This window comes from Peromyscus leucopus, chromosome 5 (genome assembly GCF_004664715.2).
Source record: "Peromyscus leucopus breed LL Stock chromosome 5, UCI_PerLeu_2.1, whole genome shotgun sequence".
Lineage (NCBI taxonomy): Eukaryota > Metazoa > Chordata > Mammalia > Rodentia > Cricetidae > Peromyscus > Peromyscus leucopus.
The window spans coordinates 132,689,318-132,761,406 of NC_051067.1; the positions used below are offsets into that span (position 1 = coordinate 132,689,318).

General features: G+C 43.4%; 1 protein-coding gene across 1 annotated transcript; it reads left to right on the forward strand.

The window, feature by feature from the left end:
- The first annotated feature begins 34,428 nt into the window (after positions 1 to 34,428).
- On the forward strand, positions 34,429 to 34,782 carry LOC114695503 (60S ribosomal protein L36-like). The gene has a single exon (XM_037206482.1). The coding sequence runs from the start codon at positions 34,429 to 34,431 to the stop codon at positions 34,780 to 34,782; it is 354 nt and encodes a 117-aa protein (XP_037062377.1).
- The last annotated feature ends 37,307 nt before the right edge of the window (positions 34,783 to 72,089 follow it).

The following is a 72,089-nucleotide window of genomic DNA, read 5'->3' on the forward strand; positions in this document are numbered from 1 at the left end:
AGTAAGAGAAAAACTCCCAGGGAAAATGGGGCAGAGAAATGAGGACAAGGGTAAATTAATGTTATGGAACTTGTTGTGAAGAAAACAAAGCTGGTTAATTTTTACTAAAGGCAAGCTGGGTAAATAATGTTAGCCAAAAGGGTTAACAGGAGGTGGGTGGATTTTTATAAATATAAAAGGAAAAATATGTACTCTGAAGGAATGCTAGCACTGCTTAGCAATTTAGAGAGCTTTCATCTTCAAAGAACCTTACATGTTGACTAATTAATCCTTCCAACACCCTTGTGACGTAGACGTGACAAACAAGGACAGAGGCCAGTCTGAAATGACTAATCTCCCAAGCTCACTGGTTGAGAGAAGAACTGTGAAAGAGTGCCCATCACTAATGAGGAAGAACCTATGTAAAAATGACCGGAATTTTAAAGATGTCCCTTCTGTGCTTCGGCATTTCCTGCTCTTTTGGAGCAGAGATGTGTGTGCATGCTTTCAAACTACATTTCCAGAACTGTAGGACCAATCACAGCGTTGCAAGGAAAGAATCTACCGCTGTTTGAGCTCAGTTAATGCTACACTAATGTGAAATACTCAAACAACCCATGCTTGAACTCTGGCTGTTAGCAAAAGCACAGAGTCGCTTTTCATAATGTATAATTGCTGTCCTTCCACGAAAAGCACAGACTGTGAAACTTCAGTGGGGTAAAAGGAATAACACTTATTAGGGGCTTATGCTAATTTTGCATCACGTAACTTGTATATTCTTTTAGTCATTCAATCACCCAGGCAAGTATGCAAGGCCCAATTAAGTGAGAGACCTAAGCATTCCAGGCTCCTAATCAGCAGGCACTAATTTTGGAAACTTCACACCGAGGCTACAAATGCCATCAACATGGCAGTGAAGTTCTTCAATCCCATCCCACATTCCGAGCTCAGGCAGAGCTGAGACAGAGAGCTGATCTCCTGTTTGCCTGGCACAGTGCCGAGGTGTAACACCAAAGTTATCTGGAAGGCACCTAAAGAGAATCAGCAGGCCTTGAGCCGTGCCTTCATCCCTTAAACTGCCTTCAGAAACTGTTTCCACATCATCATTCCTGGCGGACAAAGAACAAAAAGAACTAAAGCCCATGCAGGAGCTCCCAGGGTGGCGTCTCTCACGGCCTTATACCAACTCTAACCGAACACAGCCTGGCTTAATCCACCAAAATAATTTACTGCTAATTAGCAGAGGTTTAAGGTTTTCTTGTAATAAATGGAATCTTAGACTCTCTGCTCTAAACAATTTCTGTAACTGAAAAATGCAGATAAAGCTGTATGGAAGCATCGATCAATGTATTGCTAATAAAGTTTTAAGATAAAAATAGATGGTAGGGGAACTGGAGCTATGGCTTGGCAGTTAAGAACACTCAATGCTCTCTCAGGTGATCCAAGTTCAGCTCCCAGCATCCATGTTGGGGGACTCATAGGCACCTGTAACTATAGCTCCAACACCTCTGACCTCCATGAGGACCTGTTTTTATGTGCATAGTACCCACATATAGACACACATACGTATATGTCATTAAAAATAATAAAAATGGACTATTTTAAAAATAGATAGTTAATATACAATTATGAAACGTGTTTACTTTTAAAAGGCTTTTCAAAATTAGGAAATACTAATCTATAAGTTTTATTCAGCTTCAACATTTTAATTAAAATAAACCATGGAGAGCAGATTCTGTTCTGGCCTCAATCGCTCCATCTCCAAACCTTCCCTACCCAGTTCGCAGCGCACACACTTCCTCCAAACTCTGCTTTCGCTCTTGGAGCAAATGTGTGTAGCTGCTGTTTCACGACTACAGTTTATTTCCTATGGCTCTGTCTGTAAATGGCGGTGACGCTCATCCACCATGATCCAATCATGCGAGCGACGCACCTTCTCCAGAACTTGTAGAAAAAACAGCACGGAACCCATGACTGTAATAACAGCAAGCCTCTGCTGTTGGCACTCTGAGGTGACAGCAGCCCAGAGCCCCCTTTATGTGGTCATGGGGGCAGCCCTTCCTTGCCAGCTCAAGGGACAGCTGATGACAGCGGTGAGCCTCTGGATTACAGACCCGCTACCCCAGGCGCCAGCCTTCCTCCCCTGGCTCTTGTGATAGCTCTCAGAGCGGGCACATTTAGCCTCACCGTGCTGCTTCTAAAACCGTTGCTAAGACTGTTGGAACAGGACTGAGACAGGAGTGATAAAAGGCTAGATATTCCCTTAAACTGCTACAGTGTTCCTTCCAAAATGGTAGTCCCGGGAGGTGCTGAGGAAAGAATTCCCGCCTGGCCCAGCTCAGTGTTGGCCCCATCTTGTTAATACTATGTGAGTTTGTGTGTTTTCATTCTCTTTTTCTTTCCTTTCTGTCATGCAGTTGACAAACGCTATTGAGTATGTACCCGCTGGCACTACAGGGCTGGGCACCATGGTATAGACAGGAAGCCCCAGACCATTGACTCCTGCCATTTGCAAACATCAGTAACCAAAGAGGCTGTGCCCAGAGTGCCCCCCCCCCCAAAAAACCTTAAAGGCATCTGCTTACCACATCAGTGTACAGCGTGTGCACAGAGGAGAATGTGACAGTGAAACCCATTTTTTGCACATGTAATGCATACTAAAATATGAAGGAAATTCCCATCAGTCCACTGTATTCCGGCCACTCAGACACGTTTCTATTGAATTATATCTCATCCTGTAGTTTTGTCTTGTTGCTTGGCCTCATTTTTCTTTCTGCTTGAAGAACAATCCTAAGCTCTTTCTCTTGTGAGTGAACAACAGAATTTCCCAGCGTGTGCACATGCAAGGATAGCTGTGTTCATGTCTACTTTGAAGACATTTTCTCGGGATGTAGGATTCTAGTTTGGCTTCTGTTTTCCTTTCGTGATCCTCGGACGCCATCATTATCTTCCAACGCGTTGTTCCTATGGAGATGCGAGACACAGACTGTGTTTTTTCTTTGAGTGTCTTTGCTTTTTTTTTTTTTGTCTCTTGTCCTCAGCAGATTGTATGGTTCTGACCAGTTGTGACCCTGCTTTACCCTCATCTGTGTGAGCCTCAGTTTTCCTCAGGTCTGTATCCTGATGGCATTTTTTTTGTTGTTGTTGTTAGTTTTGGAAAAAACAATGATCACTTTCATTTTCTCTGCTTTATTCCCTCCCTTCTGGCACTACAGAAATGTAGCTGTTTATTTATATGGCACACATTCAACACTCATATATAGCATGGAGCGAGGGCCCAACACACATGTAATTAGATGCGTAGACAAATGGTATGTGAACACACAATGCATTTCTTTTCATTTATGTATTTATTTTGTGTGTATGTGTAGATGTTCATGTTCCTATGTATGGGTAGACATGTGTATGTGCATGTGGAGGTCACAGGATGACCTTGGATATTGTTTCTCAGGAGCCATTCACCTTGTTTTCTGAGACAGGGTTTCTCTTTTGCTTGGAGCTTGCCAAGTGGTCCTGGCTGGGTGGCCAGTGAGCCCCAGGAATCTGTCTATCTCTAGTACCCCAGCACTGGGTCTAGAAGTGCACGACACTGTGCCTGATTTTTTTTTTTTTTAAAAAAAAATGTACGTTTTGGGGATTGAACCCAGACCCCTCCACTTGTGAAAGAAGTACTTTGTCAACTGGGCTATCTCCCTAGCACATCTTTGCTGTTTTCATTTTTTCCTGTCTGTTGATGTCAGTGATTTGTCTTATTTCTCTGATCAGCTCGCTGATTTTTTCTTCTCCTCTGTCAACCCACTGTTAAGAACAGTTAAGTCTAAATTTTGGCCTATCACATTTTCAACTCTAGAATTTTGATTTTATTTTAGACAATACAAATTCCTCTAATTGTGCTCCATTTTTGTCATGCAAATTTTGGAAAAATAATGACTACACTATTTGAAGTTCATCTATCATAAATTCACTCATTTGGTTAAATGAGTTGTTTCTACTGCTTTATCTTGGTGTGTTTTGTGTGCTTGGGAACTTGGTGTCCAGTGATAGACATTGTGCAGGCTCTGTATGACATCATGCTTTATCTAAAAGGGTTAACCCGAGCTGATACTAGAAATACAGTCAAATAGGATAAAGATCATGTATTAGGGAGTTCAGTCCAATGTGAAGTGGCAACGTTTGTCCAATTAAGTCTCCCTCTGGTTGTACCAGACTCCTAGGGGAAAGACTTCCGGGATTCCTATGGAGATCTGGGGATGCTTGCTTGGATCCTTCTCCACAAATCTCCTCAGAGTATAACTCCTTTCTCTTCAGTATAGAGAGTTGAGTCAATGAAAAATGATTATCCTCTAAGGGTTTTTATTCTTTTCCCCCAGGAGTGTTACAATCAGGACTGTATATGGAGATTCGGGGAGTCCCGGGAGGCAAAAGCCAGAGTCTGACCTGAGCTGCTGAGGTAAAATGCAAGGTTGGCAGCAGGGATACCTATAAGGAGACATACGGGGGCACCCTTCTAAATGTATGGGTGAGTGTGCTGGGTGATTACATCAGAATTGCCTCAAGATTCTGAGCCAATCAAGCTGAGATATTGTTTGTAGGCAACAGGAAAGCTGAGGTTAGTTTAGAAGAGTTTTAGTGACGAAATACACATTTGAGAGTAGAGTTGAAGACGTGAGAGGGGAGGGACACGCCGCTGAAAACATATGAGGAAGAGGAGGAGGCCACAGGACCACATCCCTGAGAGATCACATCTGCTTTGGACATATCCTCCTAATGGACCTGTGCTTGCCAGTCTGCGGGGCAGAATTCTATTTTACAAAGTGCTCTGCGCAGAAGTGTCCATGGAGTTTCATAAGGAAAGGAGAAGAAGGAAATCAAGGAATAATCTGACAATGCACTTTTAGCTGATCTTATCGGACACTCTAAAGATTCCATCTGAATAGTCTATGGAGACCACACGGGCCATGCTCCACCAATAATGAAGGACTCCGTTAACCCCGACTCCTCTTAGAGCTCTGCTCTTTCAAGGGTTGAAATGGCAGGAACAACTCAAAGAAGAAGAGAGATAGGAGAGTAGTCACAATGTGTGTGTGAAACTGTTAAAGAAGAAAACAATAGAAGTTATGAAAAGAATGATAAAAACATTTACAAAAAAAGAAAAGTGTGTTGTAATCCAGCGACTCAGATTGTTGGGGTGCATGAGGAGCAGGGGGAATACACCAGTGTTGAAAGTTAATTTACTCTGAGCCATGGTTGTGATAAGCTATGGGGCCCCACTTTGGAATGTTCCCTGAGTGCTGGGCTCGGGGCCTTAAGCACAGATCAGCTCTTCAGGCTTCCTAACGAGGCAGGCTTGGGGCAAGCAGCACTGGAGCCATGGACTTACCAGTCTGCTCAGGACAAAGACAGCCAGGATTCTCCCTGAAGCAGCAAGCAAGACGTCCGCCTCATGGGCCAGCTTCATTTGCTAAGAAAACGTGACCTCTGATCTTTGCAACGTTTGACAGTTTTAAGGGCACATCACACTTGAAAGGGACCCATTATTAGAATAAAAAAAATCATAAGTTTGGTTGGCTCTTTTAGCAGCTTTTCGGGATTCTAAGGCTGATACTAGTAGAAAATGGTTTTCTTTCTTTCTTTCTTTTTTTTTTTTTTTTTTTTTTTTTTACTGGGGAAGGCCTGGGATAGGAATAGAATAGAAAGTGAGGGAATACGTACTTGATACCCATACTTTGTGGTTGGAGAAATGGCTCAGGCAGTCGTGCTTGCATGGAACCTGAGTTCTGTTATCAGCACCCATGTGGAAAGCCAGGCATGGTTCCATACACTTGTAATCCCAGCCCTGGGAAGGCAGGGTCAGTGAGTGGGCTCACTGGACAACCAGCCAGGCTGATTTAGTATGGTCCAGGCCAGTGAAAGTCCTTTCCCTACAAACAGGATGGATGGTTGCTGAGGAATGACTCCCAAGTCTGACCTCTGGCACACACACGCTTCGGCAAACACATCAACCCGGCCCCCAACAAAAGAAATAGACATGCGTGCCTTCCCCTGTGTGTTATCAGTACGGCATTCCTGTCTTCATATGGTTTCATTCCCTTGATTAAAGCACAGACTTCTGGGTGTTCAACTTAATAGTCAGGTCCAAAAAAGCTAGCCCGACCTTCTTGAACTTTAAGAAGTCCCAATTCTCCCCCTGACCATTTAGCTACCTTTAGTAGCTATAAATGTCCTATTGAATTCCAAAGAAAGAAGAGGCCAAGCAGCCAATCTTTTCTGCTAAGCTAGGCTAGCAATGTAAGCATTAGCCACCACACTGACAGGTTGCTGGCATGTTGCTACTCATCGGAATATAGCAGTGATTGAATGGGGTGACTGCAAAGAGTGCACACCCCAAGTTTTGCTGGCCTGATTGTGTCCTAGGTGTGGTGATTTGCAAAACTCTCCTGGATGTGGATGTGACCTCCAGGAAGTCCAACTCCCTGAAGTAAGCTATACAGTTACCTTCTTAGAGTATGCTGCTGGCATTTCATCTCAGAAATAGTGCTTAATCTTTTCGACTCTATACAGAGACATTGCTTGTATTTATTCAATATGTGTTTGGGGTGACTTAGCATTTAGCGGCATAAAAAACATCCATCTAGTTAATATGAATGACAGGCAAGCTTGCCAGATTTAGCTAGTAAAAATAGAGAAGGTAAAGTTACATTTGAATTCCAGATAAACAGTGAATGGCTTTTTTGTATAGCCAGGGCACATGTAATAATTAGGACATGCTTACACTAAACAATCACTTGTTGTTTGTATGCAATTCAAACTTAGCTGGTTTCTCCTGTTTTCGTTAGTCAGCCTGGGCCTTTAGGCTCCTTGGAGACTCTTTAGCATATGTTCTTCCAGAACATGTTGCTGGGGGCTGGGTGTCTGGCCCTTTACCCAGGGACGTATCTTCTCAGGCCTAAGAGTCACAGCAAGTCACAAAAAGCATGTCACCTAGTGTTGTTGGGCCATTTAACCCAGTCACCAAGCCTTTCTGCCTACTTATTCACACCACACACACACACACACACACACACACACACACACACACACTACTTTGCCTAAAGTATTTATAGAAGGGATCAATTTTAATTTCCCCTACCCCTTGAGTACACAATTCAGAATCCCTCCAGCCAAGATTTATCATCTGTCTAATGCAGTTCTGGGGAAGGGGCAGGGCCAAGGGGGTGCTTAGTGCTGCCCCAGGGTAAATTGTCCCCACTGTCTCAGTCTGAAGACCAATTTGCCTTATAGCCCCCTGCCTCCCAAGGAAGGAACTTGTTGGTTTTGGCAGTGTTTACCTTTCCTGCAAACAAATTCAACATTTTACAGACCAAGTGGTTCTTAAAAAAAAAAAAAAAAAAAAAAAAAAAATCACAGGAGAACTGGGGAAGGCTGCCTGTGGTTTCTGAGTAGCACTCGCTGCCTCCTTCTAGGGAAAGCCTGTGCTCCTCACAGCTGCTGGTGGATAATCTGTGGAGCTGTGACCGCTGAGCCTCTGTGGTGAAGCTGCATGGCACCGTGTTCAGTTATTCCCTGTTACGAAAATGGAAGACTCTGTCAGATAAAAAGCCGGAGTCCTTTTGTCTCGTGTAACTGAACGCCAGGGTTGTCTGTGGAGAAAGGCCACAAGAACACAAATACACTTAGGCTTTGTTTTCTCATGAAAGAGAAATGTTTCTAAGGCATCAGTAGCCACCAGCATCTGGGAAGCCTGCATGTGACCTGCTTTTTCTGAGCACTGCTCTAGAAGAGACATCTGTCTGTCTGTGTGTGCATCACACTGACGCTGAAGCTGCCATTCACACCCATTTCTCCACTTCAGAATTACCAGGAGTCCTGGCCAAAGTTGTGGATGATTTGCTCGGTGTGTGGAGTTCGTCTGTGGTGGGGCTCACCACAGTTACTTTTTACAGTTTAAGGTCAAGAGCAATGGGCAGGAGAAAGAACGGGAAGGCATAGATTATTCTTACCTTTGCTTCTCGTGGCCATCACTCTAGGTTTGTTCTTACAAACACATTCTTTCCTGCACTCAGTGTTTATAGTTTGGGGTTTTTCAATTGGCGTGTTGACGTGATATGAGTCTTTATTTGACTGCATGGGTCTTGTGTGTGGATGTGTGCGGAAGCCGGAGGACAACCTCTTGTGGTGTTCTTCAGGTACCATCCACCTTGTGTTTTGAGAAGGGCCTCTCATTGGCCTGGAACTTTCCAACTATATCCAGGGATCCAGTTGCCTCCATTTCCCCAGCTCTGCGATTACAAATGCAGGCTACCACACCTGCAGGTTTGGTTTTGTTTGTTTCTGTTTCTGTTTTGTTTTTAACATGGGTTCTGGGATCCAGCTCAGGTCCTCCTGTTTGCCAGGTGCACGGTGAGTACTGACCCACTGAGCAATCTCCCTAGCCTCTTTCTTGCCTGCATGCCTTCTTGACTGTTGTCTGAAACATGGTGTTTAAATCAGCCTTGAGTACTTTTGATCCTGCACACTTCTTTACCCCACAGGTCCACACGCTGGTTGCATTTCTATCGTCAGTGAGGTCATCGCCCTGATGGGAATGCAGTCTGGCCCTCGCTTCCCTGTGTTCAGAACCTGGGAATGCGGGGTTAGCCCTCAGGTCCCACAGCACCCCTGAAGTGAAATACCGTCTTGCTACTCTGTAAAACTATGCTTTCCCCAAGGAAAGTGGAGGCTGACCACAGTAACCGTCCAAGGTGCTGTCCCAGAAGGTGCACGTGAGGTCTGGGGAGACTCCAGTTAGCTTCTTCTCATCCTCTGACATCTGCAGCAAGTGCCGCTGTTATGAAGCCAGTGGTGCTATGTGGCAGCCTGGAGTAGACTGCATGTAGCTAGAGGCTCACAGCTTCTAGGCACAATGGAATCAGGGAAGGAACTCTATTGGACAATCCTGCCAAATTTTTATTTCTGTAAAGTAAACTAGGTAACTGTTTATTCATATATATGGTAAACACCATCTAAGTCAAAATGATTTTTAAGTTAAAAAGAAAATGACATAGTTTGTATCTTCTTTTCTTATTTTCATTACTTTCTCTGACAAAGTAACATTGATTTGAGGTCTACCATGTTCAAAAGATTCTTCTTTACCCAATGGAAAGCAGTCCTGAGCTGACCTCACAGCTGGTTTCCAGAGCAGACTTGACAGGCTGATTTCCAGGAGAAGATTTAATTCATTGCCAAGGTGCTTATTCAAACACTTGCTGGTCTTTGCTCCAGGAAGCTTTGTTCCAGCTCCAAAAATCGTTGTATATTTCCTTTTATTTAGCTCTTCTCTAAGGTTATTTACCTAATTACTTGTGTGTGTGCATGTATGTACATGTGTATGCACACGCATGTGTGATTATTTAAGTGTGCATGTGTATGCACATGCATGTGCACATACATGAGTGCACGTGTGTGCATGGTGTGCACAAATGTATGCATGTGTGCACAAGTGTGTGTGTGTGTGTGTGTGTGTGTGTGTGTGTGTGTGTGTGTGTGTGTTGTGCTATATGTACCCAGAGGCCCATTCTATCATTCTCCGCCTTGTTTCCTGGAGACAGCCTAGCTTCTCCCTGACAGTCAGTCAGCAAGCCCCGGCAGTGTTCCTGTCTCCATCTTCCACAGCTCTGGGGTGACAGACATACATGCAGTATGCCCCCCTTTTCCTTTGGGTGCTACAGACTGGACATCAGGTTCTTCTGCTTTCTTAGCAAGACCTTACCCACTATATCATCTCCTCAAAACCTACATTTTTTTTTTAATGAAGGTTTGCAATTTCTCTATAAGTCTTACCACATGGGCATCTTACACTATATCACCTTATCTTGTAGGTATTTTATAATACACTTGCAAAATTAATACTTTAGGTAATAGTTATCATTCATTAGTGTCTTACAGGTGGGGTTAGCTCAGATAGGGGTTACTTCCTTTTAAATTTGTTTATTTATTTGTTGATTATGTGTGCGCATGTCTGCCGAGGTGTGGGCGCTAGTGGAGACAAAAACTGACGTTAGCATTTTTCTCAATTCTTCTCATCTTACTTTTTTAAGATTCAAAATCATAAAGTGTGCATGTTTCTTGACACAGGTGCTTGTGGGGGTCAGAAAAGGGTGTCCTTTGGCTCTGAAATAACGGGCTGTTGTGAACCGTAGTGGGTGCTGGGAACAAAACTCTGGGGCTTCTGCCAAGCCTTCTCTCCAGCCCTTCCGCCTCTCTCCCACTGAACCTGGAGCTCACCAGCTGGCTGGACTGATTGGCCAACAAGCCTTAGGGTCCTTCTGTCTGTCCCTCGTCCAGCACCAGGATTACAGGAGAGTGCTGGCAAGTCTGGCTCTGAGGATCCACCTTCAGGACCTGATGCCCACGCAGCAAACGCTTTACCACTGGCCATCTCCCCAGCACAAGAGCTGATTCTTGATTTCTTTCACACAAGGTAAATCAGATGTGAACAGTGCCTGGGGCTGGAGTTCCCAGAAGACCCAACTGAGGAGAATTTATAAGTTGGATTAGTCATATGACCGTGTGTTGGGGTGGGATATGTGCATGGCTAGATAGGAACCAGAGCATCTCCCAGAGGCCTTACTTGCTACTATAAAATTTGAGCTCCTGATAACACAGTGCTCAGATTCTGAGGGAAAATGGCCCACAAGCTAGGACAGTGAAAGCAGGTATCCAGGAGAACAGAGTGTGTGCCATGGGAATTAGATTCTGGGTTTTTTGTTTCTCAGCTGTGGAAGTCATGTGAGGACAGCTCATCTGTGCTCTATTGGTGGAAGCCGTCACAAGCTGCTTAGATACAAGGGAAGGATGCTGACCCCACCCTCTAGTGGGAGAAAAGCATTCTGGAGTCATGTTGTAAAAGTGATGCACAGGTAACTTACTGTCGTTTTTATTGCCTCAGCAAGTGGTATTTTTAAATCCCCTCTGCTTTCTGCTGACATATTAGCCTTGACATATTAACTATGTAACTAATAGCTGGTTTTCTTATTATTTACATAATTTACAGATGTTCTTCATATAGCTAATCTGATCACCTGCAGATGTGGAATGTTTTGTTTCTTCCTTTCCAGTCCTTATCTATTAAGGTGGTTTGTATCATTGGTGTTTTGTCTCCTAGCAGGAGCTAAGACTTCCTGTGGCGGTTGAATGAGAAATGTCACTTTAGGCTCGTGTATTTGAAATCTTGGTCCCTGGTCATTGGTATCATCTGAGGAGGTTGCTGAACCTTCAAGAATTAGAGCTGGAGGTAACAAGTCAGTGGGGGCAGGCTTTGAGAGTTCATAGCCACAGCCCTCTCCCAATTTACTCTCTCTGCTTTCTGTTTCCAATTGAGATGTGATTACTCAACTTCCCAGTCCTGTTACCGTGCCTCTTCTGCCACTATGGACTCCTGCTCTGGAATCCTAAGACAAAATAAACTCTTCTATCAGATGCTTTTGTTCATGGTGTTTGATTACAGCATCAGAAGAGTAACTACTATGCCCCCTTCTAACAGGATAGGAATGACGGCAGTCTTGTTCTTTATTTTGAAAGGAGTATTTTCAAATAAGAAACCTCTCTCGTCTTTTTCAATGCTTTGTCTTATTATAAATAGGTGTTGTCTTCAGAGATGTTCTGTGCCCACTGAGGTAATCCTGTCTGTTCTGTTGTGAGGAATTAGGATTGAGATTTAGTGCATAGAGTTCCTTAAGGTAAGCCCACATGTTCTTAGAGTAAACTCACTGTGTTCACAATGTGCTGGTTATTGTTAACCTGGATGTCTGTATCTTTGTTCCTGCGTAAAATTAGCTCATAATTTTTAGAATTTCATGTTTTGTCTATATTGGGTAACTAGAGTGTGTTGCTTTCCCGAAGTAGTTACAGATAATTATTTTTTCTTTAATGTCTAAGAGTCTGCAAAAATAGTGGATGTCAGAGCTCAGAGTGGACCCCATGAGTTCAGTGTCTGTCTAGTATGCAGAGTTGAAAGTCACCCTCTACTGCACAAGGACTTAGAGGGTAGTTTAGGCTAGAGGCCCATTTCAAACATTTCAAATTATTTACCTTCAGAAAGATAAAATAAATATAAACTCTCATTGGATAATAGATGAGTGGTGGTTGATTAGAATGATATTTATTTAAATTGTATTTTTTATTTTATTTGATGATGAGAATGATGTTAATTATATATTATATTTTATTTATTTATTTATTTATTTATTTATTTATTTATTTATTTATTTATTTTGAGACAAGGTTTCTCTGTGTAACAGCCCTGGCTGTTCTGGAACTCACTCCATAGACCAGGCTGGCCTTGAATTCACAGAGATTCACCTGCCTCTGCCTCCTGAGTGCTGGAATTAAAGGCGTGCACCGCTGCCACATGGCTGATGTTAATGATTTTTAAAGACAAGGTTTCACTATACAGCCACATTAGCACTAAACTTGTAATTCTCTTGCCTTAGCGCTCTAGGTGTTAGAATAAAAGGTGTGTGCTGTCACTCCTGCCTGGCTTTTTAAATAGATATCACATTTCAGTACACATTTCTTTTTCAGTGCAAGAAAATCATACTTCAGCATTCAAAATGATTTCCAAATTAGCCCAGACTCATCCCATGTTGGTTTCATATGCTTTGAGAACCATTTTTACGTCATAAAGTCTTAGTTACTTTTCTACTGTTATGCTAAGACATGATAACTTATAAAAATAAAGCATTTAATTTGGGGTTATGGTTCCCGAGTGTTAGTGCCCATGACCATTATGGTAGGGAGCATGGCAGCAGGCAGGTTGGCAGGTAAGAGACTGGAGCAGTAGCTGAGAATTTACATCTGATCCACGAACATGAGGCAGAGAAAGAGAGAGTTACCTGGGAATAGTGTGTGATTTTGAAACCTCAAAGCCCCCACCCAGTGACGCACCTCCTCCATCAAGACCACACCTTCTAATCTTTCCTAAATAGTTCCACCAGCTGGGGACCAGACATTCAAACATATGCCCCTATAGGGCCCATTCTCATCCAAACAACCATAGCACCCACTATAAATAAATGACATATGTGTCTCTTGGTCTCAAAGCTCAGTCATAGCAAGGACTAAAGGATAGCCATGATACTAGGCATGCACATACTGGCCAGCACTACAAAATTCAGCTCTCTACTTATTCTCTTTCCATCACTCTCTCTAAAACAAAGGTGAATTTCTTTAGGCAGCCTTTCATTCTTCCTCCTCAGTCTCACTAATTACTAAATTAATTATTTAAATTTTTCATAGGTCAGTATATTATAGGTGGGGCCTATGCCTCATCATATCACCCTACCCTCCCTTTATTCACCCTTTCTCATTCATCCCCTTTGCCCCCCAGTTTCTCTTCTGCTTTCATGTCTTATGTACATATGTGATTTTATGTATCTATTTAATGTCCATGAACCACAAAGAGGAGCACACATGTATGGTATTTGTCCTTCTGAGACTGACTTCATTAACTTAATACAATCATCTCCAGTTGTACTTGCCATCCTGAGAATAGCATGATGTCATTCTGTTTTATGGCTAAAACAAACCCCATCGAGTATACAAAACACATTTTCTTTATCCATTCCTTCATTGCTGGGCACCTAGGCTGGTTCTATAACTAGCCATTATGAACAGTGTTCTGTGCTTTGTGGACATGGGGTCCTTAGGTAATTACCCCAGAGTAGTATAAAGGGTCATACAGAAGATCTAGGGTTAGCTTTTAGAGAAACTACCATCCTGGTTACCATAGAGGATAGGATAGTTTACATTCATGCCAGAAGTGCATAGTGTATAAGGGTTCCCCTTTGTCCATATCCTTGCCAGAATTTATTGTTTATTTCTAATTTAATTACATTTATCCATTTAGTGTGTGTGTGTGTGTGTGTGTGTGTGTGTGAGACAGAGAGAGAGAGAGAGAGAGAGAGAGAGAGAGAGAGAGAGAGAGAGAGAGAGAGATATGCCTGTCCACTAACCATAGCATGCATTTGAAGGTCAAAGGATAACTTGCAAGAGTCAGTTATATATAATTCTTCCCACCATGTGGGTCCATGGGATGGAACTCATGTTGTCAGGGTTGGTGGCAGCTGCCTCCCACAGTTCAGGCCACTTACTATTTTCTTAAGTGTAGTGGGATGGTTTCAATCTGCATTTCTCTAATGGCTAATAAGGTTGAAATTTTTTGTTTATTGTCCCTCATTTATTGACTTTTTCTTGTGGGCCATGTGAGTTCTGTGCCTTTGAGTGTTTTAAAGCCACTGCTGAGGAAGTCGGGAAGTGTCTCTGTTTCAGGTCCCTTTGTAACAGCAGCCAAATGTCTGTTTTCCCTGCAAGGGGCTCTGATATTCTGACCACGTTCTCGTATTGAATCTGGAAAATAGCCTTCTTTTCATTCACAGAATTTTCCCCAGAGAAACTTGGATCAAGAGTCCCCAATATTCCTGATATCCAAGATCATATTTGGTCCTTCCCTTGGCTTCCTTCATTAGTCTAGTGGGCAGCTGAAGCATATGTAGGTTAATCTTGACTTAGGGCGTTCAGCCTTCAGGACATGCCTGCTAAGCAATCTGACTTTAGGTTGAAAACCACATCTCTCTGGATTTAGTCATTTTTGTAAAAACCTATAATGGGGCAAGAATGCCCCTATTGGATACCATAGCTAATATATAAAAATCCTGGATGGGTTATTTCTTTTGGTGTAATTTGCAAAGGAAGTCCCATAAACTCCCAAACATTGCAGGCTAGTGCCAATGTTCTTGTTCACCCTTCAGAACTTGATGGTAAGACTCTGTGGCTGAAGACACCACATATTTGTGTCACAGAACATGGACAAATCAAGCTGGTGCTGATCTAGAAGCTTCATCGCTACTGACTAGCTTTCTTAGTGCAGGCAGATGTTTTACACAAAATCCAAGGAATAAGGTAATCACCAGTCTTACCCAACAGAAAAACCCTGCAAGCTATAATCATCTCTAGCCTGGAAAGACACGCCCACTCGTGCATCAATGGCATTAATGTCACAGAAGTAACCATCTTCTGATTGGATATGAGTCCTCCTCTATAAGATAAACCCATACCTGGTACTATTATTTGACCAAGAACCCACTACTAGACAAGTTATGGGCCCTAAAAGCATCTGCTACTATTATTCTGTTAAATGGACGGACGTAGTATTAAATAGACTTTTAATGGTGTGTTGTTATCCCATATATCAATGCATCTGTTGACCCTCATCAGAGAAATTTCTATTTCCAGGAGGGTAATTAACATGGAGACCCACAACTGGCCAAGGTGCAGAGAAGAAGTGATTAAGTGGCACTCAGTCCTAAATGGGACATCCATATCATACCCCTCCTCCCAATGGAGCACTCAGTCCTAAATGGGATATCTATATCATACCCCCTCCTCTCAATGGAGCACTCAGTCCTAAATGGGATATCTATATCATACTTCTCCTTCCAAGGTTCAGGGAGCATTACAAAGGAGGGGGTGGTGAGAATGTAAGAGCCAGATGTGGTAGACGATTATAAGGAACACATATCTTCAACAACAAAGAAGCTACAATATGACCTCACAACAGTTACGTCACAATACATAAGACCTATGCAAGCTCATGTCAGATCAAATCCAAGCAAAGGGAGGTGGGGTAGGCCAAGGAGCTTTTGGCAATTTATAGCTTCCAGGAGAAGGAGAGTCAGTTTTCTTCAAGAGTATAGCCCCTGGTACATTGATGATGCTTCATTGGAAGGCCACATATCCAAGAACATGCTGGCCGTACAAATTGGACTTGATGGATTAAAAAAATAAGGGACATAGATAGAGATAGAGGTAGAGATAGATAGATATAGAAGATAGGTAGACAGACAGACAGACAGAAAGCTAGACAGACAGATAGAAAACATGAAGTTGGGTGGGTAGGGAATGGGATGGATCTGGGGGGATTCAAGATGGGGAAGGGAGTAAATTTGATGAAAATACATTGTATGAGATTCTCAAAAAACCAGTCTTTTATAAATTAAAGTATTTTTAAAGTAAAATAAATAAATAGAAATAAAAATGGGAAATGTATTTCTGGCCAGGTGCTGGTTGGTAGGGGGGTAGAGATGGCTCAGCCAGCAAAGGGCTTGAGTGCAAGCATGGGGACCTGCTTCCCAGTCCCTAGCAGTCATACAAATGCCAGCTCCAGTAGCATGCATATGCAACCCCAGTACTGGCAACAGGGCAGGCACATGAATACCTAAAACCCACTCTCCAGCCAAACTAGATGGATCAATGAGTTCCAGGTTCAGGGAGAGACTATCTCCAAAGTCAGGTGGGGGGCAGCTGAAGAACAGACCTAACATTGACCTCTGGCCTCAGCACGTACTTGTGCACACATGTGCGTGCATACCCACAGATACATGTGCACACACAAATTTATAAACCCATAGAAAACACAAACACGTATACACGTCCCATACAAATGAGGGCTGAGGTGCCTGCCCCAAGATGCAGTGCTAACAGTTCAGTTATTATTGAGAATTTAGAAGAGTACAGAGTATCTAAGATCATGCTTGCTCTTGTGTTAGTACTTAATCTCAGAACACTTCTCTAAGGCTGGCGGTGATATTGACAGCAGCTTTCAGATGAGGAGACTGGTGAGTAGATCCAGGGAGCCCCTAAATAGGACATAAAGTGAAGGTACCCAAACTCCTAATCAAGACTGCCTGTGTGCTTTAAGTTTGTCTATGTTACTGGGCAAGCCTTGTAATATGAGGAAGGTCTTAATGATTCTGACAAATTACTTATACACTTACTAATTTTTGCAGGTCTGAGGATTAAAACCATGGCCTGGACATACTAGGCAAGTGCTCTGTCATTGAGCTCCACTCTAGTACTTAGAATTGTTTGTATTATATATGACCAAAGCTCTTGGCACTTAAGACTAACTGACTGTAGATTTGGTTACTGTGTGGTCCAGCATTTTAATTCTTCACTAAAAAAAAAAAAAGTTAAGATGAATGAAATGATCCTGGGACCTTTCTAGGATCCCATGAATACTCAGAAAGTCTATGAAGTATATCTCCTCAGAAGCAATTTACCTGCCTGCACTTGACCTCCAGACAAAGGGAAATTGGTTTAAATTGTACCAGAAGGATTTGGGGTGCTCAAGAGAATGTTTTCCTAGTAGTGAGGTGGTGATAGTCTAACAGGGAGCTTTGAAATCTCTTTGCCCAGAGCTCTGAAAGAAGAAGGTCGGCCTCCAAGCATTGTAACTAGCAGTGGGCTCTGCCTGCCCAGAGGCTCTGCACAAAGTAGGTTATAGATTTCTTGCAGCCAAGTGGTCCTACTTCTCAGTGATGTTAACTCCACAGTAACTGTCCAGATTTACAGTCCTAGTTAGTAATCCTCAGCACCACGCTGTAAGATGCGTGTTCAAAAGGGAAGAAAACATATCCTTTCTTCACGGACAAAGGTGGAGAGGACAAAGGACACTCAAGGGCTGCAAGGAAGGGTGCACAGGGTGGGGTCAGCTTCGGCCTGAGGCTCAGCTGTGAGATTCCTTGGGTTTTCTTAAGGCTCTGCAGCCAAATCTCTCAACCCCCAGTTATTCTGGTCCTTCCCTCCAGGAAGCCTGTTTGTTTCTGAGCAAGAATTTCTTATCCTCTTGTAGACTCCTTCTGTCTTCCCTTCCTCCCTTGCCAGTTCTAGTACCCCCAGCTGCAGATGGCCCACAGTGGCTTAAGGTGTGACAAATATCAGTCCACACTGGAGTATTCCCGAGGCCTTGACTGTGCCATCTAGGAGCTTGACGTTGCTGGAAAGGGTCATAGACATTCAGCTTTTGAGTGGGATGCTTGCTTTCGCACTGCTTGAGAGAGGAGAGAAGAGGGCTTCTCATCTGAGTGAGCAAATGCAACCTGACCTGCAAGGGAGAAGAACGGAGCTAGAACTGGGGCTCGTTACAAGACATGGCAGCATGGTGGTGAGCTGATGTACCCCCTAGGCTACTTGTCCAAGAAGCCAAGGCAAAAGATGACTTGAATCCAGAAATTTAGCATTAGCTTGGCAACATAACAAGACACCCATCTCTTTTGGAAAGGTGTCAATCATTTATCCATCCTTTATCTATACACAAACACACTGACATATATATACATATATGAATACACATATATGAAAATGATAAAAGCTTTTTATATATTTTGTTATTACAACTTTTCTATAAAATGACTAAAAAATAAAAACCCATATTCAGATATGCTCCAGTATTTCTGGAGTATTAACCACAGTGGTGGCAGTGATGGTCTGGGAGTGAGAGGATGACAAAATGTCTCAATAATCAAGGATCATGAGATTTAATTTGTAGTAGTTGAACTCTGGAGAGCCTCTTACACAAGCAGTGTTTATCAACACCAGGACTACTGACACAAAGAAAGAGTTTTCTTTAAAGTTAAAGGCTGATTTAACTAAATATTTGACCTTTTGTTTTTCTGAAAAACACCCCAATGCACATATTAATCACTTGCTTATTCAGTTATATTTTTTTTTATTTTTGAGAAGCTTTTCTCATAAAGCCATCACCCATTATCTCATAGCTGAACTTTACTTCTGATACATCTTTTAACTTCATGTATCTCACAATTTTGGAAAATTCAGAAGGATGTGTGTGGGGAGCACATGAATATTTGTATATGTGAATGAGTGTGTACATGTGTACCATCTGTGGGTGTCTTAGTTGGGCTTTCTATGGCTGTGAAGAGACACCATGACCATGGCAACACTAATAAAGGAAAATATTTAATTGGGGATGGCTTACAGTTCAGAGATTTAATCCATTGTCACCATTGGCAGGAAGCATGGCGGTATGTGGGCAGACATGGTGCTGGAACAGGAGCTGAGAGCTCTACATCTTGATCCATAGGCAGCAGAAAGAAAGACTGTGTGTCACACTGGGTGTAACTTGAGCATAAGAGACCTATAAGTCCAGCCCCTAGTGACACACTTCCTCTAACAAAGCCACAGCTGATCCAACAAGGCCACTTGTGCCACTCCCTATGGGCCAAGCATTCAAACACATGAGTCTGTGGGGACCGTACCTAATCAAACCACCACAGTAGGAACCCATGCATGTAATAGCCAGAACTCAGCATCGGGAATCCACAATTACTTTCCATCTTATTATTTAGAAACATTTATTTCTGAATTGTCTCTGTGTGTGTCTGAGTATGTGTTTGTATGTGAGTGTGTATGTGTGTGTGTGCATATGTAGGTGTACATGTGGAGGTCAGAGGACAACTTTCAGGAATCTACTGTGTGAGTCCTGGAGTCCTGGGGATCAAACTTATATAGTCAGAGCCTTGACACCCTAAGCCACCTTGCCGGCTTTCTCCACCTTTTTAAAACAAGGACTCTCACTGAACTTGAAGATTAAAGTACATGTAGTCTTTGGGAGTGACCTGGGATCATTCTAGCTAGAATTCCTCCTTCCTTCCTCCTTCCTTGGTTTCTGCTAAAGGTCTTGACGATGTTAGGATGAATCAGCTCATCCTCTGTACTTCTCACTCCCATTGCCAACTATTGAGCAAGAGATGTGTGGTTTCTGACTGCCAAACTGGAGTGTGGCTGGCTATTTGTATTTCTAAATTTGAGCTGATAAAATGACATTAATAAGCATTGATTTGCCTCCTCCAACTGCCATCAACACAGTGTTACCAAGCTCGCCAGGTTCTACGGAGCTGATGCTTTCAGACAAAGGGTATAGCTGCTGCTTACTTCCTGCTGTTAGAGCTTGAAATGCTTTCCAGTCTCAGCCCATGGGCCTTATGGAGCCATGTGGTATTTTGATGACACCATATTTCCTCACTACTGTTTCATGGAAAGCCTTATCTAATTGGTCTTTTCAGAATGGTTCTAAAAGGTTTCTCTAAGGAAAGAACAGATAATGAGTTATAATAAGTTCTCCCATCTTACCTGTGGCTGTGTTTTTAATGACTTATAGGTTAACCCTTCCAAAAATCCTGAAACGTTTACATGTATCTACGAACAACCAGGTCATTCTGAAGCAGGCAGAAAGAGTCTCAGGAGAAGGAAGTATCCAGGAAGATATACAAGGAAATAGTCAATCAACTCGCTCCAGAAAATTATGTTCAGTTAGTGGCAGCAACTAGCTAATATTTTCTAAATAAACTCACTCACGGAAGTGACCTATAGCCGACCTGGGGAAGGCGTCCCTCACTGCTACTGCCGTCTAATTCATAGGCACAGAAGCAAGCCTCCAGCCTTGTGTTCCCACAAGTTGTAGAGGGAGCTCACACTGTGTGGGGTGCCACTAAACCTGTGTGGGCTCACTTTGAAAGGGAGGTCAGCAGTCGTGTTCTCCTCTACAGTGTGCAGTGCTTGGCATCTTTAGGACACCTTCTTGGTTTCCATCCTGTGTTTTTGCAGTCTTACTTTTAGTAATTTCTTGATCTGCTTTCTAAATTTTCCTAATCCTGGATTCATAACTGGTATGTACTGGCTCACAGATAGGGACTTGGGGAAGTAAATTGAATACAGTGTGGATTCCAAACTGAACTTGTTTGTCTGAACATGCATTAGCTCAGTTCATAGAGAGGCTGTGACTGGAAGCTTGTACTCTGCAGAACACCTAAAGAACAAATACTACATATTTTAGAAACATGTATGATGTATGTGGTCATGCTTGTTTGCGTATATGTGTATGCACATGTAGGTACAGGTGGAGGTCAGAGGACAACTTTAAGTGTTGTTCCTTGGGTGTGTTTTTATGAAATAGTCTCTCATTGATCAGAAACTCACAAAGTAGGCTAGGCTATCTGGCCAGTCAGCCCCATGGATCTGCCTCTGTCTCCTAGTGCTGAGATTACAAGTGTCTACCAGGTCAGTGTGGCTAGTCCCTGAGAAATGACACCTGGGGCTTTCCTCTGACTTCCACAAACAAGCACATGTGGGCAGCTGCACACACACACACACACACACACACACACACACATGCAAATGCACACACGCACAAAAATACACAGTTTATTTTGAAAGCTCTTAGAATAGTGATCATGAGATTTAGCAGATTTTGATTTTCAACAGATCCCTGATTTCCTTCCAAGAATGTGGGGATATAGTTTGAGAAGTAGGAACACTTTTGAGTTGCCCACAGGAAAGTGACCTTCTACCTACATGACATACTTTTAGAGCTAATTCATCCTTATTCATAGGGAATATTTATGCACTTATAATAATCCTATTCAGAAACACCTAGCTGGATCACTAAAGTTCTCCAGTCAATAAGGCTAAAAAGATTTTTAATGTGATGAGTTTTTTATTTTTTAACAAACATAAGTAAAATGTAACTGTTGTCTGGAAGAATTTTACTACACAAAAGATGTTTTTGAGACATAAAATAGATAAATTCGTTCAGTCTCTGTGTCCACCTGTCATTGAGAAATCATTAAATTTTTCCATCTATGGAGGACAGCATCATGGCTCAGCCCTGATTAGAGACAGGTGATCCAGTTGATCAGTCCATCTGCTCTTCCTGTGGATGCGATTTGATAAGATGTATTAACTTCAATATCACTTATTTTGATTTGCCACAGGACTTGGCTTTGGTTTTAACAACTGGACATGTTTTTGTAGGAATAGGTTGGGAAAATCGAAATAGATCTTGATGTCTGATGTTCACCAGCCACTTAAAGAGCTTAAGAAGTTAAATGTAGCATAGAGATGGTTCAGATATCATTATTCAGCAGCAAAGCATTCTTCAGATTTCTAGAAGTTAGGCTGACAGAGAGAGGGGGAAGAGAGAGAGAGGAGAAATATTTTACAATTTCTGATGATTATCGTGGAATTAGATGATGTGTTGTGGCTTTCAATTCCTGTGACAAAATATTTGACGTACTCGACTCGGAAAGATGAAATGTTTATTCTGGTTGTGGGTTTAGCCATGTCTTTCTCATGGTTAATTCCAGCTGTGCGTTTAGCCATGTCTTTCTCATGGTTTGATCCAGCTGTGGGTTTAGCCATGTCTTTCTCATGGTTAATTCCAGCTGTGAGTTTAGCTATGGCTGTCTGATGGTTTAATCCAGCTGTGGGTTTAGCCATGACTGTCTCATGGTTTAATCCAGCTGTGGGTTTAGCTATGGCTGTCTGATGGTTTGATCTAGTTGTGGGTTTAGCCATGACTGTCTCATGGTTTAATCCAGCTGTGGGTTTAGTCATAGTTGCTTTGGCTTTCTCATCTTGGGCCTATCACCAGGCAGCTCATCAGCATGTGGTGGCGTGGAACTATCACCATATGACAGTTGAGAAGCAAAAGGATAAGTAGGTCTGAAGAGCCCCTTCAAAGGTCCTCCCCTATATCCATCTTCCCTCTACCAGGCCCCACCACCAAAAGTCTTATCAGCCGGGTGGTGGTGGCAACACTTTTAATCCCAGCACTTGGGAGGCAGAGCCAGGCAGATCTCTGTGAGTTCGAGGCTAGCCTAGTCTACAGATCGAGATCCAGGACAGGCTCCAAAGCTACACAGAGAAACCCTGTCTCAAAAAAAAAAAGAAAAAAAAGAAAAAAAAAACCAAAACAAAACAAACAAACAAAAAAAACCCCAAAACCAAAAAACAAACAAACAAAAAGTTCCTATCAGCTCACAGCTGAGGGCAAGACCCATGAGTCTTTACATGATATTTATGAACTGAATGAAGGCACGTGGAAATTAAAGAATCTGTACACTTTTGGGGTGGAACACAGGAATAATTAGCAGAAACAGTCCTGTTGAGAGGCTGTGATACTGAAAAATAGTTTCACTTATAGATTCTTTTTCTCTTGGATGAGAAGTGGGCAAAATTATATGACCACACCACACTTTATGGGGTGAGAGTCCAATATGTATAGTATTCCCTGTCTGATAATATTATACTCTATCACTTGCAAATAAAGTTTTATTGGGACACAGCAATGCTCATTCATAAACATAGTACGTATGACAGACTTTATGCTGCAGAAGTACAAGTGGTGTGGCAGACTGTGTGTCAACAACCTAAGTCTCTACCATCTGGTCTTTTGTCTGGTGTGTGTGCCAATACCTGCTTCTGCAGTCATTTGAAGGATTTATGCTAGGCTTATTTCTCATAAAAATGTAAAGTCTGGTGGCTGGCGTGGTAGCTCAGCAGTAGAGTACTTGCCTAGCATGTGCCAGGCCCTAGACTTATTCCTCGGCACCACAAGGAATAAGAAAGAAACAATAATATATTAAACTCAGTATAAAGTTTAATGTTACTTTTTTTTTTAAGATCATCATTAGACTTGAGAATTATGGTGTTTCAAAGTAGGAAATGCAAGCGTGAGCAGTCTTGTGTGGATTCTCTCCCCTCTGTGAAAGCTGAGATTCTAAATTCTCTTAACCAGTTATTTTGACAGCAGGTAATCTTGCTGACAGGGTAAATCCACAAACGACAAAGACGACTTCAATAGCATTTCTCTTTCCAACTCTTATTTGATTTCTAAAGAAGCATAAATTAAGAACCAGAGCAAGCTGATCAGTGCACACCAAGCTAAAAACTGTGGTTTTTAACACAGGGATTGTCTGCTGCATGGACTATTACCATTGCTTCTATGCACAGGAATGCCCCCACTTCCCCCCTCCTCCACAGTTTCTAGCCCAGACTAGTGTCAAGATCCCTATATAGCCAAGGCTGGTGTTGAACTTATGATCCTCTTGCCTCTACCTCCTGAGTGTCGGGATCACAAGTGTGAGCCACCGTGCAGGCTTTATGCACGGCTGGGGCCAAACCCAAGGTTTTGTGCCTGCTTGCCAAGCACTCTACCAAGGGATCCAAATCTCTAGGTGGCAGAGATGCCTGTTAGAGAAACTGTCTCATCCATCTACCATCCCCAGATGTAAGCTCGGCGTCCTGCGCAGAGAGCAGGCCCTTCCCACCAATGCAGCCTCTCGTCTCAGAGCTGCAGCCAACCCCTGGTGGACCTGGACACCAGATACGCTGCTTCATCTCTCACACCTCACTCTTCTCATCTGTTAAAGGGACGTGACTCCAACTCAGGCTGTTCACAAAGCGCTCAGGCCTGTGGAGGGATTCCGTTTAGAATATTCCAGGTGGAATGTCTGTAGTGGCTGAGGGCCCTTGTGAACTAATAAAAACTAATTACCTTCTTAAGAAAACATTTGCATTTCTATATGGATCTAAGGAATATCAGATTATTCTTGGAGAAGTGACACTCAAGCATGTCTCTTTCTGACGGCAGATTCCCTTTCTATTGTCCTTTCCTCCTCCTTCTCCCCCTCTCTCCCTCTCTGCCGGATCTTCCCCCATCAAATCATTGTCTCCCTTTCTCCCTCTCTCTACTCACATTCACTCCTCCTTCCCTTTCTCCTCTTTTCTCTTCTTCTCCCTAAAGGATGAGCACATACTTGAATTCCTTTCTTCGCTGAGGCAGCACCTGGCACATTCTCCCCAAGCCCACAAAGCAGCTTTATGTCCTGTCAGCAGTGGGAAGCCTAGCAAGTCCTAACAGCAGTCCTGCTGGCAGACAAGCGTGTTCTTACCTGCTTTGTCTCCACAGAAGCGTGCAGGCAAATGCAATTGACTGTGGTTTTGGAAAATGTGAGGAGGATAGAATCGCAGCCCAGCTGAGCATGAAGCAGCTGATGGATGCACAGGGAGCCGAGGCTGGTTCTGCCTTGTCTTAGTCACCTGATATGACGTCATAGTTACATACTGTGAGCATAGAAAGGTAAGTGCTAAAGGGGCCAGTGTTACATGGGTACACAGTGAGATTGTGGAGCAGCACTCTGATGCAGGCCCCTAGTGGGTGTGGTTTTGTTACAGAATAATTGAATGATGGTGAACCACCATGTGAGTGCTGGGAACTGAACGTAGGTCCTCTGCAAGAGCAGCAAGTGCTCTATTCTGCTGAGCCATTTCTCTAGTTCCTGAAGTGTTCTTAAAGACATACTTCTTGTTGCTTTGTCTTTCTTTTTTATACTAAAGTGAATTATTTCCTCACGGTGGGCATTTAAACCAATTTGTAATTATATACCCTTGCAGTGGATTTGAGGAAAATGATCTAACTATAGATCACACAGGTGGTCTCTGGCCATCCTTGATTTCAGTTTTGGTCAGTAGATGGCTTTGTCTTGCTTCATAGCAGACCCAGCATCTTTGGACACAGTCCACTGCACAAGGTCAAAACCTGCACAAGTGACGTGGACTCAATAATGTACAGAAACAGGTATGATGCTACTCACCTACAATTCCAGCACTCTGGAGGTAGAGGCAGGAGGATCCCAAGTTTAAGGTCATCTGCAGCTGTGATGGAGGACAGCCTGGACTTTGTGAGACCCTATCTCAAAATACAACAACAACAACAAAGCCCAGTTAGAACTACACTTCAAAGGTGTGACATGATAGCCCCTGTCCCAAGTGGACACAAGTGGGAACTATGACCATCAAGGGAGGAAAGATGATTAGAGGACTTACTGCTATCTCCATATATAGCTAGGTTCTAATCAGTTACAGTTAAGATGTCCAGCATGCAACTATGTACTGCCAAGCTTGGTTTTTTATGTTGTCTGTGGGCTCCAAGTCATGTCCCCCTGCCTGTGTGGCAAGTGCTTTACGGTCTGACATCTGCACAGCCCTCTTGTTCCATGTATCATAGGATTATCGCATGTGTCAGAGAGCAGCCTGTATTTCAGTGGTCGTTATTTGACGCTCTTGTTCACAGTTTTTGTAAACAAAAGGCAGTCTTCATGCAATCACAAACATTTTAGTGAGCAGGAATGGTCTAAAAAAGGTTTGTCTGCATCATGTCACCATCCAATCGTAATTCTTTTCTCAGTATGTGTATCACAGTCTCCCAGCTTGAAATCACAAGATCTCCCATTCTTGAAAAAGTCTACGTAAGTTTAAATACAAGCGAAACTGATACCATTGTCTTCTCACTGCCATCGGATGCCCTGCTTCCTGCTTTGAATTTTGCATTTTCCAAGCAGTAGAGGTGGAGAACAGGGAGAAGAGCCCCTCCTCAGTCAGGGAGAACCAGCATTTCATGGACTGGCTTTTTTGGCTAATCTGGCCCACTGCTTAGTTTTATAAATAAAGTTTTACTGAACAACAGCACTCCCGTTTTCCAGCCAGTTGTCCACAGCTGTTCTCCTGCACCCATGGCAGGAGAGTCGCTATAGAGACTCCCAGATGCCAAAGCCTGAGGCAGTCATTGCATGGCCCTTGGCAGAAGACGTCACTGCATCGACACACGGAGCAGCTAGCCAGCTGAGCTCATCCTCAGCTGCAGGGCACAGCTCAGTTGACATTGCATCCTAGATCTGTGCAATGCTGAGTTTCTAACTTCTGAGGTCACTACTGCGGCTTCATGTTACAGCTGAGAGATGGCTTTAACCAAATGTCCTGAACTGTGAGTTGCTTTTTTTATTTTTAAATACTTTTTCCTGAAGTCGTTCTAGAATGGACATAATTCACCTTCACATGTTTTTCATCTTAGTTGCACATTGTGATTTATGATACATGTTACTGGTTGTCGACAACTCAACTGTTGACTCTGGTTGACTGCTGTTGTCAAATGGTTCTGGTTTTATTCTCCCACAGTTGCAGCTGTTTGGGGGACCAGGGATAAGGGAATTTTGGCAGTGTTTTGATCCTACTTCATTTTGTTTCTCCCCTCAATGTGTTTTTGTTTAGAAAAACTAAAAGTATGGCCATCTTCAACTTCCCACAAGACTGGCTTGAATCTTTACTTCCTTCTCGAAGCTTGTAAATACCATGCAATGTTATGCTGTAATAGCATTAATGAAGACTAATAGACAGATTCTCAAATATTACTGAGCGCCATTGATAAAAGTAGATCTGGCTGATTTCCCCACCACAGCTGACTTGAGGGGTGGTAGGCAAAGGCAGAGTGTCTTTGGGTTTAGCTGTTATAGTTTTATATTGTAATTTTAAAGAATGGGACCATTCCAAATGAAGCAGAATTATAGTTATTCTGCAATGTACGGTAGAAATGTTGAGATTCAAGTGGCAATTGGGAGTATAACAAAATGGTACACAGCACACTTATCATATGAAAGATCAATAGGACATTAAAACCAAGCATGGACTGAACAGCCCGAGAGAGGCTGCCAAGATCAGGATGGGTGTTTCAGAAAGCAAGCGTGTAAAAGCCTATGTGTCCATACAATATTATAAGTATTTCCTGTGTCAGATGTCTGGCTGAGAGACATCCTCCAGAGGAAAAAAATAGTGATCTAAATCATAATAGGAGAAATATAGATTTTGTTTTTATGGTCACACTGTTAAATATATGTTCAGGGAGATTTAAGCATGGGCTAGTCAGTGGTGGGAATCCAGAGAGCAGAAACTGTCCATCAGAGGCTCTGCAAGCAGCCTTCCCAGGACCCTGTCTCACTCTACCATGGATAGGCTGCATTCGATGGCCTTCTGTGAATCAGTTTTCTTCTCCCTTTTGACTTAATAGCTGTAATATGTTCATCATGCACTGCTCTGATTGGTACATATCCCATAGGAAGTCTCAAGTAACCGTACTAGCTGCTTCTCCAGTATATAAATCCGGGGGGGGGGGGAAACGGACGGACGGACAACTCACCTGGGTAGGACACAAGGCACCGAGCACATGGGTTATTTTTAAACACTTCAGATGACCTAAGTAATGATTGTACAAAGACGTAAGAAAGGATCTGCAGAGACGTTTCAGTGGGTGAGACACTTGCTGTGCAAGTTCAGATCCCCAGACCCATGTAAGGCCAAATGTGGCAGTGCCCATCTGCAATGCCAATAGTCCTGCAGTAAGAGGGAAGGGGGAGGCAGGTATCCATCTCCTTCCTGTTCCCGATCAGCCAGCCTAATTCCTAGAGTTGTAGGCCACTGAGATACCTGGTCTCAAAAGACAGAGTGGATGGCTACACCTGAGGTTATCCTCTGACCTCCACACTCGGATGCACATACGTGCACACACATGTGCAAACATGTACATGTATACACACACACACACACACACACACACACACACACACACACACACATAAGGAAAAGCAAAATAAAACAGAACAATCTGAAAAGCATAAGATGCATGGGAGGAATCCCTCAAATACTTGATTTTAAAAAAACAAATTTTACCAGGCCCCAAGAAACATTTAATTCCTATGATAATAAGAGAATAATAATAAGTTTGAAGGCTTCAAAAGGTTTGACACTTGTGAACCTAACAAGATAGTACTGAAAGGCAAACCACACACTCTCACTGCATATGAGTGAGATGAAACATGGCTATGGAACACACCAGATAACTTGCTTAAGAACTAATAGAGTGGAAGGATCCGTGGGAGGCTGACTGCAGGACTCACAGTAGGAGGAGACAAGATATCGAATGCAGCCTCTCCATGGTGGAGTGGGACAGGGTCCTGGGAAGGCTGCTTGCAGACTGGGGAACATTTGCTTTTAAAGATTTACTTTCAATTTTAATTGAGTGTTGGGGGGTGCATCTGAATGCAAATTCTTGTAGGAGTTAGTTATTGTATTCCCTGGAAGTAGATGTTAGGAACCCAACTCTGGTCCTCTGCAAGAGAGGAAATTGTTCTGAACCACTGATCCATCTCTACAGCCCTTGGGGGACATTTGTCAAGAGTTCTTTTTGGTAACTTGCACATGAAACTTGTTGCCTACCTCAAACATTATCTTAACTGAAGTTTGTAGAGAAAAGTGGAGAAAGATTCTACATCACAGAGTTTCCTTTCCAAGAATGTGAGACTCAATAAACACTGGGAAACACACTAACAGGATGCCTGATGTCAGTGAGATGGAAAAGCCATGTCTGGGCATGGATACAGTGACACGTGGGAGCGAAAGTTCCTCATCTACAACTGTGAAAGGAAGAAAGAGCAGTACACATGCTATCACCACTCATAATCCTCGTCTTTGGTAGGTGAGAGGCAAGCAGGAGGATTAGGAGTTCAAGGCCAGCCTGTATTAAGCAACAAGAACTTGTAATAGATAGATAGATAGATAGATAGATAGATGGATGGATGGATGGATGGATGGATGGATGGATGGATAGATAGATAGATAGATAGATAGATAGATAGATAGATAGATAGATAGATAGAGATAGGCAGACAGACAGACAAATAAAGTCTACAGTAAACTAGGTACACTTGTGTGATGTTTTATCAGAACCTGAAAGAGATACCAATCACAGAGACTTTCTAATAATGATAAGAACAAAACAAAGAACCATGATCACCTTTGCTGATGGACAGTGGCCTGAACATTCTCACAAGGACAACAGAGAATGAAAGGAAGCAGGTGCCTTCACTTAGCTGTGGAGTTGGCATTTTTTATTGCCTTTTCAATATAATAGCACACCTATTCACAAAATCATTTGAACTGAAAGTAGAAATAAATGACTCTTTATGCATTGATGATACCCAACATTAGGAGCTTTCATACCCCAGCCAGTAAGCACAGTGTAAAACAACCATAGTTTTGGTGGAGACCATTTTGGAGATGTCAGTACCATGGGGAATGACCAACTGCCAAAGACAGTAGCAGCTTTGGAATGAAGCTTGCCTGAGTCTATGTGTGCTGTGGCAAGCTCCCTGGGGCCTTGAAGATGGTGAGTAGCTGAAGTCTGACACTGGGATTTTAGTTTTGCGCTCATCTCAGGATGACCCTATTTCTTCCCTCTTAGAGCAAGAAAACTTTATTATTTTTTATTTTACAGAAGCCCATAGTTAATAGACATTGGGTATTTTAGAGAAGCTTTGAACTTTGAAGAAGACCTGATGTTTTAAAGAGCCCAAACATTTAAAAAGTGTTTAATTTTTTTAATGGCTACGAGTTTTAAAAATTGGAGTGTTTTATAATGCCATATGCATACTAACATGACATTTTGGGGAAAGGCTATGGCTTAATGGTTATGTGTTTGTGTGTCAAATTGACAAGGGGTCAATTGTCTTTTGGATTTTGTTTGGTTTTGTTGTCAACTTGCTGGGAAGAGGAACCTCAGCTGAGAAAATGCCTCTGTAGGGCATTTTCTTGATTAATGATTTCTGTGGGCAGACCCAGCACACAGGAGTAGTGTCACTCTTGGGCAGCTGGTCCTGAATTGTGTGAGAAAGCAAGCTATAAGAGCAAGCTGGTAAGCAGCATTCCTCCATGGCTTCTGCCTCTGTTCCTGTCTCTAGGTTCCTGCCTGACTTCTACTAGTGATGGAGTTTGACTTGAGAGTTGTAAGCTGAAGTCAACTCTTTCTCCCCAAGTTGCTTTTGGTCATGATATTTTATCACTGCAACAGAAACCTAAGACAACTCAATATCCATTGGATTCTTATTTCTTTGCTTTACCACCTACCATAGCACCTCACACATAAAAGAAGACAGTAGAAAAACATTGACAGAGAGATTTACTAACATATGTTTTAAAGACTTATTTTTTAATTGTGTGTATCTTGGGGGGACTGAGATGGTATATGCACTTCTTTCAGGTGCCCTCGGAGGCTAGGAGAGGGCGTATAGTCCCTTAGAGTTGAAGTTACGAGTGAATGTGAGCTGCCTGCTGTGGGTTCTGGGAGCCACAAAAGCAAACGCTCTTAACTGCTGAGCCACCCTCCAGCACAACTGTGGATTGAAACACCAGACTTGCATGAACAGAGGAGTTGTGTGCCAGGGCAAAGAAGACCTTCCCCAGCTAAGGGCCGGGGTCTTTGTGAGTACTTGGAACTATATTTTTGCGGTGCCTCCTCTGTGGTGGAGGATCGTTGCTTGTTCGTAAGTGTCTGCACCCGCCATTCTCTAAGACGTCTTCCATTCTCCTCTGCTCCCAGAGTCTCGGTTCCTCTATTTATGCTTGGCTGTCATGAGCTACTTTTTTTTTCTGACTTTGCATTTTGGTCTAGGGAAGCAAAGGCTTACTCGAGTGGTCCCAAGAGCCCGGTTCCTCTTCTGTTCTGAAGCTACATGGCATATTGACAAGTGAAGAGGGCCAGGACCCACAGAACCAGTGACAGACACTGATGAAGTTGTCTGAATTGCCCTGCAGGGGCCAGCCTCAGGTCCAAACAGGTCTTGTTAGATGTGTGGATATTCAGGGCTGCTTTCTAGAAACATTTGTCTAATCACCATGCAGACAGATGTGAGGCGGTTTTCCCCGGCCCTGAAGTCAGGGTCCTGAGATCACAGACCCATGCCTCTCGCAGGCAGACATCTTTTATTAATGGTAACATCGAAATCCTGGCTCAGCTTTGGCAGCTTGGTTTCCACAGAATTATTAGACTCTTTTCAGTTCTCCGGAAAAGTAAGACGGATGGCTGGCATTTTAAAAAGTTGTGCGGGGCTGGTGAGATGTCTCAGTTAATAAAGTGCTTACCTTGCAAGCACAAAGACCTGAGTTCTATCCTCAGAGCTCACATTAAAACAACCACAACCACAACAACAAAACAAACAAACAAACAACAAACAAATGGCAAACAAACATGTGATGGATGCATCATTGTCATCCCAGTGCTGGAGAGGCAGACAGGTGGATCCCAGGGCTTGCTAGCCAGCCCTATTAAATTAGCGAGCTTCAGTGAGAAATTTTGGCTGAAAAACCAAGGTAGAGAGCCAAGGAGGAAGACACTCAGCATTGACCTCTGGCCTCCACAGGCACATGCACCAGCATACACATGCATGCACACCTATCTGAACACACACACACACACACACACACGCACGCACGCACGCACGCACGCACACGCACACGCACACGCACACATGCACGGACGCACGGACACATGCACGCACCCCTCACATATATAGATATACAAACTCACAGAAAGAGGGAGAAAATGAGTGGGGGAGAGAGGGAGGGAGGAGAAAGGAAAGTAAGAGAGGACAGAGGGAGAAGGAGGAGAGAAGGCTCCCGTGGCAGAGAGCAGAGGTCTAGTGCCAACAGCCACGGGAGTAAGACATGAGATGAGAACTCCAGTTCAGGTTATGCCCTCTGCTGACAGCAGCCCTGGCCACCAGGGGATGACAATTTATGAGAACCTGAGCCAGGACACTTAGCAACTTGCTTCCAAGTTCACGACTCACATAAAGCAAGTATGACACTACACACCTGTCCTGATAAAATTTCTCGGCTCAGGATAATGCGCCTCACTTCAGTAGACAATACCTATGGGATGAAGTGTGGTCAGGAAACTTACTTATGACTCTAATAGTCCATAATCTATTAAATATACCAAACAAAGGAGGAAAGATTGAAGAGAAAGGAAGCTATCCATGACGTACTGAAACATGGCTGAAGATGGAATGATGGAAAAGGAATCTGGCTCAAATTTAAATGCTGTCAAAAGACCTTGAAAACTAGTACCATTCATGTCGTGTGAAATCTGCTCTTGTTAGCACATAATATTTTATGTTTTAAAAGATTACCTTTTTTGTAAAGGCTGTTGATATTCTTGTCCTTAGGTGAGTTCACACATTTGTTCGGTTTTGCATCTCAGGAGCCTGTGAATCAGCTAGACTCTTCCTGTTAGCAGCTCTTCTTCTGCTAACTGAGCACCAAATGTGGTCTAGTTCACAGAGCAGCGAATTTTAAAGCACTCTCCAGTGCACACAGCTGGCACTACATTACTGCCAACACCCATCATTTACAACATAGAATCTACACCCTCTTTGTCTGTACATTATATATCTTTGTGATCATTTTTAAATAAGACCAAGAAAGCATCAGAATCAACAATTAAAAAATAATTTCTAATTTCTAATTTAACAATATGCTTGAACAGAGGGCACAAATGAAAACTGAAACCATTGAGCAGCAGTTTTGGGGAAAGAAGACACTGGCAAGGTCTTAAGTGTTATTTATTATGTGGTTATTAATTTTAAGGTAAACATACCTGTATAAATGAGATGTAGTAGGCATCGGGTGAGCCAGGCAGTTAAGCTTGAACACTGTGGAGGAAACCAATGCTGTTTGTCTCCTGGTGTGATGTATACAACAGCAACTGTGCAGCATTTTTTTTTTTTTTTTTTGCCGAAGGTAATAAAGTTGGATATAATCACAAGGAAATCTTCAGAAAACTCTGTAATGTGGGATATGGTACAAGAAGTAGGGCTGGAGGGACTGGAGAGGCGCCTCAGTGGGTACAGCACGTGCTGTGCAGACACGAGGACCTGAACACAGATCTCCAGCACTGTATGTAGTTAAAGTCAGACTTGCTGCTGTCATGTACCTGCAATCCCGGTAGTGGGAAATGGAGACAGAAGAACCCTCTCAGTTTGGCTGACCGTCTGTGATAGCGGAAATTATGGTGAGCTCAGGTTCAGTGAAAGACCTTGTCTCCAACAAATGATGAAGTGGAGACACCAGATGAAAATATCACTCTGTCCTCCATATGCCCCTCTGTAATGTGCACCAAAATAGGCACACACAGTACACACACAAACACACACACACACACACACTCACACAAATACAGCAACATGCAAAATTAAAACAAAAATTTAAAAGGAAGAGGAAAGAGAGAGAGAGAGAGAGAGAGAGAGAGAGAGAGAGAGAGAGAGAGAGAGAGAGTAAACTTGGGCTTCCAAACAAGGTCAATACCAGAGCTAGAATAAGCAGCTTGATTAGGACTTGGATCACAGGAAAAGAAAGCACAAAAACTCTTGGAGGAAAACTGGAGGATCTTAAGCATAGACACAATATAGGACACAGTCAATGTAGGTGGTTTTGGCTAGAATAATATTGTTGTTTATTATGTTGAGTAGTATTCTCATCACATGAGATACACACTAAAATGTTTAGGGTGATGGGTTCTGATGTCTTTTCAAATGGGCATGTCAAGAGAAGAGGGAAGTGACTGTAGAGCGTCTGTAACCCACCAGAGCTCACAGACACTCAGCTCATAATTCTTTTCACTTTTCCACAGACTCAATAATCTTCAACATTAAGAAGCTTATACAATGCATGCAGAATACACACAATTACATGATACCAACTTGAAAAACAGATGCCAGCAATTTGAAGGAAAATCTGTCGATGGTGGCAATGGCCTGTGTCACAAATCACAAATGCATTTCACGGGCAGGGTTTGGCATCATGTGTAGAATCACAGACAGTTTTTTTTTTTAAGTGGGATCTCACTATGCTGCTATGACTGACTTCAGTCTTCTGGCCAGTCTCCCAAGGAGTCAGGACCATCTACACCACACCCCCTGGCTATCATCAACTCCTAATCAGATTAGGAGGTGACACCATGTAGAACTACTGTAACCAATTAGTCCTGTTTATGTTTTCACATATATGTGTGCATTCAAAGACTATGTCAACTCATACTGAAAGGAATTTTAGTAGATAAAAATTAGCATCAAAGCTTCCTGTTGTGGCTGCCATTGAAGCGCAGCAACCATGGCCCTGCGCTACCCCATGGCCGCGGGCCTTAACAAGGGCCACAAGGTGACGAAGAATGTCAGCAAGCTGGCACATAGCCAGTGCCACAGGCACCTCACCAAGCACACCAAGTGGGACATGATCCGGGATGTGTGTGGCTTCGTACCCCATGAGCTGCCCACCATGGAGCTGCTGAAGGTGTCCAAGAACAAGCCCGTGCTCAAATTCATCAAGAAGAGGGTGGGCACACACATCTGCACCAAGAGGAAGCAGGAGGAGCTGAGTAACGTGCTGGCCGCCATGAGGAAGGCGGTGGCCAAGAAGGACGGATGCCTCCCACCATTAAATGTTGCTACCGTGAAAAAAAAATAGCATAAAAGGACAGGAAAGCATTTCAATATTTAGTTCACAGGCTTTTTTTCCTTAGTAATGCAAAATGGTAATATACATTTTGCTAAATAACAGTAATATACAGTTTTTTTAAAATAATGTTGGTGTTCAAAGTGAACTGATAAATACCATACAATAATGGAGAACGATCTTATGTAGATGGAATGGGTGATATTTGCAAAATACATCGATGACATCCGTTGTCAAGTGTGATCAGATTATATGCGGCATTTCATTGTGGTTCTGATGTGAATGTTAGTGATGGTGGTGTTGGGTATCTTTACATATAGCTGTGGACCATCTGAAGGTTTTATTGAATATCTGTTTCAGACCTAATAATAGTTTTTACAATGTTTAATTTTTAATTAAATTAAAATTTTAATTTTATTTACGTGTGTGTGTGTGTGTGTGTGTGTCTGTGTTGTGGGTATGTGCATATGAGTACAGTGCATGGGTGGGGGCAGAAGAAGGTGTCTGAGTCCCTGGAGTTGAAGTTACAGGTGGTTGTGAGCCACCCAACAAAGGCTCTTGAAACACAACTTGGGTCCCCTAGAAGAGCAGCAAGTACTATAAAGCTCATAGCCATCTCTCCAGCCTCTTAACAAATTTTTTAAAAATTTGACTTTTGACTCCTAGGGTTTTGGGTTTCTTGGGAATTTTAGATATTATCCCCTTTCATAGTTTAGCTTCAGTTGTCAACTTGAATTGTCTTGCAAGAGAAAACTTTAACTGAGGAATTGCCTCCATTGGACTGGCTTGTGGGAATGTCTGTGGGGCATCTTCTTAACTGCTGATTAATGTAGGAAGACCCAGATCATTGTGGCTGGCACCATGCCAGGATGGGTGGTCCTGGGTTATATACATTTCTCCACTGTCTTTGTTTCTATTCCTGCCTTAAGGTTTCTGCCTTGAGTTCCTACCCTGACTTTCCTTGATGATGGAATGTAACCTACAAGTCAAATAGACCCTTTCCTCCCAAGCCAGGTGTGGTCAGTGTTTTATTACAACAACAAAGCAGCAAATTAGGACACACCCCTTTCCCATATATGGTAGACCAAAATTTTTCCCCGTTCTATACTACTTGCATCTCACTCAGCTGTACAGCCTGAGAATATAAAATTGATGTCTTGAAGAGACATTTTCATCCATGTTCAGTTCCTTAATGCGTTATTCATACTAGTCAATTCAAGGGAACACCTTAACGTCCATCAACGATGTGATAGAGTCAAGAAAGCGCGGCATGGGGCTGGGGAAGTGGTTCAGTCAGAAAAGAGCCTTCTGCACAATATGAGGACCCGAGTTTCATCTCCGGAAGCCATGTAAAAAACTGACCATGGTGGCATGTGTTTCTAATCTCAGCATTGGAAAGGCAGAAGCCAGAGGTTCCCCTGGACTCACTAGCCTTACAGAATGGCCTAAATCATAAGTGCTAGGCCAGTAATGATCGCCGTTTCAAGAAACAAGATGTGGGACTGTAAACCTGTTCAAAAAGTCACATCTGGGGGAGGTCATAGACCCCAGGAAGGAACTCACTACTGTTATTTATCTAAATTGACATGACACCAAACTGTAATTTCAGTATTTATGCTTGTGCCTATGGACAAATGTTACTCTCATTCTTAATTAGAGAAGGGTCTCTTCAGTGAAAGGCAGTGGATGCAGACTTGAGGCTATTCATAGTGCTTAGAATAAATGATAGTCTGGTGCTCATAGTGCTAAGGTTTAGGGACATTTAAACTACTCCATCTAAGGTGGGGAGAGCAGAGAGAAAAGAATGCAAGAACCCAAAGATAAGGAGAAAATGCTAGACTCCGAATGTCACACAGCCACAGCAACATGATCTTACAGCAGCTGTAAGATCTGTTCTGATGGTCCTGCCCAAGACTGGGCTGGTCAACAGGCTATCATGGACTGATCTGTTCTGATGGTCCTGCCCAAGACTGGGCTGGTCAACAGGCTATCATGGGCTGACAGGCACTCATGAGGCCCTCCTCCCCCCACTGAACTATGAGCCACTAATGGATTCTGGAGGAGGATAGTCAGTCATCGCCTTTAGCTGTGCACCCAACAGTGAGCAGGCTCCAGGGGATAGTTCCAAACCTGTGGTCACACAGATATTCCTGACTAAAGTCAGTGGGTCACAAACAAGACAAAAAGGCAAGAATGTGAGAAAGGGACCAGTATGAATGAGCGGCGGTGGGGGGGGGGTAAGGGGGGACGGCAGTGAGGGGAAGATCAGAGTTGGCAGGGGAATGAGATTAAACACGATGTCCTATATACAGGCATGAAACTATCAAAGAACAAATGCTATCAATATGAAAGAAAAAAAAAAAAGAAAGTAGATGGCTCCTGAGGAATGGCACCCAAGATTGAGCTCTAATCCCTATATGCACCAACACCTACACCCGCACCTGCATACATGTGAACATGTCCACGTATGCACACACATGCACGTGTTTTTAAAGGAAAAGAAAACACGACAGAATGGAACTTTTTTTCCCCAACTCTGAAAAGAGAGAAAATTGTCTATTTGGAAAAACATGTCTAGGCTGAGTGAAATAAGCCCGTCACAGAAAGACAAATGCTCTATGAACATAGTTTCATGTGAAATATTAAAAAAATAAATAAATAAAAACAGAGTCTTAACTGCAGAGTTAGAATCAGCATTCACCAGGACCTGAGGTATGGGGAGAGCTGTAGGTCAAATCATCCAAGGGGGTAAGTCACATCTAAGGGACAAGTTCTTAAGATTCAGTGTGCAGGTGAGTTATGAGTTAAAAAGACTGTCTCACACAGCTGAAATGTGGTAAGAGGCTCTCATGTGTCCTCATGCATGCAAAGAACTTAACCATAGGACAATATGGGCGTGTGAGACAGCTTGATTGTGGACCCCATTCACAGAGTCCACATACATACACATGTTGCACCCCTTTGTATGCTGGAAATATATGGAATTTTTAATTTGCCAGTGATACCACGATAAGCCAAACCAAAAGGATAATAAAAATGTTTAAGAGGAAAATTTCTAGTCAACAAAATGTTCCAATGATATATGTGAGCAACTGAAGTTTTTGTTAGTAGTTTCAAAGCACAGCTGGACAAACGTTTTCATTGCTGGGCACATGCCTGTCTGCTGCACACTCTCCCCTCGCACACGTTAGAGGCTGCAGACCTCCGCATTTGCCGTTCCTTGTCTCCCAAGTCTTACTGTATTTTCTTCTTTCTCTGGCAGAGTTCCCATAATTTTAATCCTAGTTATCTGGATTTTTATCACAGGTGAATATACATCCATGTGTAAATGCACAGATTTATATAAATGATGTTTTCTTTGCTTCCTTTGGCTCAGCCAGCGCACTGTCATTCTGTGTAGCTAATGTGCACTCTTCTGTCTCCAAGGAGTTATTGATTTGGTTGTGGCTGGACCTCTCCCAATGCCAGTCAGATTGAAAAATGCTATTTTTATTCAGATTAAAGAATCTGGGATTCAACAAGTCAATAGCATATGGAGGATGTCAGGCCCATTCCTACCCAGCACAGTGTTTTCAGAGACCCTGGGGTATGGGGTAAACTCGTATGGATTATTCAGGTCTGACTGCGCAGCTCTCCATCTTAATTTCACTTTGCGTTAATAGCCATGTGGATGGTCTGGAGCAGAAAGTCAATTGAACTACAAAGGCCGCACTGCATCATTGATTTCCAGAAGCAGCCATAGTGCTTTGCAAGAAATAAAATATTGATTAAAACAAACTAAAGCGATTTTCTCTGCTTTCTTCATTTAGAGCTGTTTTATTTAACATTTGACTTTACTAGTTGGAGTTATGCAAAAATTATGAGAATATTTGAGACTAATTATCAGAGACTCATTTGATAGCTGTGTATAAGAACCTATGAGACTTTTATTATTGTTTCAAGAGATGATTTTTCCTAAATACTCAGCATTTTACTGGTTGCATGGACAGAAATCATTTCACTATTGATATTAATTTGGCTCTGAGTCTTGGTGGAGGAGAGTGGGGTTGTGTTAAGGTTAAAAAAAACCCGTCACATGGAATCATTTACAAATGACAATTTTCTTGACAGGTTCAGAATGTAAGAAACTGGTCATTAACACTGTTTCCCATAACAGAGACGCACAGCTAGAAAACACACGGCCTTAACGTTAAATGGAAATGCTGAAAATAAGCAGGCATTACCAAAATAATTCCAAGTATTTCAGAGAAGTTGAACCAGGGTAAGGCACCCAAGTCACTTCAGAAATGATGGTTTCCTCTTGGCCCAATTAGGGAACCTGAAATGTGTTACGTCGTGGTTCTTGGCACTCTAATTGCACATAAAACCCCCTTCCAAATCATAACGCGCCGTTTCTGTTTCTGCTGCAAACAAAAGACGAATTATTAAAATGGAGCGAGGTCTCGCACAGCATTGGCAGCCAGCTTAGAGAGCAATCATTTAACACTTGCCCCTTGAAACTGAAGTTTACCTCTGCTCATTCTAACTCCACCTACCAGCAGCAGGCAGTGGTATTTTTTATTGTATTTTTGTTTTAATGAGAGCAGCGAGATTTCATTACTACCCATTTAAACCAAATGGCTCTCCTCATCTAGTCTCTGACTGGGCAAATACAGGAAGACTCCTAGAGGATTCTCGAGGGTCATGATACCCTCCAAGAGGGGCTGAACAGAGGCTCCTGTGGCCAAGGCTTCTGGACCCTAAAACTTCTTACCCACACTACTCAAGTGCACTGTCTTGAGGAGTCACTTGCTCGTTACTCTAAATTTGCTCTGTAATGAAGACAGTTTTCATGTTTCTTTTGTTGTTGCAAGTCTTAAGTGAGAAAGGGGGACAGATAAATTTACACTGTGGGAAATCAACGCTTGCTTATCTTTCTTTAGGGCAAGGAAAGACACAGCAACAGGACAGATTTGTGGTGGTGTGTTTTAAACACTTCCCCAGTGGCTGTCCTGGAGGTGTGGGTACTGATGATGCTCAGCTGTACAAAGGGCCTAGGGTTCAAGGCTACCCAGCTGACACTGCCTAAACTGGACTAAAAGGTTTTCCCCTGACCCCAACCTTATTCTGCAGTCACATACAAACAACCTCAGATGTAAATAGCAAATGCCTGCATATACTACCATTTAATATGTAATTCTGTTCTCAAATAACCAAGATGAATGAGTGGTTTCTAGCTGAGGTCACCGAGGTTCACTGCTGCACAACTCCTCATCCTGTTTCAAACACATAGGATCACTTCAAATTATGTAGCTGAGGATGACCCTGAACTCCTGATTCTCCTGGCCCCACCTTCCTATTGCTGGATTATATTCATCTACCACATCCAGCTTTCATGGTGCTGAGGATGCAACCAAGGACTTCCCAGCCCTCCGCCCACTGAGCTACATAGCTAGAGCCTGGGTTGTTTGGAAGAGCCAGTGTCTGGACTGTGGAGCCCGGGTAGGCATGTGCAGCCCCACACTTAGAAAGACCTCCACACTTGGTTTAGCTCTCTATTTCCCTTGTCTTGAAGTTCTTAAGGAATTTTGAACAAGGGAATTCCATTTTCATTTTGCAAAAACTGGGTAATTGTCCATGAGCCAGAGTTTAGTTTTTCCCTGCTCTCCCTCCTGCTGAGCTGCGTGGCTCTTGTCTGGGTTATGGGGCTTAGCCCATTTTTACCTTTCCATGCACTCCTTCGGCTCCATTTTCACGGTGTTTAGATTTCTGCAGACGTGAACTTCCTGTGTCTCAGTGCTGGCCATGAATCAGGCTGGGAGCAGGGACCACGAGGCCCACAGGGGAGCTGCCTGCTTCCAGCTTTAGAATAACAAGCTTTGGACAGCTTCGTTTATATTAAGTGCAGAATCGTGGCTCTATTCTACAGTGCATGGACATGTGACATCATGACTGGACATTTCATTTATTTAGACTTTTTTCCTTGCAATATAATTTCCAATAAATAAATCTCCCTCAGGCAGGAAGATGTGGCATTTCATAACACTCACATTCTCCTCCTTGAGCATCCCCACTTATCACAGTTTCCACAGAAGGCTTGTGGGAACCAACAGAAGGCTCACAGAATTTACTAGACAAGGGTCAAGTCTTTATGTATATATTTTCTCCCAGACAGGGTTTCATGTATCCCAGGCTGGCCTTGAACTTGCTATGGAGTGGTGGAGAATGGACTTCAACTTCTGTTCCTCCTGCCTCTGCCTCCCACTGCTGGAATTACAGGTAAGTACCTGGTTTATGTGGTGCTGGGGACAGAACCCAGGGCTTTGTGCATGATGTGTAAGCCAAGCTATCCACATGGCTAGCCTGTGTTAGTTTCGTTTTAATCTTTTCCCTCCTTCCTAAGGCCTCAGAAACGATGAGTAAGGTGTAATTGGAGGATTCGTGCCTCTTGGTTACTTTTGAAATTTCAGGACTGAGTGGAAATGTGAAAACAACAAGAAAGGACGGTGAAAGCAGGGGGAAAGGATGCCATTTCCTTAGCTCTGGTTGATATTTATGAGGAGGATATTGAGGACCACGCACAATGGATGAAACTGTGCCAAAGTAAACACCATCCATGCCTTGAGGTGCCTGTTCCCCGGGTCTGGGTCAAGAGTGCAGGGAAGGGAAGGAAGAGGTCTGTGGAGGGTAGCGTTGCCCTGGACAGCAAATGCCAAGTCACGTGGCTCAGACAATGGCTTTACATGAAAGTATCAACAGAAATTTCTGGAAACATTAGAAAGCAACTGTTCAACTCAAAAGCTAAGGGGGCTAATGAGTATGGGAAGCTGAACCGTGAAGCAGATTCACATTGGGAGCTGGCATTTAAGTCACCTCTGCTTAAGAAGTGGAACATAACAGTGAAGACCTTCAGGTGAAGTTGTGAGGTATTGTGAGGAGGGGACCCAGGTGACACTGATTACAGCTCTACAGGGTGGAGCCCATACAGGCAAGGGACAGGAAAGAATGGCTATTTCCCATGGAAGACTCTGAAGGAATCTGCTTTCTTCTCAAATCTCAGACTTGGGATTCTGGGCAATGACCGCCACAGCCATCAGAATGAACCTTGACCTTTCGTCTACATAGCTATAGCTGAAGGTATATGATGGCCAGGCATGCCAAGAGTGGGAAGGGAAATAAAGACGTGTACAGAAAGATTCATCTTTGTTGGACCCTGTGATGATCTGAATGACAATGGTCCCCATAGGGTCTAGAATCTTTGGTCTCTGGTTGGTGGAACTATTGAGAAAGATTAGGAGGTTTGGCCTTGTTGGAGGAGATATGTCACTGGGGGCAGATTTTGAGGTTTCAAAACACTAATGGGATTCCCAGTACATGTCCTCTCTGTCTCGATCTCTCTCTGCATCTTTTATCTCTATCATCTCTATGTATCTCTAGCTCCATCATCTCTATCATCTCTATCTCTATCATCTCCCTCTCCCCAGACCATTCTCTCTTCCTCTCTCTCTCCTCTGTCTCATAGTTGTTAAGATATGAATCCTCAGGTGTTTCTCTGTTCTGCCATCATGGACTCTCACCTCCTGAAACTATAAACCAAATTAAGCCCTTTCTTTTACAACTTGTTTTGATTTTTGGAGGAATGTGGAAGACTTTAGGACTTTGAACTAAGAAGGTGATTGAATGCTGTAATCAAGCTTAATGGGCCGTCCTAGTTAGAGCTTAGTAAACAGTGGCACTAAGAGCTATGTAGACTGTGGAGGATCCAGGTCAAGATGTTTAAGATGGGAACAATATCAGCCTCTGGGCTAAAGATAATTCTTCTGGTGTTTGGGCAGAGAAGTGGCTGCTTTCTAACTTTGTTCTGAAAAATTTCCTAATGCTAGATTGAAAAGTAAAGGACTAATTTTCTTTGTGGAGGAAATTTCCAGGCAGCCTAACATTGACTTTCTTGTGTTGCTATTAGTAGGTCTTATGTAGGTCTACAATAAAAGAGCTAATGGGGACAAAAATTACAAAATATATAATTTGAGGGTGGAAAAAAAGTGCACCAAGAAATTTAACATTAGAGCCACGTCTTGTGCTAAAAGAGTTGAGAAGATTAAAGAAAAGCCTGATGCAAAATGGAATAAAGGGAGGGATGACCTCAGGGCAAGACCCCACCCAGCTCAGCTTCCAACTTGTGAAAAGAAAAGGTCTAAGAAATATTCTGCTCCTAAAAAGCAACAACAAATCAAAGCTGCCATGAATATGATTCCAGGTTGTCAGGGTACACCCCAAGTTGATAGTCAAACTTGGCATTGCCATCCATGTGGTGCTGCCTTAGGTTCATGAAGGGTACATAAGTAAAGGGACTGGTGGAATCTTCCTGCACAGTTAAGGGGAGTTGTGGAGGTCAGGCATATGGCAGGGGACTTCCTACATGGAGACCATTGTGTGAGAGAGGTCATTGTCTGAAGCTGTGAAAGGGAAGCCTGAATTATGTTGGAGACCCCAAGATGTTAGAGGTACCAGAGGCATGGGATACCTGCTGAGGAGAGCTGAACACAGGGAGTAGAAACAGCCTAAGACAGAGAAATGCACTGCATTCAGCAACGCTGGAGAAGCAGGAGTATCTCAGCAACAAGATTTGGAGTTTGTGCTGCTGGGTTGTGCATTTTGGTCTAGTATCTCCTTGCTATTATCAGATTCCTCCCTTTTGGAATAGTAATGTGTATTCTGTAGGATTCTATGTTGGAAGTATGTAAGTTGCTTTTTATTTTGATTGTAACAGGGGGTTACAATTAAGAGATGGCCTTGAGTCGTGAAGAGACTTTGCACTTTTAAACTATGTGGAGACTATGAAAGACTATGGTGACTTTTGAAGTTGGACTAAATACATCTTGCATTATGATATGGCCATGGGTTTATTGGGGTCAGGGAGTAAAATGTGGTTTGGATAAGAACCCTACCTCCACCCCTCTAGCTCATACATTTGAATACTTGGTCCACAGTTGGTGGCACTGTTTGGAAAGGATTAGGAGGTGTGGCTTGGTTGGAGGAGGTGTGTCACTAGGGATGGGCTTTGAAGTTTCAAAAGACGCCTGTGTCCCTAGTGCTCCTTCTGTCTCTCTCTCTCTCTCTCTCTCTCTCTCTCTCTCTCTCTCTCTCTCTCTCTCTCTCTCTCCCTCGTGGCTGTGAATGGAGATGTGAGTTCTCCCTTGTTCTCTATGCCATCGTGGACCATAAACCTTTGAAATGGTAAGTTAAGTACTTTCTTCTGTAGGTTGCCTTGGTCATGGTGTTTTATCACAACAATGTAAAAGTAATGAAGTCATCCCATTCATGTGTATCTCATTTCTTTGGAAATACAAATAACCGATGTTAAATTGCTCTCTCCTTTTCTCCCATCCACCTGTTGTTCTCTGCTTTCCCTCTGACTCTCAATTTAATTTAATTTTATTTTGATAGGCTGTCATGTAACCAAGGGTGGCCTCAAACCTACTACATGGCCAAGGATGACCTTGAACTTCTCATTCTGCCACCTCTACTTCTCAATGCCCAGTTCATAGACTCCTGGGGATCATACTCATGACCTTGTTCATGCCAGGCAAGCTCAACCAACTCAACTACATTCACAGCCCCACAAGATTTCTTGTGATGATGCAGAAAATATAGTTAGCTAATGATGGAAAAGAACAAGAAAATATTTGTGGATGGATACCTGTCTCTGAGAGAAAATAGGAAATTAGCAGCAAGAACCATATGCTAAGCTCCAAGCACTGGGGACATGGCAGCTCCAGGTGAACCCTGAGAGACTCCTGCTTTCGATGAGAATCAATCTGTCTTAGTTAGGGTTTCTATTGCTGTGAAGAGATGCCGTGACCATGGAAACTCTTATATAGAAAAAATTTAATTGGGGGGGGGGCGTGCTACAGTTTTAGAGGTTTAGTCCATTATCACCATGGTGGGGCATAGTGGCGGGCAGACAGGCATGGTACTGCAGTAGGAGCTGAGAGTTCTACATCTTGGTCCACAGTCAACAGGAAGTGAATTGAGACACTGGGCATGGCTTGAGCATGTAGGAGATATTAAAGCCCTCCCCCACAGTGACACACTTCCTCCAACAAGACCACACCTATTCCAACAAAGCCACATCTCCTAATAGTGTCACTCCCCGTGAGTTTATTGAAGCCAATTACATTCAAACTGCCACACAATCTCTGCAGCTTCTGGTCTCACAGTAAAGCTGGCCCAGCTCTGGACTCTCTAGCCAATGAAAAGTAATCATATTCTCTTCTCAATCTTAACCAGATTTGTATCTCTTTAAAGTTCTAAATTTCCTCTCTTTAGTTTTCTCTCTTACACAGTGTATAACAGCAGCATATGTAGATTCTGAGTAGTAGTGAGAACAAAAGATTCAAGTAAGTTCAGGGAGCAAAGAATTAAACTTCCACGAATATAGTCAAATAATTTTGTTATGTGATGTTTTTATATATTTGGAAGAATTTTTATAATAAAGTTTATTAAGAATATTTTGGTGAGGGCACCACATTCTTCAATGAGGAAAGCATGGTCTCTTCAGCAAATGCTACTGTGAAAACAAGATGTCTGCATGCAGAGAAGATGAATTCTCACCTCCTTCTATATCCAAAATGGATCAAACTCTCACCCAAACATAAAGACCAGAGCTACAAAGCCTATAAAATATTTAGGAGAAAGTGGTTTGACATTGGACTTGGTAATAATTTCTTAAATATGACACCAAAAGCACCAAAATCAGAAAAATGGAACAAAGCTGGACTTTATAACAATTAATAGTTTTTTACATCAAAGCAAAGGTGAAGAAGATAAAGGGAATCTACAGAATTGAATATTTATAAATTATGAGTGCAGTAAAGCATTTGTATCGAGACCATATAGAGAACCCGTATGACTCAACAACAAAATAAGGAGCCCACTTAAAAGTCAGACAAGGGAATTGAATGGATATTTCCACAAAGACCTAGAGAAACACAGCTCAAAACAAAGTGAAGTGTCACCTAGCATCTACAAAGATGGCGACTATCTTAAAAATTAGAAATGAAAAATGTTGGTGAGGATATTGGAGATGTAAATGGACCCAGTCCATTTACAAACCTTCATGGCACCTCTCCACAGGATTAAGCCAACGGTCACTGATGGACTTAACAGTTTCACTCACAGGTCTGCATCACAGATAATTCAAATGAGTGATTCAAACATAATTTTCCACCAATGTCTAAAGCAGATTATTCCTGGGAGCCAAGAGTCATGAACGACACAAATGCAGTCATAGTTGAAACTAAATTTAAATGTTGGCCATAGGGCAGTACCAGACCCCAAATCCTTGGAATTTTGGTTCATGCTATACTACCTCTGAATCTTGAAGATACCATGTTACATGAAATAAGCCACACACAAAAGGACAAATATTGTATCATCCTTCTTGTGTAAGGCAGTTAAAGCAGGCCATTTCCTCAAGATAAATACAATGATGGTTGTCAGGAGTGGAAAGAGAGGAGGGAATGGCAATTTAATTGTCCAGTGCGGACCTGACTTTAGTTCGGATGATGAAAAGTTTCCTTGCATGGTCAATGGTGGTGGTTACAAAAGACTACGATTGTCCTTAATGCAAAGGGGTTTGAAGTTAAAGATAATTTAAACTGTGTCAAAGGTTGACACGTGAAAAAGAAACAAAAGAAACACTCGAATACATGCTTCTTTTGTCTTTCTCCAACAAGCCATGCTGCATGTCCACTTTGCTGGTAAATTGCAAATCAGGGCTGCATATTGACCCAGAGACTCTGCCACCTGCAGGAATAATATTGACCTCATTGACTGACTTACCAGTCAATAACCTACATTAAAAATAAAGTGAGTTATGTTAAATAATTAATTTGTACATTTAAACAAAAACTGCAGTTTCTAACTAGAGTTTTAGGGCCCATTAAGTTTAAATATCTTCTAAAACGTTACAGTGAATGTCTAATAGTTCTTGCCGCAATTAGATCTGAACAACATGTCCTTCAGCAAGAGACTAGGTCAACATGAGATGGCGAGGACAGCTGCTACATGAAGCAATATGACTGTATAGGTGTACGTGTCATTTCTTCCAAGCAGACTAGCGTTCCCCAGGGGCAGGTAGAGACACTGTGGATCCTTCTCAAACTCAGCTTAGAAAACAGTCCTCATGCATTTCACCACCAGTGAGAAAACGATTCTTCAGTATGGGATACCGTGGGCAGAATATGCAAATAAGAAAGGAAAATAAACAGCCACCTCCAATGTTTGTTTTCCTGGAAAGAGACAATCACAGTCTCATTGTAACGAAGCAGGGGGTGCTGGGAGACTGGCGAGTTTGAGCCAGAAGAGTTGGGAAATCATTTTCTTGGGAGATATAAAACCCAGACAAGTCCCAAAGGATAAGCAAGAATAGCCAGATGACTGAGTGGAATGACATGACTGAGTGGAATGACATGAAACCACAGATGCATCCAGCCAGCCTGCAAGCAGGAACCTGACCTTGCCTCAAGGGGCTTCCTTCTGTCATGCTCAGCCTCATGAAAACATTTTCTGAAAAATATTAACGGGACACAACTGTTGAGGACATAGTTCATATAATAGGTGTTGCAAGAAAATTAAAGTAGCTTAAAGCATGAGCAGAACGGATGAGGACTTTCAGGTCTGCAGTGCTTCTAAGAGAGCAGAGCCCTAAGCAAATGTGGAACTCCCACAGCACGGTTTTGAAGAAGATATTTGCTTTGAAACCAAGTAGAAACAAGACAATGAAGGCAGTTCTGAAAGGAACAGAAGAGGACACAAGTGTGCTTGTCATACTCCCTGCAGAAAACGTAGCACTACTAATTTTTACTTCTTTATTTCATTGATAGTAGATGAGTCCTGTGCAATTGCTAAGGTCAGAGTGTGAGACACACCCTGGCTTCTAACTGTGCTGCGAGGGAATGCTGACAGATTTCCTCCTGGTAGGCACAGTGCTGAAAGCTTTACATGTAAACAAGTTGCATTATCTACCTACACACACACACACACACACACACACACACACACACACACACACACACCCATGGTAGGGTAGGCGACAGAGAATAGTATGCTCTCAGTCAGGTGAGTCTTAGGAAACTTCTCTATGAAGGTGGCATTTGAGCTACACTCTAAATATGCTCTGATAAGAAAGGGGGCAGACATTACATTTGGAGAGTAAGTGGATGTTAGAAGCCATAGCATTTTGTGCCATCATTGTGATGAGGAAAAAGATGATGGATATGAAAACAGTTTATTCTGCCAATCATTTCCTGGTAGCAGAACTAGCTCAAAGCATTTCACATGAATTATCATCTTAAACACTCACACAGTCTTTGTGAAGTACATAGTGTATATGCATGTGCTTTCTATTGCTGTGTACCCCAAAACTCAGTGGTTTAAAACAATGCCATTATTTAGCTCATGATGCTATGTGGGTTAGTAATTCAATCTGGATACATCCATGGCTCATCTGGGCTCCCTGGGGAGTCTGTGGTCAGCTGCTGGCCGGGGGCTGATGGTCCAGAATGGCCTCAGCTGCGCTGGCTCCACACAGTGTCCCAGCCGCAGCATTCCAGGGTAAATGTCCTCAGTGGACAGTTTTCTAGAAGGAGGGGGAGCCCACTAGATTCTTGCAGCCTGGAGTGGGAACCCACACCCAACCATTTATGGCGTTTTTCTGGTTACAGGACAGCCCAGATTCGTGGGAGCAGTAACAGTGTCAAGTCACGTGATAACCGAGTGTCGTATCAACTTTATAGGTGAGAAACTGAGGTTCGGCCTGAGAGAGACTCTAACAAGTGAGAGGTGATCTATGCTTCAAGCTGCATGACAGCAAAGCCTGAGCTCGTGCCTCTGTGCTTCTCCTTAATAAGAGAGTTCTGTCATTGTCTTGGTTAATCTTGTGTACTTGATACAACCTAGAGTTATCCGGGAAGAGGAGCCTCAGTGAGAACATGCCTCCGTCAGACTGACTGTAGGCAGGTCTGTAGTGCCCTGTCTTGATTAATTGTTGATATGGGAGGGTGCAGCTCAATGTGGGCAATGCCACATCTGGGCAAGGTGGACCTGAGTTGTATAAGAAAACAGGGTGAGCCAGCGTGAGGAGCAAGCCAGTGCTCCTCGATGGTCTCTGTTTCAGTTCCTGCAAGGTGAAATAAACCCATTCTACCCCATGTTGTTTGGGCCACGGTGTTTATCACAGCAACAGAAAGCAAATTATGATGTTCATCTTTGTATAAATGCTGCTGCATTCAGGCAAATCATCTGAGATTTTCTTGCTATGAAATAATGCTTGCCCAGCCCTTCTGGTTTCTGTAACAAAAGTTTTGAAGTTCTCATTCGTGATATGTTATCAATTGTCTGATTGTCAGTTGTCTAATCACAAGGACAAAATTTTACCTGGCATGTAGAGTCACAGGGCTTATGAGGTCAGACACCATAAGCATGGAGCTCCTAAGTCCCACAGGTGTATGCATTTGTTGGTACTCACAGAGTTAGAAGCTTCATTGATTGTAAATTTTACCTAACATGAAAAAAGCATTGCAAAATCATGTTAAACTTTAATGTTATGCATAATGATGTGTTTGGGAGAAATGTACTACATTCGTAACAGACTTTGAAATCAATTGTAAAACCATCATCGGGAGATAGGTAGGCAAGAGTTCAGTAAATAGATATATGATAACCTAAGCAACATGCAGGAGAGAATCTAGATTGACACCACATTGCACACTGCTGGGTCTTTGGAGGTGTGAGAGAATTTTCATACTTACACTTGGAGAGCAATAATTAAGCTCATGTTTTGAAACTAAGGTTAGAACATAGACTCTCGCTTCTCAGCTGTGGACTCTAGAGAAGCGTACAGAACATTCTCTTCCTCGCCCCCACCCCCACCCCACTGTTAACTGGCAGAGACATTGAATTGTAATTTGTAGATGGTGAGATAGATGTGCAGTGGTGTTAAATAAACAGGAACAAGCGGGGACTCTCCCGCAAAGTCCGGCAGCTGAACTGGTGAGCATTTTCCATGTAGATACATTAATGGCTTCAATCCACAGTGACGGGGCTCGGAATGCTTACAGCACCACTTAAATGCAGAATAATGTGTTTTGGGGAAGTGTACTGTGTTTGTAGCAAACTTGGAAATCAATTGTAAAACCAACATGGGATGATAGGTGGGCAAGGGTTTATAACTAATTCCTTCAAAACTCTGTTGACTCTTTTTAACAAATGGACCTAAATATCTATTGAACACTCAGGTCTTCCTTAATTGAATTTAGAATGAGATAATTTATGTGAATTGTACATTATTTCTTTTAAAGAAAAGTTTAGTACATATGAAATAATATACACATTTAGGCATTTAGAAGCAATGTATTTTTTAGGAAAGCATCTATGCACCAAGATAAAAAGATGACTATTACAGTCCCATTTAAGCCAGTTAATAATAAAAAAAACACAAGAAATAGTTAAATATAGATAACCATGTCTTTTCTTCAGTCTTAAAAGGGCATGAAGTGCATAATGAAAAATGATAAACTTGAAAATACCTCATTAAGTGAAAGAAGACACCACACACACACATACACACACACACCAAACACACACCACACATATACACATACAACATACACACACACATACACCACACATATAACACACACACATACACACACATGTCACCTGTTCCCCAAGACTATTAAAAGGAACTGTCCAGAGCTAAGAAAAGAGACAGAGGCTAGTTGTGGTTGCCAAGGGCTGGAGGGTGGTGAGAAGGGAGACAGCTGGGAGGTCCTGGCTTTCTTTGTGAGATTATGGAAATGCATTAATTGTGTCCTTGATGATGACGGGGCATCCCTAGGCATGAAGATGAGGAAAAAAATGTTGAATTCCATGTTTCAGATTATTAAATCTATGACACATTCCAACAAAGGTGGTAGAAATGAAAGTCTTTGTTTAAAAATTCAGATACAATGAAAATGCTAACATGCAAATGTTTTCAATTCCTTTTGAAAATTTGAAAAATTATACTTTTGTACAGTGTGTGGTGTGTGTGTGTGTGTGTGTGTGTGTGTGTGTGTGTGTGTGTCCACTTACAAGTGCGCCATAGCACGCTTGTGGAGACCAGAAGACAACTGATGACCATTGCTCCTCTCCTTTCTCCATATGGGGCCTGAGAACCAAACTCATCCGGTTAAGCTTGGCGGCAGGAGCCCTTCTCTTGATGAACCACCTCACCAGCCCTTGATCCTGTCATTTCAGATCACGTGGTCTTCCCTGAAAATAGCCTGGCAGACATAGCACCTCTCTGTGGAAGTGATGTCTTAGTTAGAGTTCCTATTGCTATGAAGAATGCCACGATCAAAAGCAAGTTGGGGAGGAAAGGGTTTATTTGGCCTACACTTCCACATCCATAGTCCATCACTGAAGGAAGTCAGGGAAGGAACCTGGAGGCAGGAGCTGATGCAGAGGCCATGAAGGGGTGCTGCTCACTGGCTTGCTCATCGTGGCTTGCTCAGCCTGCTTTCTCACAGAACCCAGGACCACCAGCCCAGGGGTGCCACCACTCACAATGGACTGAGCTCTTCCCCATCAATCACCAAATAAGAAAATTACCTATAGGCCTGCCTACAGCCCCATCTTATGGAAACATTTTCGTAGTTGAGAATCCTTCCTCTCAGATGACTTTAGTTTGTGTCAAATTAACATAAAACCATCCAGCACATCCTATCAGAGCTAACATTTTAAAGGAGGCAGTCTGTCTTCCATCGGAAAAATGTTTTCGCATGCATTCTACTATTCAAATGTGTTTTTAATCTGGATAAATCTGTAGGATTATTTAAAAACTAAAAGTTGTGGTCAGGTGACTATCCATATTCATCAAAATGGAACCAAAGGAAAGAAAAACATGTGATTAAATGGAAACAATTTTGTCTTATGGTAGAATAGGCAAGACACCTAAATTATAATGATGTTAAGCATGAAAAACACATTATTGTAATTCTGTATGCAAACCGATCACTTGAGTTGGCTGACAGCATCTATTGTTCATTTAAGAAAAGTTAAATGTTAGCTAAACGTTAGCTCCCTTGTTTTCCTATGTCCTAACTCTCTGTTATTTATTCCAACAAAGGCTTATCTGGATGGAGATAAAGAAATGGTTCGCGTGGAGAAAACTCAGAGCAAAGATATAGCAAGGTGGGTTAAGCTGCTAAAACCCTTCATCAGAGTGACTACACACAAAGGAGGAAGCCTGAAGAGGGACTCTGCAAAATCCATCAGTACCGAGAGAGGCTACAAATAGCTCAGTGTCAGCGCCTCAGACCTGTGTCTCCCCTGGTGATGCTTCTCCAAGGTTTGCTCAGTGATGTCAAGGCAGCTTCCCTGAACTTCCTGGAAGTTTTACAAAGTAGCTCACTAGAGACACAGAAAACATCTGAGGCCTGAGCCAACGACATTCCTCTGTGGTAACTGACTCCAGCTTTGCTTTTTATTTTTCTTAATTGGAGTTGTACACTGTTAACGATTTGCAGTTAAGAAGACAAGCAAAATATGAAAGTTTAAAGATAAGCCACGAGTAGGAAAGCCATCGTGTGTGTGTGTGTGTGTGTGTGTGTGTGTGTAGATACTAGAAGTCACAATGGATGTCTTCCTTTATCACCCTATACCTGTTTTGAGACATTGGCCTCTCTCTCTCCTTCCCTCCTTCCCTCCCTAGAACTATTGGCTAGGCTGGGCTACCACTGAACTCCAGGGAGTTTCTGGTCTCCACCTCTCCAGTGCTAGAATTACAGGAACAAGCCTTACAGCTCCAGGCTTTATGGTGGATGCTGGGGCTGGAACTCAGGTCTTCATGCCCTGAAAGCAGGCGCTTTACCGACTGAGACATCTCTCTAGCCCCAGTCACCATGTTTAACCGCAGTGTAGAGATGAGCAGAATTTTCCACTCGAGGTAACCTTTTAAATGAGCTTTGCTGTATGATAAATTCCTCCAATTAAAAGTCTTATTGGTGTTTATCAATGAATGCTTAATTATATGAATGCCTGAGCAAGGTATGCCCATACCATCCAGGAAGAGGATATGATTCCCAAATGGATAGGCTAAAAGGTGAAAGACGACCTCCAGTATTCCTTTTCCCCCAAATTCAGTTCTTTTTTAATGATGAGCATTTGTTCGCGGGTTTCTTTTTGTGTCCTCCAACTCTGTTCTCCAGACGCGCTCAGTGTGACCACCAAACCTGCACCTCAGACAAAATCTTATTCTGGGTTATTCCATGGTGTCTGATCCTGCCGACTTCTTGCTGGCTGAGAAAGCCCGGACTCTGGGGGAGGTTTTTTTTGGGGGGGGGAGGGGGAGGATCAGGGGAAAAGCGTATGCCCTTCTTGACAAGCCATTCTAGGTTGGGTGTCCCTGAAACTGTGTGGGGGTGGTGTCCCTTTAAACACAAGGAAAGGGCAAATCCCGCTGTTATCCTTGACCCTCTGACAAAATAGTCAGCCCTGTTTGTAAAAGAGCCAAGTAATTAAAAGTCTCCCAGGGCTGTGGTGAAATAGGGCAGGTAGAAGCCGCTCCTGGAGGCCCGTTCTTTTACCGCCTGCTCTTTTGTGTTTTCTCTCTATTTTGTTTTCTTCTTTATTCCAATTTTTTCAGGCCAGAGTGCCCCTCCTGCTCTGCCTTTCTGCTGGCCGTGAGCAGGAGGATCAGAGCCCCTGGGCTGCTCCCCCAGCTTCACGGCCTTCTTGAGCCATCAGCTTCCAGCCCAGAGTCACCCCAAACCCCTAAACAGATTGCCCCCTTTAATTCCAGACTGATTGTCATACGAGGGTAGGCAGACATGGATCCTGCTACAAAGGGGAGCGGGGAGACAGTTTCCAGCATGAGGCTTGTATTTCTATTTCTTCACGACAGCACAGAGGGAGACCTTGGGTGTTCTCCTGAGCTGCCACAGGGCTACCCTGCTTCCCATTTAACCTGAAACAACTGGGTGGAGGCCTCCAGTCCTGGCCACCCTTCATTCTCACTTCTCCAGTAGATGCTAGATTTCGAGGGTGTCCTAACTACCTCTGTCGCTGAACCTTAGGGTAACCACTTGATAAACAGAGCAATTGTTTCTCATTGTGTGTGTATATGCATGCATGTGTAGGTGCATGTGTATATGTGCGTGCATGCATGCGTGCGTACGTGTGTGTGCGTGTGTGCGTGCGCGTGCGTGCGCGTGTGTGTGTGTGTGTGTGTGTGTGTGTGTGTGTGTGTGTGTCTGTGCCTACTGAGGCCAAGGAACAATGTTGAGTGTCATTCCTCAGGCTCTGTCTGCCTTTTGGTTGTTGTTGTTTGGTTGGTTTAGTTTGGTTTGTTTGTTTGTTTGTTTGTTTGTTTTTGACATAGAGTCTGCCGCTGTTGTTTAGCCTAGACTGGCTGGCCAGTGAACCTCAGCCCTGTCTCTACCTTCCCAACAAAGGGATTATAAGTGAATACACCTATGCTTGGCTTTTAAAGAAATTTATTTATTGAGAATTACGTACACGTATACATTGTATTATAAACACATCCATGTTCCATGTCTCTCCTCTAACTATCTCTAGATTTTCAACATATTCCCTTCTCAACTTCTGTCCTTCCTTCCTTCTTTCCTTCCTTCCTTCCTTCCTTCCTTCCTTCCTTCCTTCCTTCCTTCCTTCCTTCCTTCCTTCTTTCCTTCTTTCTTTCCTTTCTATCTGACTGCATCAAATTTATTCTGTCTGTGTGTACACTGGTGTGGCATCATCCACTAGGGAGCATACGCACCCGCTAGCGGCCACATCCTAGCTTTTTAAACATCTGAGTCCTGGGAGACCTGACTCAGTCCTCATGTCTGCACAGTAAGCGCTGTGTTGACTGAGCCATCACTCCAGCCCTTGTTTGTTATTTCTTGAGAAACAGTCTCATGTAGCCCAGGTTAGCCTCAAAATATATGATCTTCCATGACTGCTGGAACATGCTCCATGAATGAAGTTCCATGTGAGGAGAATTCTGGTTGCTTGTGAAAAAGCTTTAAGAGAACAGTGCAAGAGTCTTGTGCCCTCAGCCCTCCAAGCACAAAATTGTTCCTGGGATTTGCTTTCATGGCCCTCCCAGGTGTAGTAAGTAGGAGTGGGTTTATTTCAGATCATCTAACTACTCAGACGGTGTTTCCAAGCACAGTTGCCCTCATGACTATGTACAGCGTGAACTCATGTGAACTTTGTTCATATGACCTTGTTTAAACCTCAGACTATCCCTGGAATATGAATTGTCTGATGACCTGAATAAACTTAGCTACTGTATGAGACTTTAGTCTGCCTCATTTTTAGGCTCCCCTCTCCCAGGCTCACGCCGCCAACGACAGCAGTAACGCTTCCTGCCTCTACCTCTTAAGTGCTGGGATTACAGGTGTGCTGCCACATGAAATAAAGTGCTGTGCTAGAGACTGAACCAGGCTTCCTGCATGCTAAGGAAGCGCTCTGCCGACGGAGCAGCAGCCCCAGCCCTCCCTCTAATTGGAAGAGTTCACGGAGTTCTACTCGGTAAAGCAGTCTCTGCTGTTGAGTCACCATTGAACTCTCATAATGAAAGCGGTTCATCACTAACCGTACAGTCCATCTATCTCTTAGTGGTACAAGGAAACCAAAGAATACCTAAGACTTGGTACCAGACAGGATGGACTTGAATATGTTATGCCATCCAGTAGCAGCATGAACCTGAATACATCTTTTAACATCTCTAAGCCAAAGTTCCCTGCTGTAATCGGCAGGCACACACACACACACACACACACACACACACACACACACACACACACACACACAAATGTATTCTAGATTGTGAGAATGGAATAGTAGATGACTTAATGGCATGTTTATGTCTACTGTCACACCCACGCAGCATTTTGTCTATGAAATGTCCCAGGCTGTCTTAGTTAAGGTTTCTATTGCTGTGACAGGACATCATGACCATGGCAACTCTTATAAAGGAAAACATTTAATTGAGGTGGTGGCTTACAGTTCAGAGGTTCAGTCCATTATCATCATGGTGGGGAGCATGGCAGCATGCAGGCAGATATGGTGCTGGCTACATCTTGATCAACAGGCAATAGGAAGTAGACTATCTCACTGGTCATGGCTTGAGCATCTATATACCCTCAAAGCCCACCTCCACAGTGACATACTTCCTTCAACAAGACCATACCTACTCCAACAAACCCACACCTCCTAATAATGCCACTTCCTTTGGGGGCCATTTTCTTTCAAACCACACAGACCTTTTCTTCAGTGACTCCTATTGTAGCACACTGCTGGATGTTGTTCTTGAAAGTAGGTTAAAATAACAATGCACTACTTTGCTTCGTCCAACCACAAGTTTAAATGGGTTTGTTAATTAACTCATTTCCTTCAATTTGTGCTCCTCTCAAGGCTGGTTCCTCAAGGCCATTGCCTAGCCATAGTACTTCAAGGCTCTACACCCTCCTCCTACTAACATCTAGAGGCAGAAGAAGATAGTTCCTCCACCTTGTACAGCCTCCTTGTCTATGTGAGAAAAATTTCCCTAGACATCCTTCACTAGGTTCGCTTCACTGTCCCTTGGATGGAATCACACTTCCTGCCAACATATGTGTCCACGAGAGTGAGAAGAAGAGGATCAGATAGATTAATCTGCCAACAAAAGCCTTTCTGGTATAAAAGGTAGGATTTCCAGTTCAGTGAGAAATCTGTGTCCTGTCAGGAAATGTGCCGTAGGTAGATGTGCGATGTGCTTGTGTGATCTGAGTTCCAGCCAAGGATGTCACACAAGACCACTGCGTGGATATGGAAATACCACATTCCTGTCCTTTTTTCCATAAGTAAAATGGTAGCATTGGCTTTTGGGAGAACAAGGTCCTTTCTAATTTTTGTCATTTGGTTTAGTTAGCATCAGTCCAAAACACTGTGACCCTAAACTCACACAGATATCCTCCCATTTTTCATGATCTATGTTATATCTGATACACAGTTTTTAAATGATGGTGAATAAATAGAGGACAGTGGAATAAGTCAGAATCCCTATGGCCAATCCTATAACCACTGCTTATGAATTCCATCACTGCCATTAATCAAAATAAAAGCTCTTTGCAAGATATGGTGAGTAGAGTGCAGTTGACAAACTTCTGAGACTGAAAAGGGGGTTATAAAGAAAATCATACTTCAGGGGTTGGGGATTTAGCTCAGTAGTAGAGTGCTTGCCTTGCCAAGTACAAGGCCCTGGGTTCGGTCCTCAGCTCTGGGAAATTAAAAAAAAAAAATCATACTTCATGGGCTGGGGAGATGGCCTTGTAGGTAAAGTGCTTTCTGTCCAAGCATGTGCATTAAGTTAAGATTCCTAGAACTCACATAAGAAGCAGGGCATGGAAGGTACATGCTTGAAATCCCAACACTGGGATGAGTAGAGACAGGAGGAAACTCCCACCCTCAGGCTCCCTGGCTAGCCAGTAACTGAAATCAAGAACTTCAAGTTCAATGAGAGACCCTGTCTCAAAACTTAAGACTCAGAGCAGTGGAAGAAGACATCAAATCTGTATGGGAGAGTACACACACACACACACACACACACACACACACACACACACACACACACTTTTCCTTTGTTTGGAGACTCTCTGAGTGGGCAGGATTTTCAGAGGGTTTTCTGGGTCATGCAGGGGCAAGTTGGAGTTTCCAACTAAACACTTCTCATCCCTTGAATTTGTTTCTGTATCTTTTCCTTGCTCCCGGGAAGAGGATTGAGTAAAAAGGAAAGGTGTTGCTTTCACCTATGCCTTCTTCCAAATTAATTCTACCTCGTTCACTGTTTACAAATCATCTTCACACACTAAGTTCAACCTGTGGAAATGTGCAGATAGATTTCATGAACGTGCGAAGTTGATAAGTGGCGATATAACCAGACATCACCAGGCAAGTTGGCCACTCTTAATTTGTCATTGTCGTTAGTGTACAAGTGTTGGTGGCCTTGGGGGTGGGGGTAACCTAGTGATCAAGTTTCCTTAGATTTTCTCTAGCAAGTAGTGAGGGTGTCATTTCTTTGACCAGCAGAATGAGAGTGGAGGAAGTCAGGTATGACATCACATACTTCATAGAGATCCTTCATGGACCATCTACAACGGTCCGTCTTCATGGTCAGCTCCATCGGATTAGAATTACCATGAAAACACATTCAGCCTGTGAGCATGTTTCTGAAAGGTTTACCTGATGAAGGAAGACTGGTGTGCCACATGTCTGGGGTGACAAAGGAATGAAGAGAGGCTGGACACCCAGAAAAGCTGGGACTGGGTGGTTCGTGCAGATCCTGCTGGAGTGGTGCCAACAAGACAATGACTCGGAAACTGAGTGCATTTATTATGTTCAGCATAAGGAGGCAGATTTGCTCCTTTGGGGGTGGGGGGAGTCTCTGTTGGGAGAAGTCTCTGGTTTCGCGACCCTGAGGGAGGAGGAGGCTGCAGTTGCTAGCTTTTGCTCTCGCTGTTAACATCCTTACACACACACCAGAGGAAGACACTGGCAAATAATCCCCATGGGTCTGAGGCCTTAGAGTCCTTGCTAATAATACACATTCACTCAGAACTTCCATCCACTCCTTCCACATTCTCTCCAGGCTTCCTCCACCCCCTACATGGGTGGCACCATACCACAGACTGGAGTCTTGCATTCATCTCTCTGTTTCTTGATTACAGATACACCGTACCTGCCTTTTCCACCATACTGGACCATATTCCTTCTTGATCTACCAGCTAAAGTAAATCACTGCTCCCAAAGTTGCCTTTTCTCAGGCATTTGGTCATAACAATGAGAAAGTCACCAATACAGGTAGTAACTTGGGAGAACGCTAAGGACCATGCATTGCTCAGTGGTGAGTGAGAGGCTTACGTTTTGGCTTTCATGTACATATGTGTGCCTCTATATACACACATTTGTGTTTTGGGGCTGAAACTAGAAACCATGGGATACAGGGATATGAAGAACAAGTGCCTTTGCATGTCATTCTAGGGTGGACATTCTAAAATCCCAGGTTCCTAAAAAGAGCAGCTCAGGTGACATTAACTGGCATATGCGCTGAGGATGATTTCTGAATACCATCTTCAGCACAGCTGCAGAAGAAAAGTCACCAAGTGACACCCAGTGTGAATTACAGCTGCTCATCATTGTGATGAATGTCATCATGCAGAAACAGCGTATGAGCCCTTCACCACCTGCAAAAGGTTCTATGGAGACAGAAAGGCTGTGTTGGCCAGCTTTCTGTAACCATAACCGTGTCTGAGATGATCAGCTTATAAAAGGAAAGATTTATTTTGGCTCACAGTAAAGGCAAGGGCCTGTGGCCAGGCGGATATGGAAGGAAGGTATGCGGGGCAGAGTCACTCATCCCATGGCCAAAAGCAAAGGACAAAAAGAGGCATGAGCTGAGCTCCCACGATTTCTTTGGAGGGTACACCCAATGGCCTAAGACTTCCTTTTAGATCTGGTCTCTTACAGGTCCAATTAACTTCTAATATTGCCATGAGCTGACCATAAGGGCCTTAGACGACACCGATGCCCCAGCAGTGGAGTCACAGAAAGAGACCACAGGGGCTGGGTGTTAACTGAAGTCACCCCGAAAGAGATCAGATGAGGCTCACGCTAGGGCAGCCTGCCTTGGGGACACTCGGGGTTTGGAGACATTCCACTCCTCACTATCCATTGTCTGTAGAAAACATTCAGAAGTTTCTTTATGTGTCCTTTATTCCTTCCTCCCTCCCTCCCTCCTTCCTTCCCTTCTTCTGACTTTTAATTCTCTGACATTAATTTGGTAGAATGATCAAGTTTGACTGTCCCCTTCCTGGTGGGAAAAGGTCCTGCAAAGAAACCCTTGTAAAAAATAATCAAACCACATCTCCTTCTTGGAGAAGCTCCCTGGGCAGTCCACATGTCTCCGCATCCGCAGCTGTCTGTCACATTCTTTGTTATCATCCCCCTAGTTAGCTTTTATTCTCTTTCTCCTCTCTGGTCATTTTTCTGCTCATTAGCTACCTGAGCTTGGGGTGGGCAAGAAATGAGACGGAGTTTTAAGGCTGTCAAACTGAAGTCTGATTAACAGCCACTTGGCGGTACAATGGGCAGAGAGGAGAAAATGAAATTCTATATTTGGTAGGAGTAGTAACTGGAGTTGAGAAATTAGTCTTCACCACCTTTTCTTCCCCAGATATTAGTGATGTTTGTGACACAGGCTCCCACTGTGGATAAATAGGGGCTCAAAGAATCGCAGACCCAACCCCTTCCTATCAACCCAGCCCCGCAAACTGTGGAAGTGGGGTAGCCTCATTCATGGGGGTCACAGTGCTCATAAAAAGCAACACAACACTGTAGCTGCTCATTGATTGAAGGACAGTTTTAAACAGATTTATCATCTAGACTTATCTATTGAAAATGGTCCTCTCCTTGAAAATGAGAAAGATACTTTTCACTTCTGTCTCCGGGGCCAAGCTCCGGGGCTGACGTGGAGATGATTCTGACTTGATATTGGCTTATTTAAGTGAGTATTTTATGACTTCCTGGGCTAAAGATTTAAATTTCAAAATTTCATCATTAGGCATTCCCACATTTAGAAATATTCCTATTTCAGAAGTGGGGTAGAACTCAGTTGGTAGAGGAGACAAAGCCCCAAATTCAGTCTCTAGAACACACCCAACACCCTGGAGTAGAGGCAGAGAAATCAGGTTTTCAAGTCCACCCTTTGCTAGATGGGTGGCTTAAAACAGGGAAGGAGAGGGAGAGAATCGTGTTAGTGTGCATATTACACCGGATAATCACCTTGAGTCTCTGAAGCATCTATGAGGCAAAGACAGGAAGCCAACACCTGCTGGGCAGCCAAGAATAAATGATTTGCCAGTCACTGGATCTCAGTTCTTGTCATCCCAGAAGTTCTAATGTCAACAACCCCTGGGCCCCAGGCAGAACCTTCCACACAGCCTTTCATTTCTCTGCTTCTGTCTGTTCCTGGTACCGGCGCTTTTGTGTTCTCTCTCCGGCCAGAGACATTGCAGGAACTGCATGGGAAAGATCTGTCCTTCTCTTTCTGTCTGTGTGAACAACTAAGGCTGACTGGGTGGGGCCGGGAGAAGGTGAAACTCCGGGGTGTGTGCGGTTCTGTCAGACCCTCGAGGGAAGGGATGCTCTTTCCATCTGTGCTGGCTGCAGCTATCTGGGAAAAAAAAAAAAAAAAGGATTTCTCCTGGATGCTGCCAAGGTCTCCTGGCTCTCTGTCAAAGCAGCTCTTCCTCTGGATGCTCGCTGTACCCTGGAGACTCCTGTTAGCCGTGTTGGCTATCACAGATGTGAGTCGGAAAGCAGCTGCGAGAAGGAGCAGACAGCGAGACTCAAGGGCTTACTGCCCCAACGCTAGCTGCATGTTTTTTTTTTTTTTTTTTTTTTTAATATATATTTTAGAAATTAAGCTGAACATTAGAGAATGCAATGTGCTAACTTTTCAGGGCTTGGCAGGGCTGGCCTGACACTGGCTTCTGTTTGTAGAAGAGAATAAGCGAGATCAGCAGCCCCTTGGGCACCTCCCCCAAAGCCTGCCTGGTCCTTGACAGCACAGTGGAAAGAAGAAAAGGGGAAAGAAAGTTACTTAAGTGCAAGGGTTTCCAGTGACTCGCAGCTTTGGGAGCTGAGGACCCGCTGCAGGAGGGAGAGGAAAGGAAGTGTGAGACAGCCCACACTGCCCACAGTGTGTCCGATTGTGTAAATTCCCAGCTCCTTCTTGGAGCCCCTCGCCAGACAAACAAGGATGAGAACTGCCCCTGAAGCCTGGACACTGTGAGTTCGGGTGTCTGTGAAATAGCTTCACAGACAGTGATGCTCCAGCGTTTCAGTGAGCTGTGCTTGGATTACAGGCCTGCCTGCCTGCAAGCCAAGATCGCTGCTAACAGCTGGAGTGGAAGCCCTCCCTGCCTCCCACCTCCCTCCCTTCTCCCACTGGAGACCTCCTGAAAGGGGAGTCTAAAATTACTGAATGTCTTCTGGGTAAAGAACTTTTACTTTTCCAGACTGAACTGCCAAAGACCTACGGAAATTAAAGAAAGAGAAGAGAAGGCGCGTCTCTGGGTCTGGGAAATAGCTAGCATTTCTTTCATTTGGTGACTGTGTGGTTATTAAGCCAGGGTGTCAAGTTGTCCGAAGCATTATTTATTTACCTTGGCACTCAGAGCCAGAACACTGAGCAGATGACTGAAAATCTGGTGTGAGGATAGGGGTAACAGGAGGAAGCAAAGCACCCCGAGAGACCTGGGTTCCCAGACTCTCCCCAGAGGAGGCCAACAGGGATGTTACCTCATCGCAAAGAAGTCATTAAAACATAATTGGGTGCTCCACAGATGACAAGCTCGTGGTCAGCGGCATCTAAGTTCACTTACAGTGAAAGTTAAAATCAAAACAAATAGCGCATTCCAAGCAGAACCAGATTAGAGTACAATCCTGGAAAAGGGTGTTGGGAGAATTTTGAGTATTTTAGTTTTAAGTAAGACAGAAAGGGGGAGATGGAGAGAGGAAGGGAGAGAGAAAAGAGGCGGAAAGAAAACGGGGAAAGAGAACAGAGGACTAGGTGGATGGAGAGAAGGGGAGGAGAGATGGGAGGAAAAAGGGAAGAAAGGCAAGAAAAATAGGGACAGAAGGAGGGAGAGACAGAGGGAGGGAGGGACAGAGGGAGAGAGGGACAGGGAGAGAGGAAGGAGGAAGGAGGAAGTAAGAAGGAGGAAGGAGGAAGGAGGGAGAGCAACTGGAGGGAGGGAAGGAGATAGAGAAGGAGGGAGGGAGGGAGAGAGGAAGGGAGGGAAGGAGGGAGAGGGGCTCCTTGTTTCAGAGAACACACAGTATCAGGGAAGCTGTGAGGCCCTTGCTTCACACATAGAACGTTTTCATGGAAACGCGGCAAGGCTTAGCTGCTCAGGAGTGTTTACTGGTGCTATTCCCAAACCTCTTTTCTGGAATATCCGTAGCCCCCTGGGAACCTCGGCTGCATAGAGTGGCGCCTGCATATACCCCACATCAACCAATGATGTGAGTTGCTCCTTCACCACCCTGTGGCAATAGCCAATTCCTATAAACTACGCTTTGAAAATGGAATGGGGGGCAGAGGGCCCAACTGACCTTGGGTATATGTACAGTATGGTAAACTGTGTCCTGTGGGTGAACTTACAGATGAAATTATCTATCTACCACTTTATGCTAGCAGGAAGGACACACTCAGTGAACTAAGGCACACATCGCCCAAACCTCTCAGCCAACACAGAAAGACCACCTATGCTCCACCCCCAGCAACCAACTCCGCTTCCTCCCAGACCCCATTAAAGAAGGCACCATGCCGTAACTATGGCCCTCAAGCAAGCTGCCTCAGTGGGCCACTGCTGTCTTGCATTGATTCTGCTCTGCACTGTTCTTTGCCAATCTGTAGACACTCCTTCAGTTCTTGGAAAAAGACACCAAGAACCTGGAAACATCTGTTCTAAATGGTGACCTCAAGTCACATGTGGACAAAGGTTGAATGTTCTTGAGCCAGGATTTTGTGGCCCTTCTTCCTACAGAGTCCCCATATCCAACCTGCCCATGCCAAGTCTTAGTTTGGAAACAGCATCACTCTAAGCTCCACAGCCTTCCAATCCTTTCAAAATGCTTATCCATAGAATAACATTCATAAATGTTTGAGTGGATAGTTATTAAGTAAATACTATATAGAGAGTTGTTTTTTACCTAATTATGGGATGGAACAGAAGACAAAGGAGTTATACCACCAGCCAATGGGATTAGCTAATTTGAGTACATATTCTATACTTAATTTTCCACATTTCTGTATTTCCCAGCTAACTGGTTATCCCTTTGATCATTAATTTAAGAACTGAGTGCATGACTACCACATGCCTACAATGTACCAGAGGAATGATGGCCTCTGTCCTGTAGCCAGCTGGGGAAAAAGAGATTTGTACCACACAGTTGTACAGGACACTGCACTGTGGGGCACATGGCTTCCCCAGCAGGGAGATTTTTCCAAAGAAAGAGATCCTGTGCTTTGTCTGAAAGGCAGAGTCCAGAGGGACAGAGGCCACCCAAAACACTGTGGTGTCTCAGTTGTGGTGTCTTAGCTTAACTTAGGTTACAATTGATGTGATAAAACATCCTGACCAAAAACAACTTCAGAAGGAAAGAGTTTATTTCTCCGTACAACTCTCAGGTCACAAACCATCAATGAGGGAAGTCAGGGCAGGAACTCAAGGCAGGAACCTGGAGGCAAGGATTGAAGCAGAGGCCACAGAGGGATTCTGTTTACTAACTTGCTACTCATAGCTTGCTCAGCCTGCTTTCTTACCGTCCAGAACGTCCAGAACAACCTGCCGGGGGTTGGCACGTACCCCAGTGTTCTGGAGCCTCTCACGTCAACAAGAAAATCCACTACAGGCCAATCATAAAGAGGCATTTTCTCAACTGAGAGTCCCTCTTCCCAAATGACGCTCGATTGTGTCAAGTTGACAAAACACTAACCAGGACGTGCAGATACAGCGTCTTGTTGCACACATTGCAGCATGTGAACTAGGATCCAGTCATGATCAGACTAACCCAGCAGAGAAGGCTATTCTTCCGTGTGCACAGTGCTTACTGCATGTCAGTTACCTGGCATGTTGCTCCAGTACAGATTCCGGTTCAGAAGTTCCAGGTGGGGCCTGGGATCCTGCTTAGCTAACGGTCACTCAGGAGAAGTTTCTGACTTGAGTGAGTCCTAGTTAGTATGTGCTGTTGTTATCTTGGTTCCAGTAACCTCAGAAGATGGAACCTCAGCTAAAAGATTTGCCTCAAGCTAAATGGCCTGTGGCCATATCTATAAGAGAGTGTCTTGACTGATGGGAAGACCCAATTCACTGTGGGAGGTGCCATCCCTAGATGGGCCTGGGCTCTGTAAGGAATGTAGCTCAGCATAAGCCAGACAGTAGGCCAGTAATCAGCATTCCCTGGCAGTGTCTGCTTCAAGCTCCTGCCTTGAGTTCCTGCCCCAATGTCTTTGAATGGTGGTCTGTGACCTGGGCATGGAAGCTAAACCCTTTCCTCAGAGTTGATTTTGTTCAGAGTGTGTTTATCACAGCAACAGCAAAGGAAACTTTAACAGAGGATAACCCTTTGAGTTTGGGGCAGGGGGAGCAGATAATCAACAAGCATCTTGTTCAAATACCTGGGAACCCCAAACCCAGTAAAATATACGGACAAGTTCTTAGGCAAACAGACACAATTCTCAAAGTGTCTAGTACAAGGCCTAAGGAAAGAATGAAGACCAAAACCAAAGCAAAGACAAGACAGCTTCCCTGGTCACCAGGAGAACAGAGCAGCAGAAGGAGCCTGGGCCCACTGACTGGTAAATAAAGCCAAGACAAACAAAGGCTTACAACTACATAAAAACATGTACCCAGAAAACTCTCTCCATGGACATCAAGTAAAAATAAGAAACAGCAGTCATCTAATTCTGTGTAGCAAGTAAAAAAAAAAATCCAGAAAGATACGTGGGTATTTAGGTAGATGAAAGAAAGAACAGGAAAACTGGGGAGATGCTGTGTAGTTGAAATAAATATACAGGAAAATAAGTAAAGACATGAAAATAAAAATATGATAGCAACTTTTGGATTAGTTGCATATGACGCAGCTGAAGCAGCGCTAAAGACAAAGTGAGGCTGGAAGGAGGTAGTACAGATAGAATGTTGTTGTGTGTGCTTGAGACACCCATGAGGAAGAGGACCAGAAGAGAAGGAGGAGAGGTAACCTGGTGGAGCAGAATCACCAACGGGGCTGACTGGCTGGGGTCCAGACAGAGGTGGAGGGCTCTAGGAGCTTATCTGAAGAGTAAATAAAGGATGTGAAAATAAGCACAGGCCACTTACAGTTGGAGATGAAGGAAGTTTATGGCCAGACGCTTTCTCCCCTGTGAACGAATAATGATTTCTCGAGCACTTACCTAATGTCTTGCAATTCTCTAAGTGCTCATGTGTCTCACATCCATTCCTTACTCCTAAAAGCAGAGACACTAATGCTTTTGAATTTGTTAAACTTCCCAAGTGAGGAGAATGAACCTGGGCCAGCTCATTAAGTTCCATGTAAAGTCTCATGGTAAGCAAGTGGAAATGGCAGATGCCAATCTAGCCAGTACAGCCTGTGAACAAGGGATGGCTGGCTGAGAGGGGGCTGGAGAGGTGGTCAGACCAGCAGGACCCTAAGGCATCTTCTTTAGGGTTCATTCGTGTGGGATGGTAGCAGGCCAGGCACGTTGCAGAACAACCTCTCAGCCTCTGAAGAGGCTGAGAGAAGCATGTGACCCTGAGACACTACTAACCTTTTCCTTTTGAGGGGACTGCCCTAGTCACACAGGGGATGCTACAGGGAACTCACGAATCTCCACAGCTTTTGATCTTTCTGGATCTTTACTCTGTATTTGTTCCACTTACATCCATGGTGAGTCTCAAACCACATGCAAACATACAATTCACACTTACCACCCACAGTCTGTCTTAAAATCCAAGTCTTAGTTCTCTCTCTCTCTCCATTTGTGCGACTTCTCGTATTAATTCCTGGGCCCTGTACACTCTAAGAGAGCACTCTGGCATCCACCTATGGCCTCCTCCTCCAATTCATGTTTAATCTCTACATTTTTTCCATCTCATGTATCACATAGCCCACATCCAACTTGTACTGGACACTACCGACAAGATCCCAGCTATTTCTCTTTTTTTATTTTAAAGCTTTATTTATTCATTGAATGAGTGTGTGATTTTGCCTGCAAGAGTTTGTTAGCACCGTGTATATCTAACACCCCTCAGAAGAGAGCATAGAATTCCTTAGACCTAGAGTTACAGGCAGCTGAGAACCTCCATGTGGGAGCTGGGAATGAAACCACTGAGCCTTTTCTCCAGCCAATTCTACATTTTCCCACTGAAAGCCACAAAACTATGCATTTAAAAAAAAAGAACTACTTTTGGGACAATTTTAGATGTGTAGCAAAATTATGAAGAAGGTGTAGAGACTTCTGGTCTACCCTCTGCCTGGTTGTGTGCATAGTTTCCCGTTATCAGTTATGAACACAGAAATGCTGTATTGATTACAGTACTGCAGTACCTGAAGCCATATTATTACCTTGTCTGTGGGTTGCCTTTGGGGCTCATCTTTGGTGTCTGCATTGCATGAGGTCAGACAAGTAACACGTTTTACAGGGTCCTATAGCTCTAGAGCCTCTATGTATTTCTGTCTCAACATCCCTTCTCATTAGCACCGACTACAGTGAGCATGGCTTGACCTCAGGATGGTCTCTGGTGACATGATTAGAATGTCTTCCATATGTTTACTTAGAAGTACATATCTCTTTTGGTGATGTGTCTGTTCTCTGTTTCTACTGTTAGGTGTGTTTTGTGCTTTTTTTTTTTTTTTGGCTAAGTCTTATACAGTCAAGCTGATCTGGAAACTGACCACCCTCCAGTCATAGCCCGGACACCGAGACTACAGGCATACCCCACCATTCCTGGCCCTAGTCTGAACGTTTAGCAATATAAAATGTTCCTAGGTTCCGACTTTCCCTTGCCTAAACCCTGCCAGTAAATTCATACCACAAATGAAATAAAGCACAGACTCTTTTCTTTGATCTGCAGGCTTATATCCAGTCTGGCTCCTGCCTCAAGTCAGCAGTAGTTTCTTATTCTGTAGGCATGCTGGCTTTGTCTCGTTCCTGAAAGCCACAGCTTTTTCTGCGTTCTGAGCCTTGTCTGGCACTGGAGCAGGAAAACCAAGGCGCTGGGAGCGGAGTGCAGACCAAAGAGGCAAGAGTGACAGCGCTAGAGTGCTTCCTGGTTCAGCAGGGTTCAGCAGGGTTCAGCAGGGTTACCCCCTCACCCAGGTCCTCTGGAGAGGGCGGTCCCCAGTTACAGAGAGGGAGGTCCCCAGTTACAGATTGGGCACTCTCTCTCTCATTGTGTGTGTTCCTCCCTCCCTTCTCTCTCTGTCTCTCCCTCCCTCCCCCTCCTTCTCTCTTCCCCACTCTCTCTCCCTCTCCTCCTTCACCCCCCCCCCCCCTTTCTGCACTCCCTCTCTGGCCATGTGAGTATGAGTCAGCACTGGATGTGAGGTCTCCTACCTCGTGTCCTTGGTGTTTTCTCTTACTCAGTCAAGGTTCCGTGGGCACACTGGTTCCTGTATTTGCTGCTAGGCCACCCCCACAGCTCTTTCTTCCTTGCTTACTCTCCATTCTCTGCTTTGCCTTAGAATGCAGTCCTCAACTTTCAGATTCTAGTTTAAGCATCAAGTAGTCATAGCAGTTTACAGCCCTGCTGAGGCGCCCCTTGGCTAGCCTTTGCAGTAGTCACTGAGTTCCGGCATTACGATGGCTGCACGTGAACGTCGTCCTTCCGTCGTCGCCATGACTTCCTTACTTGTCTCTCCTGCAGACACCCAAGCTCACACCCAATGGTCCTTCTGCTTAGGTGTGCATGGTTAGCTCTCTTGACTAAGAGAGTGATGATGGGCACTCAGGGAGCCAAATGTGAATGCTGACTTTACGCATGTGGGGGTTCGAACCTTCTGTGGAGGCAGGTGTGATGCTGAGGGACAGAAGACCGCAGAAATAACTGTCTCAGAGCCTGCAATGTGAGACTGCTAAAGAGATGGCAATGTTGGGACTGCTTTGAAAATAATAGGGAATCTTCACGTAATTCTCGAAAACTCTGGGGGAGGCGTGAAGGAGATGATGACCACAGCAATGGACAGGGAAAGAAAGAGAAGAGAAATGAAAAGAGGAAAAAGGGAAAGAACAAAAGCTTGAATAATGGAGTCCACCAGAGAACAGAAGTGACAGCTCTTAGCTGCTCAGTGGGATTTGTCTACTGTGACATCTGGGCAAAGTCATCTTTAGCTCCATTCTGATTGAGAGCAGCCGGGGCTACAAGAGACCTTGGAGGTGGGCAGAAAGATACAGATTGATCTGGTGGCTGCCCAAGGAAAAAAAAAAAAAAGACATGGCCATAGGCAGGTGGCTTCACGGTCTTTATTGGGCATGGGTAAGTTCTTCCCAGCATGCTGCTCCAATATGTGCAGAAACCAGGACATGGTGTGACCAGAGAAGTGGAGGGTGACAGAAGACAGTTAGACAACAGTGGGATTACTGTGGTCTAGGTCCCGAGCAAAATCCCTTGGTAGAACAAAGCGTCACTTGGCCACAGAGCCCTGCAAGGCAGCAGTGGTCTGTGGTCTTCACAGCATGTGGGCTTACCTTATTCATGACTAGAAGATGAGATACAGTTCCATGGGCTGTGAAAGTAAGCAAGCTGCAAAGGCCTCAAAGGCTGTTTATTTGTGCTGCACTTAAAAAGCACTACATTCGTAAAATCTACAGCTGATGATAATAAAGTTTGAATTTTGTGGTAATCGTTCATAAACAACTTGCTAATATAGAGGCTGTCTTGTTTGGCTCATGTCCTGTGTGTGTGTGTGTGTGTGTGTGTGTGTGTGTGTGTGTGTGTGTGTGTGTGTTGGTATATGAGCACACGGAGTCCAGATGACAATCTCAAGGGTTCCTTAGGTGCTGACTACCTTGTTTTTAGAAACATGATCTCTCAATTGGCCTGGAACTTCCAGATTACATAAAATTGGGTTTCTGGTGAACTGAGATCCTCCTGTTTCTTCTTTGGCAGCTGGATCACAAGATCACAAGCACTCACCAACCATGCCTGGCTTTTATTTATTTTTTTTTTTATTTTTAATGTTGGATTCTAACCAGTGAACTCGGGTCTTGCATGGCAAGCACTTTGCTGACAGTCATCTCCCCCAGCCATCATTTCCCTCATTCCTCCCACCACATTCTCACCTCTGCCCTTGGCCAACAGTAACCTACCAATCCACCTCACCTCTACTTCCATCTTGTCGCTTGTCAGAAGTTGTATTGATGAGCTCACACTGTGTGTAAAGTTTTGAAATGGACATTTTCTCCAAGCACAACCCAATGATAATATGTTTACATGGCATTCTGTTTCAAAAGTGTGTGCCTTTTTATTGTTGAGCAGTACTTTATAAGAATGAACCTCAGTTTATCAAACCGTTTAAGTAAAAGACAGCTGGATTCTTTCCAGTGTCTTACTGTTTTGACTAAAGCTATTAAGGGCGTTAGTGCATATAATTTTGTGTAAACATAAATTTCCACTTGTCTGGGATGGCAGGAACTGGAGCTGCTGGATAACATGGCAGCAGTGTGTGGAGTCTGTCTGCTAAAGGCACTGCTAGGTAGCCCTTGTCCCAGATTGTCTCTACCTTCTCACATTTCCAGGGCGGTGCATATTTCTGCTAGCATTTGCTGCCATCACTGATATTAACCATTCTATTGGATCTGTAATAGTGCCTTTTTTTATAGCTAATAGTTTTCACTTTTTTTTTTTTTTTTTTGGTTTTTCGAGACAGGGTTTCTCTGTGTAGCTTTGCGCCTTTCCTGGAGCTCACTTGGTAGCCCAGGCTGGCCTCGAACTCACAGAGATCCGCCTCCGCCTGGCTCTGCCTCCCGAGTGCTGGGATTAAAGGCGTGCGCCACCAACGCCCGGCCCTAGTTTTCACTTTTAAAGCAGTTCTAAATTCAAAGCAAATTGGAGCAGTATACATGCAGATCCTCCTAGCAATCAGCCCCCTGCATCATGTTAGCAACAACATGTGGACATTAGTGCATCATTACTATCTGAAGTCCACACTCCACGTTGTCATTCACTGTGGGTGTAGGTTCTGTAGTCATCTACCATGGTACTAGAAGATAGAATAATTTCACTGCACTACAAACCCTCTGTGCTCTGTCTGCTGACCTCTTCTTCTCCCCTGGCCTCAATACTCCTTGAACTGTTACCACAGTTCTATCTTTTCCAGGATATTGTATAATTGGAATCATAAAATGTAGCCTTTTGAGATTAGCTTCAACCAGAAACACACATTAGCAATATATTTGTCTATGCCTTTTCATGGCCTGGTAGCTCATTTCTTTTTTTACTAGCAAATGCAATTCAACTGTCCATAAGGTGCACAGTTTGTCCATTTGTCCACTGAAGAATGTCTTGATTGCTTCAACATTTGTTAATTATAGGGAGAATATAAGTATTCATCTACAGGTTTTGGAAGTACACAATATTTTGATTCATTTGAGTAAGTGCCAAAAGCATACTTGCTAGATTGTTTGGCAGGAATGTACCTTCCCTGTGAGGACCTCCAAGCTGTTCTGGGTGGCCACACCATGTCACCTTGCCAGCTGCAGCAAATGAGCATCCCTGTGGCTCCACACCCTCACCAGCCTTTGCTGACATCACTGCTCTCTGCTCTGCTCATTCCAATGGAAATGCAGGGAATCTCTCTGGAGCTTTTGTTTCTCTGACTGCATTAGCACAATAGTTTTTCATATGAATATTTGTTATCTGAATGTCATTTTTGATGACCTGTCTGCTCAGATTTTCAGGCCATTTCTATAACCTGGGTAGCTCATTTTCTTATTGTTGAGACTTAAGAGTATTTTGTAATATTTTAAGTAATCGTATTTATCAAGTAGTTCCTTTAAAAATATTTTTGTTATTTTAATATCCTCTAGCCTCATCTTATGAACAGTATCTTTGGTAGTGAATAATACTGCAATTAAGTTTTGGTTTAATTTTAGTATTTTTGATACCGTCTCACTATTTATATAGTTATATAACATATAATAATTATGTGATACATGTAATATATAATTAAAAATTATAATACATAATATAATAATAATATATTGTATAGTCTCACTATAAATATAAATATAATATATAATATATTTATATATTTATTATTTATTTATATATTTATAATATATTATATATTATTTATATATATCTCAGGTGTCTGAGATATATTTATTTATATATAATATATATATATATATATAAATTTTTTGAGGGGCAAGGAAATAAGGTTTTATTGAAAAGTACCACAACAGTTCTCTGTACCAGAAAAAAAGTCTCCAAAATGGATTTAAAGTCTAATATATTATTTTTTTCCTCCAGAGGTGTTCTTTTGTTTTTTATCTAGAAGTCTTATATCTAAGGTCACACAGATTTTACCCATGTTGTCATCAGTCAAGAGGGGTTTGTTTTGTTTTACTTTTTCTTTTGTTTTAAATAGAGTCCTATGTGGTCTAGGCTGGCCTCAAGCGACATGTGTAGCAGAAGATAACCTCGAACTCTGGTTCCACCTCCTCCCACTTTCCAAGTGCT

Excerpts from the sequence above, each read along its gene's own strand:
- LOC114695503 (XM_037206482.1), top strand. The coding sequence starts at position 34,429 with ATGGCCCTGCGCTACCCCATGGCCGCGGGCCTTAACAAGGGCCACAAG.